The 55,169-nt window shown below is 45.5% G+C and overlaps 1 protein-coding gene across 1 annotated transcript; it reads right to left on the bottom strand.

Moving 5' to 3' along the window:
* Positions 1–13,992: 13,992 nt before the first annotated feature.
* CLTRN (collectrin, amino acid transport regulator) lies at positions 13,993–47,886 on the bottom strand. The gene is made up of 6 exons (XM_019495090.1): positions 47,767–47,886; positions 47,344–47,402; positions 39,716–39,801; positions 25,536–25,652; positions 19,866–20,060; positions 13,993–14,521 (listed from the first exon to the last, which is right to left on the bottom strand). The coding sequence occupies exons 1-6, from the start codon at positions 47,831–47,833 to the stop codon at positions 14,365–14,367; spliced, it is 681 nt and encodes a 226-aa protein (XP_019350635.1). The 5' UTR covers positions 47,834–47,886; the 3' UTR covers positions 13,993–14,364.
* Positions 47,887–55,169: the final 7,283 nt, after the last annotated feature.

The raw sequence follows: 55,169 nt of genomic DNA, 5'->3' as shown, positions 1-55,169 counted from the left end.
ACAGGGTCTGTGAAAACCCAAAACGTATGAATCCTTTAACAGACTGACAGCAATCTATGGAAACATTCAGAAAATTAGCTGGATGAATTTTACTATGTATCTTATTTCACTGGGAAACTCCACTGGTGAGATGCACCTGCTTGATCTGGTAAAAAGTAAAAATACTTTTTTTTTTAAGTATTTAAGTGTAGCTGTTAATCCTTTCAAGTCAGGGCTTCAATGACTTTGGAGCCCAGGTCCCATTTTCAAAGTGATTTAGGCACTTGGGATGAGATTTGCAGAGGTATTTCGACACCTAATGGTGCAGAGAAGCATGTGGTGGGTTTTCAAAAACATCTTGGAAAGTTAGGCACCTAATTTTTAATAAATTTAATAGGAATTGAGAAATTCACCTGCTTATGTGTTTTATAAATTTCATTTGGCATCTTTAGAGACCTAAATATCTTTGAAAATCTGGTTCTTAGGAGCCTAACTATTCTTGAAAATACATTGGACAGAGGCTAATAATTGCACGACTCTCTTTTGAATATGAGACGTAGACTCCTCAGTTATTTAGGCCTTGCTCCCTTGTTTGGAACAATGCCTATATTCTGTCATGCCAGGTTGTGGGTGGCCAGGTCTAAGAGTCACCCAGGGTATACAAAAGCAACCAAGATCAGAAATAGTGTGCAGAGACTGAGTGTAGGGAAACCAGGAAGCCAGAAGCCAGGAGATCCATCTGAGGAGCAAAGTAAGAGATCCAGAGGGTTGGGCAGTGTATGGAGTCAAAGACCAGCAGGGTCACATATCCAAGAGATCGAATCAGGAGTCAGATTAAGGAGATGAAGGGTCAGGCTAAACTCAAGCTCCATTGGTGAGCTGGGTTGGGTAATTAGAGAACCATCAGAGACCCAGAGCTATTCTTTAAGCTCTTTTAGACTGAAAAGTCTCTTTCAGGCCCTAGTCCCATAATGATATCTCAGATGTTGCATCCCTGAGCTCAGCAGGTCCCCACAGAAACCAAAAGCAGCCAGTTTACAATGGTGCAAGTAAAAGGTTGGGATTTGGGATGGTAAACTGTTGGGGCTGGAACCTGAACTTTCTATCTGAGAAATGCTTAGCACATAGTGGGCACTCCAGCCAAACAAGTAATAATAGAAATCATAGACATATAAGACACTTTTACAGTTCCAGAGGTGGGGGGAGGTTTTAAACAGAGTGGCTCTAAGAGCCACTTTAATTAAGGAACTGCAGCATCTCACGTATCAGCATTCCCATGCTTCAAAATGGTGTCATGGGCAATGAACTTTACTTCAAGCTCCTCCACCACCACTTTGAAGTACAGGGACATTGATACACAACAAGGAAGCTGGCTGAAGCACGGTAATTATCACACACTGGTAACTGCAGTGCATCAGAGCAGCCTCACAGCGCATCGACAAGCACCCATTGGGCTGGCAGGAACCTAAAGAAATCATTCTAGTCAATCCCCTGATCCGGAGCAGGATAACTACATCTAGCTCATCCATCCTTAAAGAATGTTGTTCCACTATGTTGTTCTAACCAAATATCCAGCCCACTGACCCAGGTCATCCAGCCCATGGACTTTTGCCTTGGCTCTGGCTGCAGTGATAGGTCTTCCTGCAGTAGTAGCCAGCACCCTGAGGAGAACAACACTGAACAATGCTAAGGGAAGAAGCCCTGGTGTCATGGACAAAGCCAGGGCAAAAGACCTGGCTCCAAGGGCTCTGTCTACAGTACAACAGCTTCTGACTGTGTTGCTGGAGCTCCCTGTACTCCTGGCAGTCACTGGAGTGCTGGCTACCATCCTAGGAAGCCCCACCACCTCTCCAGATTCCTGCTTCTAGCTATAGTGGGATTTGCCCACAGTGCTGTTGGAGCTGCTAGTGCCCTGGTTGTGGCCCGGGATGCTGCTGTGAGAATCTGCAGTGCCACTTGGGTTGCTAGTGCCAGCCTATCACTGGAGCACTAGCTGCCCTTATGGGAAGCCCCACCACAATGGCCAGAACCCTGGTTCTAGACACAGTGGTAGAGCCTCTGACCACAGTGCTGTTGGCACATTGGCTGCTACCAGAAGCCCAGCCACTTTGACCAGAGCCATGGCTCTGGTCATGGTAGCAGAGTTTCTGCCTGCAGTGCTGCTCAAGTTGTTAGCCCCCAGATCTCACCAGGGTGCTGCCTCGGTATACTGTAATATATTCATATTTATGGGGAGGAGTGGGAGGGTGTTCACAAGTAACTGCCCATACATGGAAACAGAAAAGAACATGCACTTAAAAGGTGTGCACACAAACACTATGGAAAATAAAAATAATTCCCAGACACAGTTACTAGAGTACTTTTCACTGTTTGGACAAAAGTCCCTAGGACAGGGCCATGAAACTCACTCCATGCCTTGAGCTAGATGCAGACCCAGTGCTAGTGGCTGTAGTGGGGCCAGGGGTGATGGAAGAAATGGTGGCTGCGATGAGTAGCAGTGGCAGAGGTAGTGGAGAAGTAGCTGTTTGCTGTGGCAGAGGCAACACAAGCAGTGGTGGCAGCAAGGAAAGCAGCTACAGGGTGAGTAGGGCTGTGTCAGCACAGCTCTCGCTCACCCACTGCTGCCAACAGGTATGTCCAAAAAAGCTGGAGGTCTGGGATTCTGTGGCAGGCCCTACTCCCTACCAGCCCCACCTCCAAATTCCCTGGCATACCAGTAGCCCTCTGTGGAGAAGAGTTGTTACAGTATCTAAAGCAGGGGTGAGCAACATTTTTGGCTAGGATGCTGAAAAAACCTCAATGTCTACCTTGTAAGATCCTGGAGTGCTGGCATGCCAGAAAAACAAAACTGGTGCAGGGGGTACATGGCAGGACACATTGTTTATTAATATAGTTAATAATCATAAATGTTGCTTTTTAATAGTAAATACCAGGTTTTCTAAACATTCTAAACCTGGTGACAATAAATAAAACTTCATATACTAACTTTGTTCTTATATATTCTTTTTTGTTAAGCATGTTGTGATCAGAGAGAAAATAAAGAAGAGAAATAGAGAAAGAAGAGCAAAAGAGGAGAGAAAAAAGAGAGGGGGAAAGAGAAAGAAGAAAGTGAAAAAAGGAGAAAAGAGAAAAGGAAAGAAAGAAAAAGAGGTAAAGAAAAAAGAAAAGAAAAAAGAGAAGAAAAAGAAACAAAGAAAAGAGAAGAGAAAATGAGACAAAAAAGAGGGGAGAGAGAAAAAAGAAGAAAGAAAAAGAAAAAGAAAAGAAAAAAGAGAGAGAGACTTTTGACTTTTAAGAGACCTTTATTCCCGGGAGGGTGATAACTCGGAGCCAGTAAAGAGCATGTACAAGTACGCCCGAAGCTCTGGGCCTCATGGACAAGGCCTGGGCTCATGGCCTGCAAGGCCTGCCCGTACACTCTAGACAAAAAAAAACAACACAACGAACATAAGGACTATTTACAGTATTTACAGTTTTGCCAGCAGGGACACCCATGGAGGCCTCCGGGGTCGACCCGCACAAGCAAAAGTCCAGGGCCTCGGCCCGCTTGACGCGTCTCTGCGGCTTGAGCAGCCAGTGGCATCACAGTACAAGGATCAGGTGTCCCGCCTCGACCCGGCACAGCACCCCCTCGAGGGCCCAGCATGCCTCAAAGGCGGGCACCGTCTGTCGGAGGACAGCGTGCTCAAACTCGAGCGAGAGGCGGGCCCGCACCAGCAGGCGGAAGAGCTGCAGGGCGTCGACCATCCCGGTGCCGGTGAGCTGGTTTCGCCGGCTCTTCAGGGTGGCCATCTTGGCCTGGCCCAGCAGGAAGTTGGCCAGGCTGACCGTGGCCCGCTCGGCCGCCCGGTACGGAAAGGAGTGGACGTAGGCGTCTTCGGAGAAGTCCCGGCCCAGCACCCGAAGCAGTGTGCCCAAGGCGGCAAAGACAGGGTGCAGCCGGGGGCAGTCGAGGAACGCGTGGAAAATGTCCTCGTCCAGCACCCCCGGGCAGAAGGGGCAGGCCGCCGAGGCCACTGGGTCCAGGTGACGCACAAAGGTGCCGGTGGCCAGGATGCCGTGCACAAGCCGCCACTGCAGGTCGCCGGTCTTCTTGGCGATGGGCACCTTATACAGCGTGCGCCACGCCGGGGTCCCGGGCCGTGCCAGGCGCCGCCGCCACGCGGTGTCAGGGCGGCCGGCGAGCACCTGGGAAAAAGAGAGAGAGAAAAAGAGGAGAGGAAGACAAAGAAGAGAGAAAAAAGGAAAAAAAAGAGAAAAGACGGTGCGTCCCTCCTTGCCAGCATGTCCCACTGCTACCAGCTGTGGCTTGGGCCCACTGGATCAGGGCAGTGTCTGGTGGAGGGAGGCAGGAACACCCCAGCAGCAGCCATCAGGGCCAGGGCACTCAGGCCTCCCTGACAGTCCTGGAGTGGGAGAAGCCTGGGCCCAGGGCTGGGAAGAAGGCCACTGGGGCAAGGGCAGCATCAGGGTGCCGAGCGCTGGGGCTGGGTGCTCAGGGCAGGGCTGGGTGGCATGGGAAGAAGCAGGTGTTGGGGGAGGTGCCACAGGTAGGCTGGCCTGTCTGTGCCCTTGGGAAGGTGGGGACCAGGTGACAAGCGGGGCTGCCCCAGGGCTCCATGGGCTTGGACCATGGTGGGCAGGTGGGCAGGGGTGTCCAGCAGTACCCAAGGTGGGGCCCAGCCCGTACAGCTCAGCAGGGATGGGGCACAGCCACCCTGCCCATGGAGGGACACCACTGGGCCAGGGCAGGACTCTGGGTTGAGGGGGCTCCCAGCTCAGCCTCCTTGCATGCTGGGCACAGTGTGAGTTGAGCAAAGCCACATCCGGTTCAAGGACGGAGCCCCTCAGGAACAGCCACTGTGGCTGGCCTGGCATGCCCAGACCCTGACCTTGTCCCTCCACAGCTCCCCTCCAGGGGCTGGGGTCAGGGCAGCAGCTACTCTGTAGGCTCCCAGCTGGCTTGGCCCTGAGCACCATCTGTGGCCCAGGGCACTCCTGTGGCCAGGCCCTTGCACTGGGGGTGACTCTGCCCCACTTGTACTGTGCCCAGCATGCAGGGTGCCCGAGCTCATGCCTGGGAGCCCCCCAAGCCCAGCATCCTACCCCATACAGGCAGTATCCCCACATGTGCAAGGGGGCTGCACCTCATGCCTACAGAGCTGCACGGGCCAGGACAAGCTGGGCCCCACCTCAGGTGCCACTGGGCACCCCCACCCACTGGCCTGCCCACCTGCTGCACCCTGAGCCTGCGGAGCCCCGGGGCAGCCCCGCTTCCTGCCCAGTCCCCACCTTCCCAAGGGGTCGGCTGGGCTGGCCTGCCCACATCCCATCCCCCTGGACCTGCTTCTTCCTGTGCTGCCCAGACCCTGCCCCGAGCACCCAACTCCAGCGCTCGGCACCCCAGTGCTGCCCCTGCCCCCATCCGGGTGGTATGGGGCATCCGTCTGCCTGGGCCCCAGCCCCCCCCCCCCCCCAGCTCCCTCCAGGGGCCAGGCTGGGCTGGAGGGTGCAGCCTGGGCATAAGGAGTAGGGGACAGCCTCTCTGCCTGTGCTCTCCTGACTCCACCCCTTGTGCCATGGTGCTGGGACCTGTGGCTGCTCCACAGCAACTTAATTTTTTTTTTAAAACAATTCCTTTGTACACCTCCTGGCATGCCAGGGAAAAATGTGTCTGCATGCCACTAATTAGCACATGCGTTGGGGATTGCCTATCCCTGATCTAATGTGCCCCAATAGTCGCGGCAGCCTCAGGACTGATTTGACTTGATTTGATCAGTAGCCCATGGGCAATAGGTTTAAGACCCTTGCCTTAGGATGTTTAGTCCGTTCTCCACTACAGTAACTTGTTGCTCGTGAGGTAAACTGCTTTATGTGCCAGGTGTACTTAGAAAATCCACTGATCAGCTCTCCCAGCCCTGTCAACAGTGAACAGGCTGTGTCCTGTTTTCTCTGAACTGTGCTAATTTGCCTCTAGATTGTTTTCTTCCCTTTAAAAGAGACAATGTGATGTATAATCAGGGATTTTCACCACTGAATTATATTCCAGATTTCTAAACTGCTAGACAGTTGTTAATTGATAAAGATATTTGCACTGTTACTTATGCCCACTTAATGTTAAAGTCTGAACATAGTCATTTTCAAATAAAAAGAAAGCTGAAATGTAAAGTGTTATGTTGAAAAACAGACGAGGTTCTTTGGGTGAATCTGATGTCTTTTATTAGAGCAACTAAATAGTTGGAGAACAATTTTTATGTAAGATTTTGGGTTCAAAAACCCTTTGTCAGGCTAAGGAAGTTTTAGTAGTTGATGTGTCTAGACGCTCTCCACCCCAGGGTGTTGAGGTAATTGCAGGGGTTATCGCGGGGCCCCTGGCATGACTTTACGAGCTCTCATGGTGCTCTGGCCAGGTGCTGGATGACTGGAAGAAGGCCAATGTGGTCCCCATCTTTAAAAAAGGGAGGAGGGAGGACCCGGGCAACTATAGGCCCATTAGGCTTATTTCAATCCTGGAAGCTCTTTGAGATTATCCAGGAGCACATCTGGGAGGGACCAGCAGGGGGGATGATGCTCAAAGGCAACCAGCTTGGGTTCATTAGGGGCAGGTCCTGTCAGACCAACCTGATTGCCTTCTACAATCAGGTCACAAAAATGAATAGTGGAGAAGTACCTGGGAAGTCAGCTGTCAGACAGGTTATGTGTCATAAATCCAATGTCTATATTTAGTCCATGATTTTTAGTATCCAGGAGGTTGATGAAGTGGAGTTCATAGGCTCGTCTCTGGGAAGTGTTTTGTAAATTCCCTTTGAGGATCAGGACTGAGAGATTGGAGAGAGAGTGGTTTTCTTGTGAGAAATGTGCCCCCACAGGTAATTGGGTATTTCTGTCTTTGCTAGATTTCCGGTGTGCATTCATTCTGGTGCGCAGTTGCTCTTTGGTCTCTCCTACGTATTTTCCCTCAGGGCATTTGGTGCATTGGATGAGATATATTACATTTCTGGAGGCGCAGCTGTAAGATCCAGGAATGCTCTGTTGTGGAGGGTAGTGATTGTGGGGGTGGTGGAGATGTGTTGGCAGGTTTCGCATTTCTTGTCATGGCACGGTCTGGATCCTTTTGGTGTGTTCTGGGTCTGAGGAAGTTTGCTTCTGGTGATGAGGTTAGCGAGGTTCAGTGCTTGTTTGAAAGCTAGGATGGGTGGCTCTGGGAAGATCTCTTTAAGAATAGGGTCTCTTTCTAGTACGGGTTGCAATTGTTTGAGGATTTTCCATACGGGTTCGAGGGAGGGGTGATATGTCATAACCAGCCGTGTACGATTTGTGTGGGGGGGTTCTTCTGTACTGCAGCAGTTCTTCACGTGGGATCTGGGTGGCTCTTTCAAATGTGCGCTCTATCTCTCTGGAGGAGTGTCTTTGTTGCATGAGAGCCTTTTTAAGAGTGGTGAGGTGGCAATCCCGGGTGTTCTCTTCAGTGCAAATTCAGTGGTATCTGAGGGCTTAACTGTATGTCACAGCTTTTTTGGTCTCGTATGCATACCAGCACAGCCTCTGGCTTTTTTACTTTTCATTCCATCCAGGAAGAGCACACACCAACTGCTGAAACTTCCTTAGCCTGACAAAGGGTTTTTGAACCCGAAAGCTTTCTTAAAAATTGTTCTCCAACTATTTAGCTGGTCTAATAAAAAATATCAGATTCACCCAAAGAACCTTGTCTACCTTGACATATCCTTAGACCCACACGGCTACAACCTACACCCCTGTATGATGAAAAACAGGCACTTGCCTACATAGCTGTGTGTGTTCACTTGTACTTTCACACAATGCTCTGTAGCTGCATATATAGTAATAGTTTTTGGTTGTGGAAGTGAATGCTTTGTAGCTGCATATATATATTTGCATTTTGGATTGAAGTAGGATGGTCAATGATGGTTTTGTTTAGGAATGGCTAAATCTTTTTCCTAGTATGGGTGATGACAACTCTCCTACTGACTTCAGTGGGAACTTGATCTGGCTCCAGACCATATTAGAAAAAACTTTAACTTCACTATTGTGTCTTTTCCCTCCCTGGTTGCTTTTTTCCTTTTACTTGTTTCATCTACTTTCCAGCTGGGCTGTTATCTGGCACATAACTTTTTGAGGTTGACATTGGAGCGGTTGGCACTGGATTTAGGATCCAGTGTGTACACCTTTGTTCCAGGCTTGCACAACCCTCAAACTGACCACGACTTTTCCATTCAATAATAGGCAAATGTATTGATACACAGTGATAACCAAAAAGAAGCAACAATGCAAGCAATCAAGGAATTCTATGTCTACCAATCCTAGGGCTGTCACTGGAGTCAAAGTACATCTGGTCAGGATGCAGGCTTCACTCTGAGGCTGTCTCTTAGGTGTCAGATGTCAGCATGGCATGTCAGCATTCTGGAGGTGGGATGCCAAGGCCCACAGACCCCTTCCAGTGGGGTGTATGAGCTGGGCTGCTGGTATGCCCTCAGTCCATGGTGGCCTTGGGACCCCTCTCAGGGAGGAGAAGGAGGAGGAGTGGGGAAGGACAGAAAGGAAGAGAAGGAAGGACCCTTTGTTACTTTCAAGTCTCTACTTTTGTATTCTCCTTCCCCCTTGATGACTCCTAATGACTCTTCATCCATGGCTAGATTTGTGTTCACACATCTACATAGCCTTCTGGGCCTTCTCCTAATTTGGTCTGTTCCCTCAAAACCAGGACTCAGCCCCCCCTGCTACTCTGGGGCCTTGTAGCTGGTGACATTGATCTCGTGTTATGCGACAATATAGTACATACTCCCTTGGTTCCCAGGCTTGTTGTGTTAGACAACCTGTCTGCCTTGAAGGCTGTGATCTCATGTTATGGCATGCCCCACTCAAGTCTCAAGCTGTGTCCATTGTTGTGCTAGAAGACAGCCTATGTGCCTCCAGGGCTGTGGAGTGCTGTGTGTGAAACACAGGCTCTTACAAATCAATTAACCCCTGCTGCCCATCTTGAACCTTTCATATATTTATACTTATAAGCCAATTCACAAAAAACAGACCTTTAAATACCATTTTAAGCCAACAGAGCTGCCCGTCCTCATTTTATTTGCCCTGATTAATAATAATTAAAAATAAAATGTTTTACCTTTAGGAAACAGATGAAAAAAATATTTTTCTCATTGCTACTACTTTATGAATTTGTTCCAGTACAGTATGTAGCTCTTATCAGCTTTGAACCAAGGGATTTTGGACTTTGTACTAATGTACTCTGTGATATTGGATCTAATGATATTGTAGACTATGATGTACGAATACAGACTGAACTGAGACCACTCCTTCACTCGTTACTCAAACAGAATCTGCTGCTAATGACTGTTGGTCACAACTGAGACAGATCTGAATGAACTAGTGACCTGGAGACCAGTTCCTGGAGCCGCAGTTCTCTTTACTGTTTGGGAAAGGCTTTTGGCAATTGACGAAACATAAGAAAACACCATATTAAGCTCCCACTGTATGTTTTTTTATCTATTTCATTTATGACGTCCTGGATTTTCCCTGTGGCCACTTGTCATCACTGTATTAGAAATGATGATGATAATACTACTCTTTTGTCATCACATAAACTGTCTTTCTCTATGAAGTGTTCCTTCCTATAGGCTCACTTCTGTCCAGCTGAAAATAGTGCAATATTAATTCTTTTACTTCCCTCTGGCATGTCTCTCAAAACACTTCTATTTTTTAACTGTTAAGACCGCCACATTCAATGTGTTCTTTTTCACATCTGCCTTTGTGTCCTGAACTTCCTTTCGGCCCCTGAGCTTGGTCAAACATATGATCGTTTGCCCCCGGATCTGCACCCGAATGACAGGAGGCTGCCGCTGCTACCTGGGACCAGCAGTGGGTGCAGCCCACACCCAATACTGGGCTCCATGGAGCTCAGCCCAGCAGTGGGAGGCAGAGTGCAACCCCAGCTCTGCCCACCTCTCGCCACCAGGCTGCACTCTGATTGGCTGCACCAGTCCCATGGAGCTCAGCCCAGTGAAGGGAGGTGGAGTACGCTGCCGGCTCAGCCTGCATTCCAACACCAGACTGCGCTCTGTGGGGTTGGCAGAGTGCAGCACTGGTTCTGCCCACCTCCTGCCCTCAGGCTGTGCTCTGGAGGTGGGCAGAGTTCCACAGCACTTCTTTGCCACTTACCCAGCTTCTGAAGGCCTGAAGAATAAAAGCTGGATTCTCTGAACAAACCTGTTATCTGGGCATTGAGTCCAATGCTCAATGGGCCATACTTCCAAGATAATTTCAGTCTTAAAGAGATTTCTCAACATCTCAACAGCAATTGTTTCATTCTTATTCTAAACCTCTTGGGTCTCATAGTAGAGGTGTAGAGATGAAATACAAGAGTAGATGTAACCTTTGCAACGCCATCAGTTTGATTGTAGGGGATACCACGAAGGCCTTTCCCATCAAGGAGGTTTGTGTGACTACACATGTGCTCTGGTGCATTCTAATTAAAATACTCTATCTAGCATTGCCACAGCATCATGTACATAAGCCCCTGCAGATGTAAAAATGGTCACTGTGGTGCTTTAACTAAAACTTGTTGAATGAATTTTAGTTAAAGCATCCCACAGCCATTTTTAAATGCGCAGGAGCCTTGATATATGTGATGACTGCAGTGCTTTAATTAGAGTGGCTCGGTCTAATTAAAATGCCCTCCCTGCTTCCCCCCCAGCATGTATATAGGGAGCCTTTGTTCTTTGTTTCACCAGATCAAATGCAAATTCCTTCCATCACCCAAGAAAAACATACTGTCCTCAGCATGCTTGAGTCCCAGGTGGTTAGTCTGGTTATGAGGTTACTGGTTTTTCTCAGCAGAAATGACAAAATTGCCTAAGGACTTCAACATCTGGCATGCAACTTGCTCTTTTCCTCCAATAAACTAGAGCATTTATAGTTTCTTTTAAATGAAGAGAATATCTGATACTAACAGTTTTGCATGGATTTAATCATTAAGCATGACTAGTGTCAAAATGAGCTTGTTCTGTTATTCCAGGACAGATATTTCAAAGTTCTCCAAGTTGTTCAAGCACTCCAAATGTGTGGGTAATGTGTGACTGAGTAAACTTCTTATTCATGCACAATTTGCCCTTGTTTTAGCAATGCACTTTCTAGAGCTAGCTCAACAGAAGCTAACACCTGCATTATTCTTTCTGAAATGCTGACCAGCTGTAGGTGTAGTTACTGATAAGCATTACATTTTTTCTCCAAATAGAACTTTCTGTTTATTGTGTTTGATTTATTTCACTGAACTTTAGTTCATTTATGAGTTATGTATTTAATGACCTGCCACCTCAAGTTAAGCTCTGACAGAAACCAAAGCTCCTTCCAGGTACACCAACCAGAATTCTTCCATTCACATGTATTGACACTGCACTGATGTTAGATCCTTATGGAAGTGATTGAAAATATATTGCCTTTCACCGCATGAATTAAATGGCATTCTAAGATAGGTTGCTCAGAAAAAAAGAAACAATTACAAACAAACAAAGTATCTGGCCAGGTCCTCACCTGGAAAAATGATCAATTGTGGCATTATTGGTGTCATGAAGTTGAAGTACTCTTTATTTTCTAGTACGTTTTTGCTGTGTGAGGATACTGTAACATAGCCTCTATAGCAAATGAGCTCTTGAATAAGCCAACTAGGATTTCACCAAGAATAACTTCTAAAGGTTGCTATGAATGAGCTGAGACTATGTGCTTTATATCTCATAGGCCATTTATCTCCAGCGCATATGCAAACACAATGTGTTCTCTGCTTCCATCTTATATAACCACTCAGCATAAAACCATGCCAAAAAATTGTTAACTAATCTTACTGCTAAGAAGCAATTTGGGGGGAAGTTAGTGATTAACTACTCATCACTGATGACAGTCTGCATCATATAAAATATTCCACAGAAGCTGTGGCTCCATTTTGAAATGTCAGTCAGTGCTGAGCCCTTAAACAAATCCTCAGAAAAGCCCTAAATGGTATAAAAAGTTTTGGCCCTCTGCTCACTAAGTGAATTTCACCAAAACAACATAACTCCACCCTTTTGCTGCGATACGATTAGGCCATTCCTAAAGAAAATCAAAGAAATCGCTTAAGTCTGCCAAAAATTTTACAGTCCCACCAATGCATACAGTTTGTATTGAACTGTCATTCCTAGTAATACAAAAGATATGGAAACCATCCACATAAATACTATTAATACTACTACTAACAATAAGCTCAGTCCTGAGTTCCATAAAGATATGTCTAAAAGAAGGATCACAGGACAGTAATCACAGTAATAATATTTCATACGTCTGCATTTTCTATTCAACGCTCTCAAAGTGCTGTTCTTTCACTGATTAATTCAACCTTGCAACATCCTGATGAAGAAAGGCAATACACTTATCTCCATGTTACAGTGCTAGTCTGAAGCACAAAGAGATTTTCCTTAATAATTATGAGTTTATTTTATTAATATTTTGCCAAAATTTCCCTAGTCACTTTGGAGGACATAGAAAAGACAGTTCCTGCCCAAAAGAGCTTACAGTCTAAAGAGGCAGGACAATGGATGTAGGAATAGATGCATACAGATAGAGAAAATGCGAGGCACATATCTTGTAAGATCAGTGGGGGGGTTTTATTTACTTGCTTTTTCTCATCTGTCTCTTGGTGTCAGGCATTTTCCTTCTTGCTACCTGTCATTCTACCTGGTCTATATGGTGAGCCCTTCCCATAACCTACTCAACCCAAGAGTGTCAATACTGAATGTAAAAGGCCTAAAAGGAAAGAGGCAATAAATGAAAGTGTTTATTATGACTTGCAATTCAGAAGTGAGGCTGGCACTCTGGAGGACAGAGTTCTTTGCAGCTGTATGCTGGAGTCCTTGCCATACTTGTCAATATCTACCAATGCAAGTAAAAATTTGAATTACACTGTGAACCCCTAACACTTGATTAATAATTTAAATATTGTTTAAAAATATCAAATGCAAAACACTGACAATGGCCTGACATGCAATTTTATCTTCCATTGGTGTAGCATATGAATGTCAAAGCATGGTATATGGAAGGAAGAAGGTTGATGAAGACGTGTAAATCTCGTACATCACCTCAGCATACTCGCATCCTCTTTAACGCACACACTTCTCTCTCCTCTGCTTTGGCTTGGAACCTGTTCCACTGAGGTCAATGGCAGTTTTAGCATTCATTTCACTTGGAGCAGGACTTGGTCTTTAATGTCAGTTTCTGCCATGAGCTATGTATGAGTGTCTCCCATTAAAATAATCCAAAGATAATAAAGGGCTTAATACTACAAGGTACCCTCAATTCCTATTCACTTCCATGACAGATTCACCAATTTGAAAGGCACCTCAGCAGGGATCATTTTGATCACTTTTTACATAGCACAAGTCATAAAATAGTATCCAGCAATGCTAGCCTCAAGCCTAATAATGCCTGAAGTAGAATGTATATCTACAGTCGTAGTAGAAAATGTCTAGTCATGATTTGCAAAGTCCAAGTGATGTCAAATTTACCACACTTCCTTGTAATCAGTTCTATTTTCACTAGCTCAGCACTCATGGATTTAGTGAGAGCTGGGTATTTATCTGCACTTTGTGCCTCTGCAAGCCTCTTCTTAGCCTCCTCTGTCAAACTTTGAGGATCTTAACTTCTAGTTGTTAAATTGTGTACCTTTGCTGGCTAGATTAAAGATCAGATCTCTTCTCCCTCTTTGGTATATATAAGCCTCTGGCCCAGTCATCTCATAACCTTCACTTTCAGAAGGTAAGAAAGGTCTCCACACACTTCAGGATCAGGCACATGGCCTGAAACTTTTTTTCAGTAAGTAAAACTCCTGTGTATTAACCCCTATTCAAACAAAAGGCACGCTGTCATTCAGCATATGACTGCCAGTTTCCAGAGAAACATTCACATCTCACTGAGGAGCAGTCCCAGTGAGAACTGATAGTGATTAATGCTCTGTCACACAACACAGAAGAGCAGCACGGTTCACATTTATTCCAGGGTAGGAAAACAATGAACAAATCATAATGACATATTTGAATAATCTCTAATATCAAAACATGGGGCATAAATCAGGCTTCAGTCCCATTCCATGGTAAACTTTGGACAGTATTTCATGGTCTTCTGAGCTGCTGTGCCCAGAAACAGTAACTCTGTATTGTGGCCAAACAACGTGTAATGTTTGATTACGTGCATCTGTGTATGTGTGTGTTATCAAAGAAAACTTCCTTCCTATAGTGAAAGGATGCATTCTGCTGCTCTTGGTAGTTGATGTTCAGCTCTAGTGACAAGATGAAGGGGGTGTACAGTCTTTAAAAGAAGCCAAATGTACAAAGTAACATTTCATAGAGGTGTGAACCGTTCATCATCAGCTTCATAGCCTCCGTTAATCTGGCCAGTTTTTAAATTCAGCGTATCACAGGGCATCCCATTTTCTATTGTTACAGTTACTTCACATTTCTCTTCTAAATTCTTTGTCTCTGCAGGCTCCTTATTCTTTCTACAAAGGAATAACATAAAATTACAATACAGCATTAGAATACACTGCGCAACCAAGAGCTATATATGAGTGGCTCATACATAAAGGAAAATAGATTAATTTTCCCATTAATTAAGAAGTTCACAATACTTAATATACAGTAAAATAGTTTAATGCCTGAAAACAGCACTGGGAGCCAGGAACTCCTGAGTACATTCTAATATAGCTTTTACATGGGTGCCCTTATGACGACTCACTTTAACCACTATACCTCAATGTCCTGCTTTGCAAAATGATCTGGAGACAGTGCAAACTAAAAAAGGAAATGTAAGAATGAGATATAAGTTAGTAGATGTAATCAATTTTAAAGTGAGAAATGACCATTATGATTATTTGTTTAACTTCCTTTATAATACAGGCCATGGATTTTACCCAGTGGTTCCCGCATTCAGCAACTTGTGGTAGAATAAAAACCTATCTTTTATAAAGTGTTGGAAGGATGTTGTTGCTGTGATGGTCCAGGAATTATGCAAGAGGCAAGCATGTGAATTTTCCATTGCAGCAGATTTCAATATCACCCACAAAAATCCTTGCTGCTCACATATCTTTTATAAAATAATCTAGTCTTGGCTGAGGGCATGTCTATACCACATCCTCATTGCTGCCACGGACACACATTCCCATTCACACCCCACCTACCCACACACAGATGTCCATGACAAACCCGGAAATGTGACAATGAGGCAACTCCAGGGATGTCTCTCTTTGACTGTTTTCAGTACCTTGGTCTCTAGCTTGCTTGAGAGCAACTGCCAGGGTTGTACTTGGAATGGCATAATCACCACATATCTGGGTCTGCTGCACTCAAGTGAGAGTGGGTGGCACGCACCCCTGGTAGTAGTGGAGACACGGCACAGATATACATTAAATGACTCTACCTATTGGAGAATGAATGCATCCTGCACCTTGGTTATCTGTCCCAATGGTGAGCTGTGCTCACTATTATGAATGTGCACAAGTGACTGGATCCTACCAGGCTTGTGTCTACTAGCTTAAATAATAGTGTGGCTTTTGTACTATCACTTTCCCCTGAATCTAAGAACCTGGACACGTGACATATTTACACCAATATTACTGATATTATACAAGTGCACAAAAAGAGTGGATACAGCATGCACAACCTTACACAGATATACTTAAAGCCTACGTAGAATTACCCCAGGAAAATACAGTGGGGTACAAAATACATTGTACAAGATGCACTGCAAATTTCAATGGTGGAACTTACACTAGTGATAAGTCCTATGTTTGCAGCTTAGCCTGGCAAGGTTCTTTGGGTAGATGTGATATCTTTTATTAAACCAACTAAATAGCTGGAAAAAATTATTTGCAAGATTTCAGGCACAAACACCCTTCATCAGGCATAGAGAGACTCAGCTGGTGTTATGTGTTCTCCAAGATCGAAAAGAAGTTAATTTACAACATGCAGGTCTGTGAAAATCCAAATGAGTGGAAGTTTGGAAGACAATTGGTAGAGATAGGAGGCAGGGGGAGAGGAAGGGAGGGAAATGTGTGAAGTAATGCAAGTGGTTAGCTGGAGGCAGGTTACCCAGGGTATCAGATGTCAGGCAGGTTGTAATATATCGTAAATCCAATGTCTATATTTAGTCCATGATTTTTTTCATCCAGTAGATTTATGAAGTGAAGTTCATAGCCTCGTTTACGAAAGGTGTTTTATAAATTCCCTTTGAGGATTAGAACTGAGAGATGGGAGAGGGAGTGATTGTCTTGTGAGAAGTGTGCCCCCACAGGTAACTGGATATTTTTGTCTTTGATGGATCTTTGGTGTGCATTCATTCAGTACACAGATGTTTGCTTTCTCCTACATATTTTCCATTAGGGCATTTTGTGTATTGGATAAGTTATATAACATTTCTGAAGGTACAGGTGTAAGATCCAGGAATGATGATGGTTCTGTTGTAGGGTGTAGTTATTGTGGGACTGGTGGAGATACATTGGCAGGTTTTACCTTTCTTGTTCTGGCATGGTCAGATCCATTTAGTATTGTTTGGGTCGTAGGAAGTTTGCTTATGGTGATGAGGTTAGTGAGGTCTGGTGCTCATTTAAAGGCTAGGATGAGTGGTTCTGGAAAGATCTCTTTAAGAATTGGATCTTCTTCTAGCATGGGTTGCAATTGTTTGAAAATTTTCCATATAGGTTGCAGGGAAAGACAGAATGTCATAACTAAGGGTGTACATTTTGGGGGGATTATCTTACCCATTGTCTTCCAAACTTCCACTCATTTGCATTTTCACAGACCTGCATGTTATAAATTAGTTTATTTTCTACCTTGGAGAACACATAACACCAGCTGAGTCTCTCTATGCCTGATGAAGGGTGTTTGTGCCCGAAATCTTACGAAGAATTTTTTTCTAACTATTTAGTTGGTCTAATAAAAGATATCACAACTACCTAAAGAACCTTGCCTGCCTATGTCCTTAGACTTACACAGCTACAGCCAACAACCCTGAAGCTTAGCCTGGAACAAACTGACTCCCTTCAGATGCCTACCACATGCAGCTAGCCCAGAATAGTTGCATGTCTGTCCACTCCAGATTCCAGTAAAATTTATATCCATGTACAAAAGCAGTGTAACTTACCCTGGTGTAAATATGTTGCAGCCATGCCCTAAATTGAAATAATTCATACTAAAGAAGCCATGGAATGAACTGATCTAAACTGCTAAATGATTAAGAAATTTAGTCTAGAACCATCAGGCAATGATATCCTTATCATTCTTTTGATTTATTTTTGACCTTGAGATCCACTGTTTCATAATCAAAAAGCCTGCTGTATTTTACAGCTTGCAGCATCAGCAATTTTGGAGGATAAGAAACTCAAAGATCAGCTATAGTACTTCTTCCAGTCCCACAACGCATACTGTAACAGCTTGACTCAGTGCTTAAACATCCATGATATTAACTATAATAAACTTTTACTGGCCTTTGGGAGATAGATAGCCTTACAGGACTGCCAAAAATAACTGTGTGTGATCTAGGGGTGTAGGTGTGTGATCTATGAACTCTTCTCTCCTCTGACTGTAACATGCTTTAAAGAGAAGAGGAAAGCATGACTCTTCATAGTCACAGCCTCTGAGGATGTCTCTCCTCTCTTGGAAATTTGCCAATTCTATTAGAGAAAAAAGAGCTGTCTTACTGCCATGGTGATAGGGTAGTGTGCAGACAAGAAAACAGGCTTGTCAAGTGCTAGAGAGACTCTGCTTGGTACCAGATTCACCTAGCACTCCATGAGGCCAATAACCAAAATCCCACTGATTGCAGTGGAACAGAATTCAGCCTAAAGGTAAAACCAGTGGCAGGTCCAGGGGGAGTGCAGTGTTGCAGTTACACCCCCCGGTTGGCTATGTGCTGCATGTGCTGTGAGCTTTCTGAGCTTACCAGCAAGCCAGCATGTCAGAGCTCTACATTGCCATGAGCTCTGAATTCATCGGCTGGTCAGTGTATGTCTTTCATGCAGCTCTGGAGTCCATAGAGTAAGTATCACAGCTGTTCACCCTTCCTTTCCCCACCTCTCCACCCTGATAAATTCAGTGGTAGGGGAAAGAGGGGAGGAGCTACAGCTTCACTCACCACAAGAGCCTCATTCATCTACAGTTTGTTTGGTTTAAACAGTACTTGGATTGCATGGAAAAGAAGCATGCAAGTCTTTTGAATCCATGAATCAGTCTCGTAAGTGGGAATGTATACATATGTGTAAGTATTTTCCATCGTGCACTTGCCAGTTTCCAAGCTACCTAGTTGTCAGCAAGTCTGTACCCCCAATCCCTCTTCTGTTCCTGTGTGATCCTATAGTGAAACCAAGATGTTTGTTAAAAAAAAGTACCAGGTTCCTCAAGTGTTTCAGTTTCAAGCAGGAGTAGATTCTCACATCTGATGAGCTGAGAAATGTTCTTATCCAAGCAGAACTATGCAAACTAACAGATAATTGAAGTAGAGAGTAGTAGCAGGGGGCCAAAACTCAGGATCCATCTACTCCCTGCCCCTTTCTGCCTTCTTCAATCCATTCACTCAAAACAGGGACTATCAAGTTAAGCAGCTCCCAATTGACTCATTATGTTGGCCAGCACTGCAATATGAAACAGGTGAGTGGTGGAAAAATTATACCTCATTACTTTACTGCATAGCGACAAAAATCTAGTCTCATGGTGAATTAGTTCTGGAACTGAGCTTGTGAGCTAGGTTCATAGGCTGTCTTACAAGATCAGGTTCTTCCTAATAGTCCATTAATCACTGGTGTGGCTGGCACTTGGGTCCTGAACCTACAAGGACTAGGGTGTTTTGTTTTTAAACTGCCAGCTTTAAAATTCTCTTCACCAGGGGCAGCTTCAGTCACTGCTGGCTTTTTGCCCTGCCACTAACTCATGTTTCTGGCTCTACTGACAAAAGCCAGTGTGCAGTGCACAAAACTTTTTTAAGAGAGCTAGCAGCAAATTAAGTCCTTAGAAAGCAATCACCTATATTTAGGAGAACCTTCAATATCCTGTTCTTACCCTGGTTAAGAACCTCATACTCTAAAATAATTCTGTATTTTCTAGCATACAACACACACCATTTCCCCCAAAATCAGCCCCTTTAAAATTTGGGTGCATGTATTAAGCAGGGTAAACTGATTTTATGAGTAGAATAGAAGAAATCTGCTTTGATTCACATTCCACAGTGCAGCAATTGTTGCATCACAAGCAGCTGAAGGAGTTAGTTGACATAACGGCTCATTATTCTTCACTTCAGAGACGTTAACAGTTGTCTCTCCTTTTTAATGCTTTTTGATGTTTAAGCTAACCATTCTTAGGGCAATTTTGCTTCCTGCCAGCTGCTCTTGGTCTCTTTCCTTTTATCTCACAGCCTTGGAGACTTTTTAGCTATTTCCAAAATCTTAGATCCACCCATGGGGAACAGTCTTCAGCAACAGATAAGGTTTCAGCTCTAGCTAAACAAGAAAAAGAGTGAATTAGTTCTATCCTTGCTCTGTGTAGCTATGACTGGAAAAATCTTGGTTTTCTTTATACTGCCTTTCAAAAACACAGTGTGTATTCATAGATTCATAGATGTTAGGGTCGGAAGGGACCTCAATAGATCATCGAGTCTGACCCCCTGCATAGGCAGGAAAGAGTGCTGTATTATATTCCAGGGTTTATTATATGCAAGCAAATACAGTTATTTGCCTTCAACAAAGATAACAGATGTCCTCAACTGGGCAGAGAAAGCTGCCATGTTTCTCAAAGACTTCCAGTTCACTCCATTCACTAGCAGTGGGTTAGAAGAAAAAAATAAGCTAAGCTGCTTACTTTTTGCGTTGTTGGATCCCTGATACTATGAGGAAAAGAATTCCTGCCACGATGAGGCAAAGGACAACACCAAATACGACAAGCCAGATAGGTACAGAGGATTCAGTGGGTGGTGGTAAGGTTGAGGAAATCTTCAAGAACTGCATTGTTTTGTCATTCAGTAAGAAGGCATTATTGATCCTGTTTCTGGTCATCCTTTAAAAAATACAAACCACAGCATAAAATATAAACATATATATCAATGACAGTGGGAAACAAAGGAGCCCTAGTAGAAGCAGTACAACTGCAGCAGGAGTGAATGTATCCCACTGTGAGGATTATTAGGATCTCCACTTTAACAATCCATAGGCACTGTCAATCTATATCTGCAGGGACTTAGCCATAAGGCTTCCATACATAACTCTCTGAAAGCTTAGGGTACAGGGGTGAGATTTAATATATTATACATAAATAATAAGCAATGAATATATTTGCAACCTTGGGCAGGAGGCCCCCCTATGAAATAGAATGTGTTTTTAAAAAATGTAACATTCACTAAAATATCATAGCTTGCAGGTGTTAAATATTATTATAACAAAAGTAACTTTGCCCTTGAGCTGGGGTGATTCTTAATTTCATACATCAAACAGCTTTTCAGCTAAGTAACAATACTTAATACTTGCATGGTGCAGTGTTTGTAATCTGCAAAACTCTGAATGACTTCACTGGGAGCAGGACCAGACCCCTGCTAACTGATGTTCCCACCAGTCTGGTGTGATACCTAAGTGGTGTAAGGAATTACTACTACGAGAGGGCCACAGAGAGAGTCAGCATCAAAGATGGGATGGAATACAGGAACTCCTGGCTCCAGCCCTGCAGCACTCCTGCTTCCCAGCCCTGCAACTATGTAGCACTCAAATAGCATGTACCTAGGCTCTTTCCCCCCCACCCAATCTGATTCTAGGGGGCTGATCTGACCTCTCATTCACATTAATCCAGCCACAGAATTGCTCCAAATTATGCTTAATGCCACAGACCCTGCTGTCTGGGAATTACAAGACAGAAGAAGATTCCTGACACCCAGGAATATCCCTACTCAGAGGAAGGAAGTAGGTATAGGCCTAGCTGGAGTATGGTTTAATACAACCGTTGATCAGTGCATATACAAAGCACACAGAGGCCCTGCTAACAGTGTTAACTGAAGTAGGTCCCAATACATGCAAAACGAGGCATTCCATACCATATACGGCCTGTACAGAAATGCTGGAAAAATTGCTCATTAGTTTTAGAGGTGCCTCCAAGGACCAACAGATAGAGGATAAACTGATACCAGCAATACATAACACCAAAACAAAGATAAGAGGGATGTGACAAATGGGTATCCTTATCTAGTGGGAAAGGCACACTAATTGGAGAGAAGTTGGAAATGGATGGTAATTGCTGGGTACATCTACATGAGATGCTTTACTGCTCAGTATAGCTAATTACTGCACAATAAGTGGCTGTGTCTACACTTGCCAGTGCTTACTGCACAGCAATTGACTCTAATAGCTAGTAAATTTGCTACCTGCAAATGCAAGTAGCAAATGTTCTCAAGATTACTTACTGCTCAGTAGCACATGTGTAGATGCTTGACAGGGAGTAAATGTGCTCCTGGTCAGCCAGGCAGCAGGGGCAGGAGATTGGTCCCTACCCCCAGGAGCTGCCTGCAGCCAGGGCGGGCTCTCCCACCAGAGTCCGGGCAGAGTCAGCGTTCCCCTGCCCCGACAGCAAGGAGCTTTCAGGACCCACACTGTGATTGTGGGGCCAGGGCTGGAAGAACCTTATTGCCCAGTTCAACTCCCGCAGTCACAGGGCCAGGGTTGGCAGAAACTTATCTCCCAGCCTGAGTCCCACAGAGCTGGTGTTGGGAGAGAAGGATCTCCCAGCCTGGGCCCTGCAACCATGGGACTCAGGCTGGGACAGAACTATCTTCCAGTGCCAGCCCTGCAACCACTGGTATCACCTAACCCCCAAACCACACTAATGGAATTAGATAACAACATGGACCCTAACCACACTGACAACCTGAGCACACTGGTGACACCCTGGAGACATAGAATAGGTTTATTACCTATGTTCCTTCAAACTAAACAGTGTCTTGAAGGCTGTGCACTATGATCTATTCATTATTAGATGTTTTTAAGTTAAATTGTGCCACTAATAACAATTTAGTCGTCCAAACTCAATATTAATTTCTTCATTAAACTACAGCATTTTACATTTTAAACATTTCTTTCCCTGTGAAAGGTTTTAACTGTCTAAGAAATGTTCCTTGTATTTAACTTGAAGACAACTAATCTCTCTCAAAACCTAAGGAACTTAGAATCATAGAAAATTAGAGTTAGAAGGGACCTCAGGAGGTCATCTAGTCCAACCTCCTGACCATCCCCAACTAGAGCACCCCAGCCATGGTTTTGTTGTGCTGGGCCTTAAAAACCTCCAAGGATGGAGATTCCACCACCTCTCTAGGTAACCCATTCCAGTGCTTTACCACCCTCCTACTGAAAGAGTTTTTTCCTAATGTTCAACCTAAACTTCCCTTGCTGCAACTTGAGACTACTGCTCCTTATTGGGCATGTCTACCTGTGTTGCTATGGATGTTGTTAGTGCGCCATGATTTAGTACTTCCTTTTGGAAGTATCCACTGGTCTTCCTGCATCTACAGAGCCATTCATTTCATTATAGAGAGCAATCAGGTTGGTCAGGCATGACTTGCCCTTGGTGAATCCAGGCTGACTGTTCCTAATCACCTTCTTCTCTTCCAAGTGCTCAGAAATGGATTCCTTGATGAACTGCTCCATGATTTTTCCAGGGACTGAGATAAGGCTGACAGGTCTATCACTCTCCAGATTCTCCTTCTTCACATTCTTAAAGATGGGCATCATATTTGCCCTTTCCAATCAACTGGAACCTCTCCCAATCACCATGAGTTTTCAGACATGATGGCCAGCAGCTTTGCAATCATATCAGCCAACTCCCTCAGAATCCTCAGGTGCATCCCATCCAGCCCCATGGACTTGTGCACATCCATCTTTTCTAAATAGGCCCTAACCTGTTCTTTTGCCACTGTTGGCTGCTCACCTACTCCCCAAACTGTGCTACTGGGAGCAGTAGTCTAGGAGCTGACCTTGCCTGTGATGACTGAAATGAAAAAGACATTGTGTACTTCAGCCTTTTCTTCATCCTCGGTCACTAGGTTGCCTCTCCCATTTAGTAAAGGACCCACACTTTCCCTGATCCTCTTCTTGCTGCTGAAATACTTATAGAAACCCTTTTTGTTACCCTTCATATCCCTTGCTAACTGCAACTCCAGTTGCTCTTTGGCCTTTCTGATTTCATCCCTGCATGCCCAAGCAATACTTCTCCCTAGCTTTTTGTCCAAGTTTCCACTTCTTATAAGCTTCCTTTCTGTGTTTTAGCTTACTGAAGAGTTCTTTCCTAAGCCAAGGTGGTCTTCTGACATCCTTGCTAGTATCCCTGCACATTGGGGTGGTTTATTCCTGCACTCTCTGTAAGGTTTCTTTAAAGTACAACCAACTCTCTTGGAGTCCTCTCCCCCTCAGAATGGCCACCCAAGGGACCCTACCCATGAGTTCCCTAAGTGAGTCAAAGTCTGCTTTTATGAAGTCCAGAGTCCATACTCTGCTCCTCTCCTTCTTCCTCCCATGCTTCAAATTTGTCAGTTTCAAGCATGGGAGGAATTGTATAGTCAAATTCTTTATTTTAGAAAATGTATTTTCTAAAATGTATCTTTAGGGCAAGTTAGTCTTCTTTGTAATACTTTCTTATATACCAACTTGTGGGACTATTTCAAATTGCTTTTTTGTTTGTTTTTTTTACAACAGAGCAAGTGTTTATCAGCAATAAATATGTATATATGGACCTGTAAAATGTGTGTGGTTTTTTTCTAGAAATTGTAAGATCTCTTAAGTCATAATATTGCCTATACCCTAAACACTGAGTTCTTGAATGTTTTTGGAAAGTGAGGATTTCCCCTTTGAGTTGAGAACCATATGTTATACAATATATCAGATGGTGAAATTTGATGACGAATTTTCTGCCTTGCTGGTATTAACTGATGGTCATGAGCAAACCTCAGCTTGAAGTTATTGTTCATGAATCACACTAGTATGTGCTTAGGTGAATACAGGCAAATATCTGTACATGTATGTTGCATATGTGAAGATAAGTATAAATTTTAAGCTTATAACTCATCTTGTGATTCTTACTGTAGTTAAGATAGCTCAGAGGGACCATCATTTTCTGTGTTCTTTGTTTGTACAGTATCTGATAGTATGGCAACCTGGTATGCAACTAGATTTTGTAGGTGTGAATGTAATATATACAATAAATAGGAAGAAGGAGAATTCAATCTGGAATCCCGTAAGCAAAGAAGTTGCCTGTTGGAATATTCAGTCCAGGGAGCATTTTATTTTTTTGTCTCAATTTAGTGGTAAAAATGTAAACCATTTTTTAAATGTTACATTTTTATTTATTTGATGAGAGACAACAGTTAAAATCTAAGAGGCCATAATACAATGCAATTTTGGTGACAAACAGTGAATATTAAAGACTTAAAATAAATCAGCTTATGTAACTGGTTGTTTCAAGAATAACAGAAATTAATGCATTCAAAAGTGCATTCCAGCACTCTTAGAAAACTCCAGTGAATAAATAATCTCCTTGCACCACTAATGTAATGAAGTTGTTTGGTATCTCTGTAGGAAATAGCTTAATCTGCTCATAAGCTTAAAAATTAATCTTTCCCGAAGAATGCATACTCATTCATCGGGAATTAGGTATTACACCTCCATAAAGATAACATGAGATTTAAAGACAAAGTACAGCAAGTTTAAAAACAAAGAGATCTATTTTCTACTCAATGTTGCAGAAACATGTGGGGGTAACTCTGCTTCTGGGAGTCACCCTTGTAAAGTCCTTATGCAGACAGCAGACTGCTAAGGCCAAATAACCTGTTTTTCCCCTCTAATTATGCAGCCTCACAATATTATTGTACTGGTTTCAGAACATAATATTTAATAAGAAAACAGAACAACTTGTACAAGCAGTGCTCAGCTATGACAGGGATAGGTTTCCTAGAAAAATCTGAAGTGAAAAAAATGTGAGTACCAGTAAGATATTCAGCTAGGTGTCCTTGGGCTGACTGCAGTGTGAACATCCGGCACTGAAAGAATGAGCCTTTTTCATTTGAAATAAAAGTACAAAATCCCCTGAGGAAGACCCTTAGCTGACTCTGAGTAAGTTGGCTGAGGCAGATGTGAAGCACATGGTCAACACTGGTTTATATGTAGACCTCTGTGAAGTGTTTAGATTTCTGAGAATCCACTATATTTTTAAAGGCTATTTTCAAAGGGTCACACATTTCAAGAGTGCTAAGAGGTTGCTCCCCTCATATGGATAAAACTCCTTTTCATCTCATATGCACAAAGGAAAAATAGTATCAACCCCATGGTATGATTAAAACCTACAATGTTAATGATAAATTCGTATATTTGATTCATACAATAAATTGATTTATATCATTAAAAGGCAAAGACTATTAGTTCATATGATATAAGATGCACAGATCCACATTAATTGGGCCTCTGATTAGAATGGAAGAGTAATATGGAGAAGGAATTACTATACCTTATGGCTGCCTCAACCTCGCCTCTGGGAACAGTTGTTGCATTTTTGGATGAGTCCGTGACCACAAACCAAAATGACACCCGATCTGTTACATTACAAAGTAACACATTGGAAATTCTGTTTAAAAAAAAAAACAGGGTAAAAAATACGTACAAAGTGAAAGCAGATTTTGATGCTGCCGATGTATCGCCGTGTTTCACGAGGCTTTTGGAAAAGGAAATGTCTAGCCTCTGTAAATTTGACTAAGAAAAAGGCTGGTCATAGCTACACCCCATTGCTTCCTCCTTTTCAACACACATGCTATAACAATAGTAACAGAAAAATTACAAAAAGGTTAGATTTGTTGATGCTTCATTTTCCTTAAGTTTCTGGTCATTTTATCAGCTTCACCCAATCCCTGAGAGACCTCCTATCACAAGCTTGTCAGTCCCCATGCATACATTTGATAGAGTGAAATTAAAACAATGCATTTTGTTGGGCTATCCTAGTGGTTAAGAGCTAGAACTAACGTACACTGCAAGGTAGTATACATCCTTCCCTGTTCCACCATAGCTCCTTGTCCATACCGTAGCTGGAAACAGAGGAGATTATACTTCCATTTGGAATGCATGGACCTGTGTTGGTGAGTGCAGCATCAGTGCACTTAGCTGCCATGCCCATGCTTATGTTCCAGTCAGTGTTGCTCATCTTGTTTTCAGTCTGTATTGCTTCGTTGCTTCCCCACTCATAGCAAAAGTAGTTGTGGAAGCTTTGTCTGACTCCAGCCTACTTCACAAATTGCATTGGGAGTGGTAGGAAAACTCATCACTCCTTTGTGCGCGTTGGCTACAAAAAGCGGTGTTCCTTAACCATGGTGGTTCTATGGGTTTGCCAGGCCCACATGGACCTTTGGCATTATTGATTGTGTGTATCACACACATGGCCACTGCTAAGTAAACACAACTGCCCTGCACCCCCGATGGCATATACTCCAGGTGAAGCCTGGTGGTATTGAAACTGCTGTCTTGCCAAAGGAAGCCATTTACCAGGGCAAGGTGGCTTTCATTTGTGCCTGTAGCCTTACATGGGGATGAAGTCACTCACTGCAAGTGTTAGCCAAGGTGAAGAAATTTAGTGAGAGCAAAACTGGCAATTTGCTGCTGGGTCCCCTAGGAGCAGCCTTTGCCAAAAGTCCAGAAAGTGGCTTGAATTCACTCTTTGAGAGTTGTAGCAAAACATGGTAGCCACTCTGTCACCATGTCCCTCTGATAACGATACTGCCTAATATTAATTAATGTCACTGGCTTCCTTTAATTCTTATAGTTTAGCTTATTCTTCTTAACATGCAAGTTGTACTATATCTTCCTTCTGTTTTTCCAGTGAATGTACATCAGCCCTTCTGCGAACAGCTGTCCACTGGAGAGCTCAGTTCATTAGTGACATCTGCTGGCTGATCAGAAACATAATGAAGTGATGTTATAGGTACTAGGGCTGTGCGAGGCTTCGGACCGTGCTTTGGATCCAGAGAAGCTTTGGCATCTGAAGCAGCACATCTGGACTGAAGCACTGGCTTCGTTAGGCTTTCTGAAGTGGTTTGGACCTTCCAAACCGCTTTGGAAGAGTTTTGGAGCCACCTTGGAGATCCGGCCATAGGGTATAATGGGGAATCAATGAAATATCTACAACTTTGTTGTTTTTTGTCTCCTTTGGATGAAACTTGCAGAGATGATAGCTTCTACCAAGAGCATGAAGTCTGCCAAGTTTCAAGAAGATGGTGGCAGGGGTTTTGGGGAAACTGCACCCCAAATTCATGAAAGCAAAACTCATGTCACTTGTATGTGTTACACCATAGGGGGGTGAAAACTGCAAGGCTGGTGGCTCCTGATGAGGCCACAAAGTCTGCCAGGTTTCAAGAAGATCAGTGCAGAGGTTTGGGAGGAACTGCACCTCAAGCTGCTGACAGGCAAAGCTCGTGCCATGGGTGCTTGTGCAACTCACTGTCTCTGTCTTGGGGCAGTTGATTGTCTGTATTGATTATTTCCTCTCCTTAGTCTGTGGTTTTGTAGGTGTTAATCCTTGCTAATTAACTTATTAACATTAATGAGTTAATTAGCAAGGATTAACACCTACAAAACCACAGACTTCAGAAAAACAAGAGTTATAGATATTTCATTGATTCCCCGTTATACCCTATGGCCGGATCTCTGAGGCGGCTCCGAAGCTTCAGAGCCGCTTTGGATGGATCAAAGTGGGAAACCAATCCAGAGCTCTGGATTGGATCGCTGGCATCCAAAGCGGCCGGATCTGAAGCTAGATCAAATAACTGCCTACTTGCACAGGCCTAATAGAGACCTCTGTGGAGCTTGCCTGACTTTAGAACAGGGGTGGGCAATTATTTGGGATGGAGGGAGTTTTGGTGAGCTGTTATAGGCTGGGTCAGCACCCCCCCCTCACCCCCGCTTCTTCTGCAACAGCTCACCAAAACTCCTTGAACCCTGAGCTGTCACTGCTCAGTGATCCTGGACCCAGCCCCAGCCCTAGGATCTCCATGGAAACTGACCTGGGATCCACGCGGGCAGGGTGCACTTGGCTGGGTGGATGGAATGGGGTTGAGGGCAAGTGAGGAACAACATCTGGGACCAGGACAGGAGGATGGAGCTGGGACCAGGACCGGGGCAGGGATTGAGTGGTGGTGTCAGCACAAAGTCAGGGCTTGGGGCAAAGCCATGATCCTCTCCCAGCAAGCCTCTGCCTGTGGAATGGGAGTCCGCTGCAAGGACATATGGGAAGCAAATAGTAGCTCTGCTCCAGGCCTGCCCACCAATCCCAGTCCTGCCACTCCCTACCTGCTTGTGGCCCCATCCCATTGACTCAGCCAGGTGCGCTCTGCCAGTGTGGTTCCTGAACCAGTCTCCATAGAGACCCCACCCACCTGCTCCATGCAGTGCCCCTGGTGGTGGGTACATGGCAGACAGACCGGGGTGCGCAGCAGTGGGGCTGGGTCCAGTGGTGGCTATGATATTAGCAGTGGCAGCCAGAAGGAGTCACTGCTGACTGGGCTGCTGGGAAGTGGAGTCTGGTGTCATGCTGCCCCGGTCCTGCTGCACGCCTGAGGGTGGTGGGACCAGCTGCACGCAGCGTAGTCTGGGCTGCCGTATTTCGCCCACCCCTGCTTTACGACAATTGCACAAGACTGGAGATTGGGTAAAAAAATAAGTACAGTCTTGCAGTTGTCTTTGGTCACCTCTGTGATGCCATAAATTTTTCTATGGCAGCACAAAGTGAAAACAAACAAACATCCCTACATTTTGTTGCAACACAAATGCCCAAATTTGTGGTCACAAAAAAAGGTAGTAATAATTTGTGTTGCTTTATTGTGGAGGACATCTATTTGCTTATGGTGGAAAAGTGTGAGCAATCTGAAGCTTCCTGCATTCTCTAGTGCCCTTTCTGCAGGCCTGACAGACCTGATCGTGGTATCCTAGGAATTGCCAGGCAGAATTGGGCCTCTTAAGCCCAAAGTTTTTTCTGTTTGAAGTTTAACGCATTCTTTCTGTTAGCCAACATGACTGTATGGTATGAATTATGACACAAGTGGAAATAGGAAATACCATCTAAAAGAAAAGCTTTATGTGATATCCATGCTATGACAGGATTTACAGACTGGCACTTGTTTTCTCTCAGTCCATCTTGGTGTTTACCAAGTCTCCTCTGAACTAGCACAAACAACAGCATTATTTTTGTCAAAGGATTTATCCCACTCTGATTCTGTTGATGAAAAGAGGCAATGAAGCACCTACTCAACTTTCCTCATTTACTGAGACACAACTGTGGGATCTCCAAGGGCACATCTGGGTAAGCAGGGAAAGACAGTTTCCCTGTGTACCCAGCTACACCTTGAGGATCTCTGAGGATGTATCTGGGTAAGGATGAAAGTCAAGGTTTCCATGCTTACCCATATGCATCTTAAACATGGGGATCCCAGGGACATGTCTGGGTAAGTGGGGAAACTGCTGACACATGTTTCACAGGGAGGCATGGGTATGCACAGGTCCTGGTGTGGAGGCACAGGACACCAGGGGATTCCCTGGCTACCACACCACCCTGCACTGACCTGTGTGAAGCATGAAGTGGTGTGAGCCCCAGCATAGAACCACAGGGGCATCAGGGATATTCTGCCTTCCGGGTGTCCAAGGTACCCCACAGGGGACCTGCACCAACCCATGCCTCCGTGTGACGCAGGGGTTGCAGCACAGAGAAGCAGAGTGATACAGGAGCTGGAGAATTTCCAGCACCTTGTGCCTCTATGTTGGGACCCAAGCAGACCCATGTTTCATACAAAGGCACGGGTCAGTGTGGGTCCCAGCGTGAAGGCACAAGTCACTGGGAATTCCCTAGCTCCTGTGCTGCCCTCCATATCTGCACTGGATCTGCACAGACCTGTGTCTGTATGTGAAGCCTGGGTCAGCGTGGGATCCAGCATGGGGCAGAGAGGGGAACATGTCACCAGTTGTCTGCACTGGGGCCTGGAGCATGATGCAAGACAATGGGAGACCTGTGTTTCTCCCAATAAAATGGATCAGCTGTGGCAAGATGAACCCCACTACAGCTGGTCTGCTTCACTTTGGTGACATCTGTTTATATCCTAAGGTGAGACTGGAAGGCAGGAAGAGTGTTGGTTTGTATACGTTATCTGACTATTGCTGGGTATTGTTAATAGAATGCTTTGTTTAATGAAGAAGCAAGGATTTTTGGGGGGTGATGTCTTTTAGTGAACCAAAAGCAGGGTTGGGACAAAGTTAGATTACTTTTTTAATGATGTTTTATTTATTTTTGTTATGTGCCATTTATTTAGGTATTTTGTATGCTTTTTATTTTGATGGTGCAAGGTTGCTGCAAATAGTGGTGTTTTGGTTCCAGAAATTGTAACGTGATGTATGTAGAGATGTAGCAGAACTGTGCCACAGCAGCTGCCTGTTCTCCACTGCCTCCCACTCCAATCCAAGATAAGGGGCATTTTTATCCATGTTAAATTGGGGGGAGGACCTCTTCTTGGATCTAAGTAAATATCACACATAGATAAAAGGGAAAAATGAGACTTCTGTGCTCCCAAAGCTTCTACTTCAATCTGTTGGCAATAGTTATAAAATTAAGGTAGTTTTATTTCCCCCAAAATGTTGACAAGATACAAAATTGGCAAGTGAGGGATTTTTGGCCAACAGCTGGCACATTCTCCTCAGCTTCATGTGGAAAGAGTTTGCAGGATCAGGACCTGAAGGCTTCACCCAAGTTACTGCCATGTTTATTAGGTGTGCATACTCCTAAATTCCTCTGTTTCTCTATTTTGTAGATCAGAGGATAGTAGGGCTGGAATCAAACTGATGTATACACAGACGGATCTCAGCTACAAAATCGGGTTCTGCACCTTTCGGCAAGCATTCTCGAAGCGTAGTGAAATCTGCATCATAGTTGTGGAAGTGGTATATTGGGTGGAGCAACAGAGTCAGCATACCTTACCCCTGAGATGCTGAGAACCAAATCAGCATTGTGACAGGGGGGCCTCCCAGGGCCGAACTCCGTGGCCCGCCCACCTGTCACCGTGACAGGAGGCCTACTCAGGGCTGAGCTCTTCATGGCCCGCCCACCTGTCTCTGGGCAACCGCCTGCTTATCTCGCCCGCCATGCTTTTGATGATAATCGATTCATATGTCGATGTCAATTAAGCGGAAGGCTGCCCATTGTAATGCCCCGATGCCGGGGGGCGCTCTGCAGCTCCAACCTCCCCTAATACCGCAGCCCAAGCCTCGCTGATGGCATCGTGGTGTTCTCCTAGTCACCGGCCCCATACTGGGCCCCAGAATCGTCCTAACAGGACCCCTCTCTGATCCTTCCTATCAGGCGGCCACTCCGTCATCCGGGCTACCTAGCCCCGCCGAAGCCATGTTCCCCTCTCGGGTGTGGTTCCCCCAGAACCTTCGGCTACCTGGCCCTGGCCCACCTCCAGGCCAGTCGGGACCCCAGGCCCCCGGCTCTTGGGCGTCCCTCGCGGTGGGCCCTGGCCCTTTTGACTACTGTAGTCCTGGCCCCAGCTTGGGCCAGTCAAGGGTACTCTCCCCTTCGGGCTGGGTCTCTCTAGCCGCTCACTCTGTCACTGGGCCTCACCATGCCACTACTCCCCGTCCTCTCGGGGGCAACCGCAGCACCACGCCCACATCGCTCCCACTCTCGGGGCCCGCCCTCTCTGGGCCCCTCACAACACTGGCCCTCTGGGCCCCCCAACAAATGCATGGGTAACTCACCCAGTGGTGGTGGGAGCTAGGGGTTAAGGCACCCCAACCCACCTTTCACCGGGGTGATCACTGGCCTGGCATTTCCTGGGGGCTCCAGCACCACTGAGAGCCCCACCAGGCCACCCACTCCCGGCAGGGTGCAGTTTCAGGTCATGCCCAGGACCATGAGCCTCCTACCAACCCCTTGCAGCTTCCCCTTACCTCCAGGTTGTTCACAACAGCCCTACAACCAGGCAATGTTGCTACCTACCCTCCTGCAGCCAAACTGCCTTGGTTTATATAGGCCTCAAAATGGCTGCCCTAATCAGGCACCTGGAGGCTGCCGGCTCCAGGCCCTTAAAGTGGCAGAGACACCCTGTGCTCTGCCACACACCTCCCCCCTTAAATCATCACCGCCCCCTCGCTGGGGCCTCTCATCACCACCCCCTAATGCTGGAGCTCCCCATGTTCTCGAGTCTCCGGTCTTTTAGGCCCCACGCATTGCTATCCTCTCAAGAGGGCTCACCGTCCTGCTGTTCCTTCTCCCGAAGCTACTTTCCCCTCTTGGGTGTGGTTCCCACAGAACCTTTGGCCTCTTGCCCTGGCCCACCTGAAGGCCAGTCGGGACCCCAGGCCCCCGGCTCTTGGGCGTCCCTCACGGTGGGCCCCTGGCCCTTTTGACCATCCTGGTCCTGGCCCCAGCATGGGCCAGTCGAGGGTACTCTCCCCTTTGGGCTGACCACCGCAGGACCCTGCCCCCTCGAGGCCTATCATTGTGCTGGCCTTCTACCGGGCTCGATGTATGGCCCCTCTCGGGCTCCTCATCACTGGCCCCCTTCACATTGGGGCCTCTCACTGTACCGCCCCCTCACACCGGGGCTACGCAACCCACTGGTTGCAAGTGGCAGGCACACACAGTGCACTGCCACAAGCATCCTTGCTAGATTCTTGGAGCAGGGATAAAAGGGGATTCACTTTATTACAGTTACAAGGTTTTGGCACAGGAGGTGCAGGCAGGCCAGCAGGCTGTGACAGGTGCGTCTATGTTTATTCCATTAACAGGAGAATGCAATTACTCATTTTTAATAGTTGAGCCCCAAGATTCATGAAGTATGTAAATTTTACTTCCTTTTAGCTCCCTGTTGTGTGTAAAATCCTTGCTTGATTATAATCACCCAGAACTTGGCTTCATTGCTTCTTTTCATCAACAGAATCAGAGTGGGGTAAATCCTTCAACAAGAATAATGCTGTTGTTTGTGCTACTTCAAAAGAGACTGGGTAAACACCAAGATGGACTTAGGTAAAACAAGTGCCAGTCTGCAAATCCCTTCATAGCATGGATATCACATAAAGCTTTTCTTTTAGATGGTATTTCCTATTTCCACTTGTGTCATAATTCATAACAGGCCATCATGTTTTGTGGCTAAGAGGAAGAATGTGTTAAGCTTCAAATTGGGAAAAATGGATTCATTATTTAAATTGTAATTGTGTATGCATTTAAATGTATGTGAACACCTTTTTATTGCCTTTTAGGAAAATCAGGTAACATTATGCTGCCATGGAGATGATAGATGAATCTTATAATTAGAATGACACTTTAGAAATTATCATAGAGTCCACAAGTTACATATTTAACATATGGTCAGCTACATAGCAAAGCAGCAGGCCAGTGTCCTCCCCAGAGCCCTGTAGGGCTGCTGGTACACTAAGGTATTGTCTATACTGTGTCAGCAGAACCCTTGGATCTGAAAGCAGGCACTGGGAATGAGTCTAGAGCAGCATCTGGGTAACCTTCTGGCTTGGGAGTGCATCAGTAGACTTGGGTGGGCAGGTTGTAGTTAGTCACGTCCTCCTTAAGACCCACCACTGACACAGTATAGATAAACCCTTGCAGGCTTTTTCTGTGAAAAATACTCACTGGGCCATAACATCCATCTTAACATAATGCTTCTACATCTAAGACTGCCAGAATATTTGTATTTTCATTTCTAAATGGTCTAAATGTTTCAAGCACTGATACAATTCTTCTGTGGAAAATAGAGAACAATGTTTTGTTTTTTGCCTGCTGTTCATCAGGGGATCTGGAAGTGTTTTTACATAGTGATATTAAGAAAGAAACAGCAACACCTAGTTCTGCTTTTTGCATGAAAATAAATGTTCTCACATTCTTTCTCTTCTAAAGATTAACCTGTTTCTAACACAAAGAGATGCCTTATTTTGAACAAGTCATAGAAATCCGTGTTACCAACACAAACCATGGAGGATCAATTGTTAACACTGAGCGATCAAAGGTTGGCATACGCAGTTCATAAACCTATGCATTACAGCATGAATTATAGGCCCTGTTGAGCAGGGAATCAAGGATTCATATTTGTTTGCTAAAGGAAAAGTTAGACTCTTCAATGAATATTCATTTTCTGTTGATGATTACATAGTAGCTTTGTTGATAGCGTGGGTTTTTTCTGCCCCATGCAACCTTGCGAATTTTAAATGTCTTCAAATGTTAATTGATGTTAATCTGTGATTTCTTTTTAAAATTGGAACTGAGTGATTGATTTTTAGATTGAAATTTGGATTTCCTTGGAAGCTTTCCCTATCTTCCTAAATGAAAGTAGGATCTGGGAGTGTCTTAGCAGCAATACAGAGGCAGACACAGGCATCAGCTGCTGACTTGCTATCTGTTCTATAACAAAAGCTAGTCACTGTGACAAAGAGAATCTCCTTTTAGGCTTGCTGTTAAAATCTAACAAACTGACTCTCAGCAACTAAGGGAGAAGGTATTCAGACTCTTCTAATCCATCAGATAAACCTCTCTCTCTCTGAGGAATGATTCCTGAAGTTAATCAGCTGTGGCTTTTTTGTAGCCCTCAAACTGTGCTAAAAGCTTTGGTGCAACCAGGGAAGAAAGGGACTCTGTGCCCTCCCCTCCCCCCCAGAAGGGGATGCCCTGTGTGCTGGCACAGTTTGTGCAGTGGAGGGGATCCTAGTGAGGATATGTCCCTATAGCATGTGACCCATATGGTGTGCCTTTGAAGTTGGATAGCTTTCTCTTCAAACTTAAATCCAGTTGTTATTTGCAAGATATTTTTCTGCTTCTGAACCAACCTATTGTTATTTCTATTATCCTGGCAAACACTAATGAAGTTAGTAGGGCATGAAGTTTTTGCATGGGGTGAAGAGAACACCATTTTGAATGCTAAACATCAGGAAAAAAGGTTTTGCATAAAAAATAAACACACAGAATCAGATCTTCATAAACTGTTCGTCTCACAAACAGGAAATGTGAACAAATTTGAAAAATCTTCATGTTTTTTTCCCTTGAGTAAAATGTATGTTGTTTTGCAGTGGTGTTCTCATTTTTACATCATCAGTTTCTGTGGAGCTTGAGAAAAGCAATAGCTCTCCAGTTCAAACATAAACAAATCAAAATGAATGTGGTAGTGAACCAAACACCTCAATTATGGGTGGGATTGTTCCACTTACAGAGTGATGTCCTGTAACTACCATAAACATAATATGACTCTGGATAGCTAATCTCTTTGCAAATGTGGAGAATGCTCTATCAGACGCAGTACTAGCCTGGACTGGTTTTGATTAAAGTAGATCCAAAGCTCTGTCTCAGTACCCGTCTAAAAACAAAGATGTTTTCATTAGTTTTAATGAACACAGAAAAATTATAGGATGCAAATTTATTCTATAACATTTTCATCCATTAAAAATCAACATAAAAGACACAAGATCTGTCATACTTACACTGAACAAAAAATTTACCTAATCTAGTAGCCCATATCATAGCAGAAGCCATTTATGAGAGGAATTATGAGAGAGAGAGAAGTAAGAGGCAATATTATGGAGCGGGATTTCAGTCTGAGCCTAACCAGTGATTGGCACATAACCTGAGCTACAAAATCTGAAGTTTTTTCTGAAAGGGTAAAAGTTATCTGTAAGGCTAGGGACAGACATTACACATAAACCAGTTTAAATGATCAGAAACTGGTTTAAAACTGTAACAGAACAGACATTCAGCGCACCTAAACCAGTTTGAAAATGGCTGAAACAGGCTTAAGATAAACCTGGTTGAATGTAGCCTTTAGGTCTGGAATGGGCTCCCAAGGGAGGTGGTGCTCTCCCCTACCCTGGGGGTCTTCAAGAGGAGGTTAGATAACCATCTAGCTGGGGTCATCTAGACCCAGCACTCTTTCCTGCCTATGCAGGGGGTCAGACTCGATGATCTATTGAGGTCCCTTCCGACCCTAACATCTATGAATCTATGAATCTAGTATCAGACTTAACTAATTTGACTCAAACTGGTTTATACAATGTCCGTCCCAGACCCACTCCTGGTTTAAGTTAAACCAGACTCCCCCAGCATGCTCTCTGGGCCAGCCTCTGCTCTGCTCCAGTGCTGAGCTAGCCCCTCCATTCTGCTCTGTAGCCAGCGCAGGAATGGGACATTGTCAGACACCAGCCAGCATGGCCCCATTAAGGCAGAGTGGGCAGGGACAAGATTAATTCTTCCCTCCTTACCCTCCTCCCCCACCGCAGCTGGGGTCTGCCTGTCAGCTGGGGAGCAGAGGGGAGGGGGCTGCGGCAGTGGCTTCTGGGGCTGGCAGACCTCGGCTGCAGGGCAGAAGGGACAGAGGGAGGAATTAACCCTTCTCCCTGTTCCCTTCACCTTAACAGCACCATGCCAGGATGGTTGTCCTTGGGGCAGGGAAGGGGCCTCTGTTCTGTTCTTAAGGGGTCTCTTCCCCCTCTTCCTCCTCCCCCCCAGGGTGGGAAAAGGGGGCTCTGTGGGATGCTGGAGGGGGACTACTCCTCCTACCCCCCTCCCCAAGGGCTGGGAGAGGGGGGCTTTATGTGAGGCTGCCCACTGGAGGGGCACTCTTGCCCCGCTCTTCACCCCCTGTGACTGTGGCTGTTATAGCCTCTCTGCACGACCTGGCTGGGCAGTGCCACACAGAGCCCCCCCCCTTACCCCACATGGGGCGGAGTAGCAGGGGAAAGAGTCCTCCTCTGGAGCTGGGGCTAGGCCAGGCAGCCTTGCATAGAGCATCCCTCCCTTCTCCCCCTGCTTTTCCTCCACCCCTGAGGGGTGGGGGGGGGGGGCTCCATGCAAGGCTGCCTGGCCCCAGGTGGGGATTCTTCCTCAACCCCCCCTGCAGGGTAGGGAGGTGGGATCTGTTCTATGCTGGGGGGTACTCTTTCCCCTCCTCCTCCTCTTCTCTCTGCCCCCACCCCGACCTCCAAGGTCCAGGGAGGGGGGCTCTGTGCAGGCTGCCTGGCCCCAGCCCCAGTGAGGACACTTCCCCCCCCCCCCCATGGGGAGGAGGAGGGCTCTGTTCAGTGCTGGGGAGAAGTCCTCCCCCTCCTCCTCCTCCTTCCCCTGCCCCCCACTACCACAGGGGAGGGGAGTGTCTTACGGTGCTCCCCGGCCTGGCCTGGCCTGGCCAAGCCAGGTCACAGGGAGCAGCTTTAACAGAGCTGCAGCTGGCATGGGTGGCCCCAGCCCTGCAGCCCGGCCCAGCCTGGCCTCACTCAGCCCTGGCTAAGGCAGCTGCTGGGTGGAACTGAGCCACCCCTGGCATGTGCAGCTCAGTGATGGGGAGGTGAGTACAGCCAGGCAGTTGCTTCCCCTGTCAGTGAGCGCAGGCCAGCGTGTGCTGCCAGCCGGGTAGTGGCTTATCCAGCCCTGCTCAGAGGCACTCCATGGTGGGCAGCTGCCAGGCTCCAGGCCCACAGGACATCCAGGCGGGTCCGGATAAGCCACTGCCTGACCAGTCGCTGGCCACACACACCAGGCTGTGCTCGCTGACAGGGGAAGTGGCTGCCTGGCTGCGCTTTCCTCCCTGTCACTGAGCTGCACCTGCTGGGGATGGCTCTGCCCCTGCAGTCCAGCCCGGTCCCACCAAGTGGCTGCCTAGGCCTGGGCTGAGTGAGGCCCCTTCTGGGGCTGGGCAGCATTGCATGGATCCCCCTCTCCCTACTCCTCAGTAGTTGGGGAGAAGAAAGGGGAAGAGTCCCCCTCTGGGGCCAAGCAGCCTTGAAGTGTCCCCCCCCCCCCCCACCTCACATTGGCAGGGAGGGAAATAGGAGGAGGGGGAAAAGCCCATTGAGCACTTAACAGAGCTCCCCTCCATGCCCCGCAATGGTGGGGGAGAAGGAGGAGCGGAAAGAGTTCCTCTCTCGGGCTGGGCAGCCCTATGTGCCAGGATTGTTCCCAGCTGTCAGGGAGCTGCTGAGGAGAGCAGAGTTCTCCCCTTCTCTTCCTCCTCACCCTCCCACGCCCCACCAGCAGGCACTCCCTTTTTCCCCCACTCTCCAAACCCTGCAGGCCAAGGTGGGGGTTTAAACCCCTCCTCAGTCTAACTCAGGCCTGTGGAAGCCTGGCCATGCCCCCAGCCCCCACCCCCCAGCTCAGCTTCCCTGTTGGAAGGGAGGGCTGCTCTAGCTCCCCCAGGGAGGCTGCTCTAGCACCCCCAGGCTTCTGGCCTGAGCCACTCACTGCATGCATATGCTGAACGTCTTTCCACTTGCAAAGCAGTTCACTCTCTGCAGGTTAGACTAACCTGCAAAGATTGAATCAATTCAGGCTCAGGCATTTTGAATGTCTGTCTCTAGCCTAGAAGACAGATAATCCCAAGCAGAGGGGCTGCACTCTCTCTCTCTCTCTTGCTCTCTGTCTTGTCTCATAGGACTCAAGGGCCTACAACTGCTTTAACTGAGTCTTCCATGTCCTCCTATCTTGCACAATCTCCTTTAACTTTGTCACATCTTCACCTATCCCTTGACCTCTCATGCCTACACCACGATCCAAAAGGATCAATGGTTGCCTACTACTATCTTCCCATCATTGCCTTGGTCTGCTTCAAGGTCTGATACTCTCCACTTCAGCTTCCACAATCTGTCTCACATGCCTTTTTCATCAATTCTTGTGATATGCCCTGCCTGTTTTATTCTCTGCAGTCTTTTCTTAAGACATCAGGTCCTTTGTAATAGTCCATCAGCTTTTGATTATGCCTTTTACTCCATACTCCATTTCCTTGTACTATACCAAATGTTTCACTTAGCATTTTATTTTTAAAAATTGAAGCTTTTTTTCCATTTGCCTTGTCAGTGTCTAGGATTCACATCCATATAAAAGAACACTTTGAACAACTGTATTATAAAGCTGGATTTTAAGGTTTCTTGAGATTTTCCTTGATGCTGTTATTTTATCTAGGCTTACCAGGCATATATTAGCACTGTACATTCTTGCTCTGATTTCTTCAGTTATTTGATTGCCCTCAGTTACTATTGTTCCTAAATATTTAAATTCCTACACCTTTTCCATATTGTCATTCCCTATCCTTATTTTCCTGTGATACTGAGATTTATTAATGAATCTGTTCACATATTTAATCTTGCTGACATTGATAGCAAACCCAGTTTCTTTGGCATTTGATTCAGTGCACTGACACAGCTAAATAGCTTCTGATACCTGAGCTAGTGTAGATATCTCTACAGGGCTCTATGTTGCCCTTCAGGGCAAAGGAATTCTGGTATTGTCATGCCTAACCAAGAAATCACATTTCATTTCTCAGTATTGCCACCTGTGTCCTTGTTTCTTCCTCCCTCCCACTTTTGTCTCTCAGAACCCTCACTCATCATGTCATGTGACATTTTTTGGCACATTCACTACTGGAGTACATTGGTGCAGCTCCACTGAGGTCATGGGTTGTGAGTATGTATACCAGAGAATTTGATGCATAGTCTGAGCCCTGCTTGGAAAGGACACCGCAAGCATACAGTTTGGCAGCTGCCATAATGCTGGCTGTAGTGGAGTACTTAAGTTCTAACTACTGTTTATTCCTGTAACTTTATGTATCAAAGTATGTTTCATCATTAACAATATCTGAAATATATATATGGGAAAAATGAGTATGTACTTACTGAGTTGTCTTCTGGCTGGAGTATCTTCTCATTGCAAAAGCCACCATTGCTTTGAAAAGGTATTCTTCACTTGCATCCCAGGCATACTGTAAAGATAGGCAAAAAAAATGAACAGTTTTTGCACTACTACAAGCAGGAATGGGGGATGGATAAAACACTGAACTTGAAATATTATATTAGTCAAAAACAAACAACTGTTTCACTGATTATGCTATGGCAATAACTTCTCAAACATTGTCTGTTGGACATAAAGGATTTTTGAAATGCCTGAATCATGCATTCAGATTTGTGCATTTTAAAAAGCACAATATGCTTTTGTACAATAAGCAAAAAATTGTAACTTCACAAAAAACTGAATGGCTTGACTCTTGCCAAACTGATAAAACTGGAGATCTAATTTTTTTTCTTAATTATGAGATGTATCAACAGAAGGTTTCTCATGTTCCTGCACCAAAAGGCTCACGTCCTCTGCTAAAACAAGCACCTCCAGAAATAAGTTGGCCACCCACTCTACCTGCTAATGCTTACTTGCTTCCCCTTCCACAAAAAATAAGAGCAGTAATGGTGCATGCCTGTACACAGAGAAGTAAAACTGAGGTTAGATCTACTCAATATATATGTTCTTATTGGAGAAAGCAGATGCACCACACCTGCAACATCCCCCCAAAAAAGAACAGATTGACTTTTATTAGTAGATGGTAAGGATGGTAAATCCAAAAAAAAAGATGACAAAGCCGATAGGGAAATACAGAACGCCCGGGCGAGGGACTATATTACATGCACATACACATCATTGTGGATTATTACTGCATGTAGAGAGACAGAAGCACCCAGACCCTTTCAATAAATAAAACACACCACCAAAACGTGGGCTTCAGCAGTATCTTTGGTCCTGGCCTCTGCTCTCACATTTATTAATTTTGGTTTCATCTTATTTTGGTGATTTCAGTTGGCTCAGTGGGCTTTCATCAGAATTTTTATGCTTAATTCTAATGACTCGCAAAAGATGAACCACATTTCTATAACAAGAGCTATGATTCAGACAGAGTGGTTTAAACATTCTCTCTGCAAATTACAGTTTCTTGGAAATAGGTTAATAGAGTCAGAACAAATGCTTCCTGCATTTGTTCAGTGTACCTTACCGCAATCATCCAGAAAAAAGTGCCTACTCTTTAACTTTCAGTATAAAATGAGCAAACCCAAAAGTGCAGCAACTTGTGGTAAACCCACAATTGACCTTGAACCCTCTTTTTTAATAGACAATTCCTGCACTCTCAAAATAGCAATACAGAACCAAACTCATCAGAATAACTCAGTGCTGAACATTACAAATTATGTTTTTTTTAATGCAAAGAGTTGAGAATGTTCAGGGATTTCACTCTTTCTGCAGAAAAGTGGGACAGTGGGCCATCCCACCTTCTTTTCTGATTCTTTTTCGAGCAGGGATTCAGATAAGGGAAAAGGCAGGAACTTACAGAGGTATTAACCATACAATAAACTAAAATAATAAATGAAGAGGTTTTAAATGGACTTTTTGAGATAAGGAATAGAAGAGGAACATCTGTGGACTACGGGTGTAGATGAAACAGGGGCCCTAAATTGAAGCAGTGGAGTTTTAAAAGCACCACTTCAATTTAGGGTGAAGTAAACCCCCCATGTCATGCACACACCTGTGCACTTACCTGACCCTGGCAGCGGGGAGGGGAGGGCATGCTTCCAGCAGGCAGAGTGGTCCCTGGGCTGTGGGGTGGGCTGGTGTTTCCCTCCATGGCAGTGGTGATCCCCCCCAGGCAGCACCTGTCTGCGGATACCCAGCTCAGGTGGTCCCAGGGGTAACTGCAGCCATGGAGGGAAGCATCAGGCCTCCATGCAGCTCAGGCAGGCTTGCAGGCTTCAGGGAAAAGGCAGACAGGCTCCACTGCCAGGCAGGCAGGCCTCCAGGCTGCTGCCAGACTGCCTGCCTGGGCTTCCTGCAGAGCCCTTGAGCTGCACGGAACCCGGTGCTTCGCTCCCCAGCTGTAGGGCCAGAAACTAAATCTCCTTGGAGAACTTTTAGTTTGCTGTACCCCGAGTTATTTTGGGCACGTTATGCCACCAAATTTACTACAGCGGCTGGAATTACAGCACAGTACGCTGCCAATGCGTGCAAACACCAACACTATTAAAGCGGTGCAAAAGCATTTAACCCACTTTAAAGTGTTGTGCACATATGCCCCTCATTTCGTCTACACACAACCTAGGACAACAACTCAGGCTTTGGCTGGGGTTATAATGGAAAAGTACATGTGGACTCCAGGACTAAGTACAGACAGTCAAAAAGCCTGAGGCAGAATCAATTCTATCTTTGTGGGTTAGTCTAAGCTGTGCAGACTGAACTGATAAGCAAGTAAACGCACATTCACATTTGATTCTGGAAATGTAGCCACAGGCCTGCAGTGACCCAAGTCAGAAGCCAAGGATTGCTAGAGCATGCCTCCCTGCTCATCTGGAGCAGGCAGCATGGGCCAAGGCTAGCCCATTCACTGTGCGAGAAGGGGTTTGCAGAGGAAGCGCAAAGTATTGTGAGATTGTGAGGGACTGTAAGTTAACTTGAATCTGCAGGGGATCTGGAACAGACGTTCAATAAACTGATTTAACCTAAATCAATTGAGTCTTATTCTACATCCATCCAGATTTATCTTAAACTAGTTTTGGCCATTTTGAAAGCAGTTTATGTGCACTAAACTTCTGTTATGTTATAAATTTGAACCAGTTTCCCATCACTTACACCAGTTTATGTGTAATTTCTGTTCCAAGCCCAGGGGTTGGCCTATGTCTAACAGCCAAAGCCATAAGAGTGTTGAGATACTGTGGTAAGGTAGGCCATTAAAAGAACATAAATAAGAAACTGGAATGGTGGACGGGTTGTACTCAACCTGGCGAGATGTGAGCAGTGGGGTACCCCGGGGCTCGGTCCTCGGGCCCGCACTGTTTAACATCTTCATCAGCGACTTGGACACTGTCCAAGTTTGCTGATGACACTAAGATGTGGGACGAGGTAGACACACTTGAAGGGAGAGAGAGGCTGCAACTAGATTTAGACAGACTACAAAAGTGGGCAGACGAGAATAGGGTGGGGTTCAACGTAGACAAATGCAGGGTGCTGCACCTTGGGAGAAGGAATCCAAAGCATACATACAGGCTGGGGAGTTCCCTTCTTGAAAGCACAGAGGCGGAAAGGGATCTTGGAGTCATTATTGACTCCAAGATGAAAATGAGCCACCAATGCCAGACCGCAGCCAGCAAGGCCAGCCATACCTTGTCATGCATCCAAAGGTGCATCTCAAGCCGGTCCAGAGAAGTGACACTGCTGTGTGCACCCCGCAGTGGAAACATAGGGGGCACATGTATCCCCAGATTTGTCTGTGGGGTGGGGGCGGATGCAGGCTGCCTGCTGCGAGCGCAGGGATCCCCACCCTGCTGCCCTCCTCCAGGAGCCCTGTGCCATCATGGTGAGGTGCCCCCTGCCTGCCCAGCAGCAGTAGGGTCAGCAGCAGTGTAGAGTTGTGTCCCTCACTGCTGCTAGGCGGGCAGGGGGTGAGTGGCCAGCGTGTGGTTCCCGGGGGAAGGGCAGCAAAGTAGGGAGCCCTGAACTCACAGCTGGCAGCCCACATCTGCCCCGACCCTGCTCCCCTCTGCTCTGGCTGTGCTGCTGGAAGAGGCAGCGGGGTGGGGAGAGGTAGGCATGTGTTCCATCTTTAAAGTTTAGAGAAATGGTCTTCCTAAGACATAAAATGCTATAGTAGTAGAATATTGAATATAGATCAAAACCATAAAGTCATTCATCATCATTTGAAAGACAGCTGTATTCTGACAATATTGCAATATTTATAGTGCAAACAGGTTATTTATTTGCACATAGAGTTATTGAATGACTCCCTACATGCCATCTGCACCTTTTGAGAACAGTTCCAAAGGAAGAAAATAAATCCCTGACATGTCTATCCTCATAGTAGCAAATTGTCCTTCAAGAATGATGGAGGGGGTGGATCATGGAGAGAGTGCTGCCACCCACCATCCCACACCACCACCTCCCAGGAGCGGGGGAGGGAGTGGCTGGAAGCGGGGTAGTGGCAGCGGCAGCTGCATCCGGTGGCCGCTGCCACCACCACCCACCACCTACCACCCTGAGCTGCTGCCACTCCGTGTCTGGCCCTGTGCACTGCCCCTCCCCACTCTGTGTCCCGCCCCATGCCACTCCCCCCTCCTCCGTTTCTGGCCCTGTGCCCCCCGCCCTGTGCCTCCCCCCCAGCGCAGGGTGGTGGCTGGCCACTGCCACCCACCACCCCGCACTGCCGCTGCTCTGCATCCAGCCGTACACCCCCACCCCGCTTCATGTCCAGCCCCGTGCCCCCACCCCCACCCGCCTGGCCCACTCTGCTGGAGCCACGCCCCACCTGTTATTCTTGATGCAGCACTGGCTGGAGCCATGCCCCACTGGGAGCCATGCCCCCCCACAGCATTAAGGACAGACAGACAGACACATAGACAGATGGACTAAGCCTTTTATATGTATAGACTATATTAACCCTGCTGTCAGGAGACCTACATGAGTTGTCTTGAAACCAAGTGATGATGAAAACACTATTTTATATTAATATAGGTATTAGTGCAGTGCTACACTACCAAATATGTTTATTTTTATGATCCTAAAAAGAATCACATATGCCTGAAATTTCTTTAAGTAAGTACAGCAAGAACTATCTGGAATTGGTATTACAGAAAAGGGGGAAAATTATACAGAAAGAGGTCCAGACCTAACCAAATGAATAACCACCTTTAAAGGAGACTAGGAATAAGCAGAGAGCCTATAAGAAGTGAAAAAAGGGACTGGTCAGCAATGAAAACTCTGACTTCAAGGTCAAGAAATATAGGGGGAAAAGTGAGATTTGCTGAAGTCAAACTGAGTTAGACCTTCCAAAATATATTAAAAAGCAAAAGGTATATCAATCACATAAATACTAAGAGAACAGGGGGTGAAATGATAGTGATAATAATTGACAATGATAATAATGAGAGAAAAAGTATGGTCACTATGTAGTAACCATAGATGGGGTAGAGATTAAACATAATATAAGTCTGCCCCCAAAACTTAATATTTTACCAAAATTTTCAGTAGGAATGTTGAGCATTCCAATAATACCTGGATAAGTCGGTGTTATTTTGAACTAGTTTTCTGTGAAGAGTTTCAGTGTCATGTGCAGACACCAAGTCTTCCTAGTGTTTGTTTGGTCCTCCAGGAATCCCACACTGCACAGTTCCTCACCCTCTAATTGATGTGGATCAATTCACATTGACTAAGCATGGAATCGACAGCCATTCTGTGGTATTAAATGCCTAGTGTACAGTGGCTTAGTTGTCCCTCACCAGTAATTGATGAATGTTTACCATTAAAGGCATACCCATCTGCTCACCTACCAACCTCACAGGGTTGGGGAAGATGTGAATTGAAATGATTTAAATGGCTTTCTAAGGAAAGTCTTTTTAAAGTTGCAGCCTGAAGCAGAGACCTTGAGCAGTCCTCACAATTCCCAGCTGGGGTCCAAGCAGCACCTACCCTTGTCCAGCCAATTAAGGTCTTCCTTCCTCGCTAGGGAAATACTGGAGAAACTCTGAGCACTTGCCACTGGGAGGCACGCTGGGCTGTGTCCTACTCCCACCCCATCATGGTGGTTCAATAGCACTGCAATGCCTAAATAGTAACCATTCTACTTGAAACCCTTGTCACGAGATGTGAGGGCACCTTGGAACCATGACCATTGTGAAACAGTTCCCAATCAGTGACATTCTTGGAACAGTTTAATTGTTATAGAATTGTTAATCGTTATATAAAGCGGTTAAATGCCAATTTAGAAAACAGGTTGCTCACAATGTAGTGTATTAACATAGTACTCTCACCAGGTTGAGATGTTAAAAATATCCTAAATGTGATGCTCCAAGGTCTTAGCTCAGTGATTCTCAACCATGTGGGGCCAGGCCACCCTGGGGTGCCCTGAAATCTTTTGAAGAGTGCTGCAGGAGGTGCGAGGAGATAAGCAAGGTGTGAGGAGATAAGCAGATAAGGGCAGGCTTAGGTTCTTCCTGCCATTCAGCTTCTCTGCCCCCACTGCCCAGCCCCTCATCAAGGAGGTAAGCATTGAAATAAGTTAGGTTTTGAAATAGGGAGCTTCTCAATTCACAAAAGTAATGGAGGGGTGCCTTGGTTCTAGTGAAGAGTCTAAAAAACTTGAGAACCACTGTCTCAGCTCTAAATCAAATTTCCTATGTTGCATGAAACAAACCTATCCTGCATTAAGCAACTAGAGGCATACATTATTACAAAGAAAAGCCACAATACCACTTCCTTTTTGGGGGGCTACTGATCCAAATATTAGGTGCTTTGTGATACAAAACCTAGTAAAATAGTATAGTATAGTAAAAAAAAAAAATCACTGTAGTTGGAAATCTGAAAATAGTAAGGGACAAGCAATTTCATTTTTTTTGCTCTAAATGGACGCAGTTGTCATCACGAAATGTTTCAAGAACGAGTCCATCATATTTTTAGCTGCAGCATTATGCCATTTTAAGTACACTACTAAAAGCAATGGAGCTTTATCTGCTTAAATTGAAGTCTCTTACCCAGAAGGACTTGACATAAATATTGATTTCCAAAGACAAATAACAATTTCCAACTGTTATTTTTCCTATTTGTTCTGGTCTTATATTTTCCAATACAATCAGTTCTCAGCTCATTTGGTGTTAAAGATCTGACATTTATGTCTCAGTTTGGACTAGCATTCTGTGTCATAAAAATAACTTAATATTTCCAACAGATACCTTTTATAACATTCTACTGTAACGTTTTGATCCCTAATATAATCAGACTCTTGACTTTCAATAAAGAAAAAAATCCAAAAATTTCATATCTGATTTTGTGCTGATCTTTTTAAACACCCAACATATACACTGTAAGTATTCAAAACTGGGAATAAACTGGTTACCTTGCCCTATAGTTCATGGAGTAAAACCAAAAGAGACCATTAGATCACTTAATGCAGCCTCCTGGATATCACAGGCCATTATATTTAATGTCAAGAACCCTGCATTACATCAAAAGACATTAATTAAATCAAAAAGCCAGAGAAGAGGAAGGACCACAATGTTACCAATGACCAAGGCCCCTTTAGTGGGACTTCCTTAGATCCCACTGGCTTGAGAGTGCAATGATCATTTCCCAAAGTAGGAGAGAACTGAGTTTTTAGTTGCATAGGATCTATCACATATACAGTCAGATACCTTGAAATGCTTCCCAGAATAACATACATGGAAAATTCTCTTTATGAAATGGCATGCTTATACTTATCATTTACAGAAAGTTTGCTTTATAGTAAAACTAAAATGATATGTTCACACTATAATGTTTGTACTAACATGTTATACTAAACATCCAAATCTCAGGAAAGAATACCTGGATTGTGGCTCAATGAGCAATTTATTACAGTTAACCCTGTAGAGAAAATGGTTTGCCCCTTCAGAACTTTTCCTATTTGTAATAGTTCTACTTTAGCAGACAATGAATTGAGGAGAATATATGAAGATACTTTACTTACTGCATTATCTCCCAAAGCTGTTTTGATGCTAAGCCGCACTTTGAAAGCATTCTGTGAATCTGACACAAAGAAGGAAAAACAAAAATGATATAGAAATCATCCTGGAAAATTAACGTAGTCAAAATGTCCCTAGTGTATCTGAACTAGTTACATAAGTGGGAGACCTAGATGTTCCCAGCATGGACACGTCTGGACCACTCAGGATTCTCAATGCAGTTTTAACCATGATCTCTTCAGAAATGACCTAGATCAGCTTTACTAGTTAATCTGCAAACTCACAAAAGAGGTAATAGCTCAAACTATACACTTCAAAACTCTATTTAAAGGGCTAAAAAGCACATCAGAGAAACGGGCAGATTTTAGAGCGTACACCAACTTGAAAAATGTAATTGGTGAAGGATGAAGCTCAACTGCAAAACTTACCTGGCCTGCAGAATTCTGTGTGAGCGGTGGTAACCAGGGACAAAGCAAGCAGCAAAAAACCCCGCATCCTTTCAGAGTGGAGAACTTGAGAGAAAAAGAAAAAAGTCACCACTGTACAGCACTCTTAAACTTTCTGTGACCCAGGATTAAAGCATCAGCAGCACAAATGAGCAAGCAAGTAATAAACAGCCAAGGTTTAATCATTAACCCCCTTTATTTTAGCTAAAACCAGCACTGGAAAAAAACCATCTTCTGTTAGATGTTTACTTTTTTTCTCTTCAGCAAAGACAGAGATAAGAAGTATTTAATTTTCTTTCTCTGAGTTCCTTCCTAAAGCAATAAAAGCATTTCACGTACTGTCTGCACACCCAAGGACCTCCTGTTGTTTTCAATCATGATTCCCAACATACAGAAAAAAAACCCTTGAGAACAACGGTACTTAATGCAAGGCTGGCTTCATAGTCTAATAGCTGTGTGATGTGCCACCTCTCAGAGGTTGTGAGTTTTCACTGTGATCCCATTGTGCAATGTCATAGATTTCATAGACATTAGGGCTAGAAGGTACCTCGGAAGATCATTGAGCCCAGGGTCAGAAAGTCAGCTGGGGTCAAAGGAGCCCAGCAATATAAATGTCCAAATGTCAATGCCATTTCACTGTGATGCCACTGTGCAATATTGATAATTTCTGAAAGAAGCTATAATGAGGCTTGCCAAGGAGACTAGTTTACCTTGACAAAAGCCCTATGAAATGGACTTTTCCAAAAGGCCTCTTTTCTGCCCTCACTAAAGAAACATTAAACCATATATTGTACATTGCAGGTCATCTTACTCTCGCATATAAAGTGAGGTTTCAGTCAAAAGACTGCCTTAGCATTAGCATAAAGCAAACTTTATATAAGAGGTTAGAGGTGTAGCTAGGCAGCTGTGCCCCCTAAGCAGACATGCAATGCCTGGGGCAGTGCTGGTTCTGATCACAGTAGTTCAATCAACTGCTGCTGTAGTCATAGCTATTTTTGTGCCCACTTCCCCTGCCACAAAGATGGCAGCTGGGGTTGCAGGAGGCCTCACTGAAAAAGATTTTAGCATTTTTTGCTGATACCAGAATTGGTGATGTGTATGAGCTGTGGATGTCAGACATGGGTTTATTTGCAGCCTGCTCTACTAACCTTTTTCAATGTCACCAATACATCAAAGATCAGAATGGAAGATACATCAAGAATGAGAACTGCCTTGGATAATGGCTGCAATAGCAGCTGAAGTAACAGAAAAGGGAAATGAAAGCATTACATAGGGTACTGCTTATACACTAGCCAATTGCCCGTCAAGAATGACGGATTTTAAAGGAGTGTTTACATGGCCAGCCCCAAAGGGTGAGCGAGGGCAGCCATGTAAACACTCCCTCCTTCAGCCTCCAGTGCAGGGGATCCCTCCCCCTGTCCACCTCAGACTCCTCCCCCAAGCAGTGGGGCTTCCCCCCACCTCTGTGCCTCACATTCCCACCCCCTCCCTCCCTCCTTCCCCACTGCCTCCCCCCCTGCCAGCTGTTGGTGTTGTAATAAAAGTTGTGGGTGGAACCCTACCCCACTGGGCATGGGGAGGAATCAGAGCTGGGCAGTGGGGAGGCACCACCATCATGACCACCTCTCTTCCCCTCCCGCCCGCTCACCTCTCCCCACCCCTGCCTCCCTGGGCCCATGCAGCCAATTGCTGCTCTCTTGGAAGCATGGACACCATTGGCAAAGACTGTTATGGACAGACAGACACACTGACAGACTGACAGACTGACAGACTAAGCCCTTTATATAGAGAAAATATTGAATACACACATACATTAAATACCATACTTTCTCATATATGTGTATGTGTGTGTGCGTGTGTGTATGTGTATATATATTTCCCCCCATAAGTTTCTACTGGCAAGAAGATGAATGGGGAGCAAGGAGGACAAACAGAGAAAATCTGACTTTGTTATTTATTTTATTTAGGCACATATATGGTCTCCACAAGACAGAGAGCGAAAAAGGATTCTTTTATTTCCCTAAAATAAAATTAATTTTCTTCCTATGACTTTCCTGATTTATGAGGTAGGTTCAGATAGTAGAAAGATAGTTGGATTCACAAAGGCTAGGGGCAGACATTCAAAAAGCCTGAGCCTGAATCGTTTCAACCTCTGCAGTTTAGTCTAACTTGGCTAGGCTGAACCGGTTTGTCACTGTCAAGACATCCCCTCTGGATTGAAGAAATTCAGGCACATGCCTGCAGTGGCTCAGGCTAGAAGCCAGGGGGGCACTAGAGCAACCCTCCCTTCCATTGCACCATGCTGAGCTGAGGGTGGGTGTGGTCAGGCCTCAGCAGGACACTCTGATTAGGGAGTGGTCCCCCCCCTCACCATTGATAACAGAGCATTGAGTTACACAGCAGGGAGTAGTTAGCATTTATCAGCCCATCAAGCAAAACAAAGCCTCTCTCATTAGTTCAAGCTCTTCTTAAACAACTTTTTCCAAGGAAGGGATGAAGGGAAATTACCAGCTATCTGTTGATCAGCTCCAAAAAGCCCTAAGACAACACTGTCCTGTCTGCCTTTGTCCTGTCTCTCATAGCACGGACCGTATCCAGAATATGGTCTGCTAGCTAATGCTGAGAGGAGTTTGTGTAAGGCACAGGGGAGGGGGGAATAATCCCTGCTTGAGCGGGGAGTGGTGCGGGGGAGGAGGTGAGCAGGAGGAAGCCAGGCAGATGCTGCTGTACCTGCAGTCTCTGATGGAGCTCCAGCCAGGGAGCAGAGGAGAAGGACTAGCCCCACCCAGAGTTACAAAACATCTGAGATGCTGGGGGACTGTGGTTTAACTTAAACTAGGAAGGGGTCTGAGACAGGCCGGTTTGACCCAAATCAGTTAAGTCTGATACTACATTCAACCAGGTTTATCTCAAACCAGTTTCAGCCATTTTCAAACTGGTTTATTTGCACGGAACCTCTGTTCTGTTATGGGTTTAAACCAGTTTCTGATTACTTAAACTGGTTTATGTGTCATATCTGTCCCTAGCCAAATACTTTGGGGTGATGTATCCAGTTAACCTTCTCTCTCTCCAGAACTATAGTAGCATGTGTCTCCTGACTAGTGTCAGAAAACCTACCAAAGCTCTCTCTCTCATACATAAAATGCGTCAATGTAACTACGAAAAATGCAGTAATTGTCTCTTACATATTTTCAATGATTAATCCAAAGGCCAATACATATCTTTGCTTAACTCACTCTGACCTCTTCCTTGCCTAAACTATAAAGTTAGTCAGACATGTGCACTTAGTTCTTTGCATCTGTTTCATTTGTCTGAACATTCATTTTCATGTGCATCTGACATTTTAGGTGTGCATATGGTGGAAAATAGGCATACCTAAATAGCCACATTTTGGAAAATTCAGCATAAAATATTTTGAAGCTTTCCTCTTTGCTAATGACTTCATAAGAGAAAATCCTCTGAGGCATCTTTGAATCCTTTCAACTTTGTTTAAGGGAATAGGCTTAGGACTGAAAAAAAAAAACTACATATGTACCTAGAATATGCATTTATCCAAAGTTACTATAACCATCAGTGCTTGTTAAGTCTACAATACTATCAATACTATGATATTATGAGACCTGAAAATGACTTAAAGCCTTGAAAATGCAAGGAGCTAGTTACTGTACATCCTTGGTCCCCAAATATAACATTCATCCTAGTTTTGGAAGGCCCCCAAAAGGAAAAAGAGATCTTACTTTGGAGTATGGGTAAGTATCTGAGGTCTGGGGTCTCCAGTGCTTGGAGCTGGAGGCAAAAGGCTGTATGCTGGGGCTAGGGGTTTTGGAGCTGGAGGCTGTGTACTGGGACTGGGGGCTTGGGAGTTGGGGGCTATGCATGAGGACTGGGGGCTTGAAAGCTGGCGATTGTGCACAAGCCCTGATGGATCCAGCAAAGCCAGTGCTGAGGCAACATGGCAAGGCCAAATATAGCTGTGGCAAGGCTGGAGGTCCAATTCTAGGCCTGATCTGGCTGTGTTAGGGCCTGATCCAGCTGTTGTGGGGCTGTGGCCATATAGTGAGTTCAACCCTGCACACTTGTTCCAGAGCCAGGTATGAGTCTGACCCAAATTCAGCTCTTGGAGCCACAGCAATTAACACTGCCACCACTTCTAGCCTCCCCTCCCCTCCAGCCCTGCCACCAAATGTCTGGACCCCTGGGGAGCCTTTTCCTCACATATAATACACACTCCACTTTTCCCCATATGGGTTGGGGAGCAAAGATGAAAGTTACATGCAAGAAAATACAGCAATTTTGGGGCTGCTAAAGTGATAGCACTGTAAGCAATGCTTGTTAAGTACACAGTACTGTTACTGTTGTGGTATTACCAGTCGTAAAACAGCCCAGCTCTTCTCATTTTCAAGGCTTCTAATAGTCACTCTCACAGCTGCTATTAGAAGCCTTGAAATGGAGGGAAAATAACAGCCATAAAACTTATTTGCTTCTGTCATTTTCAAGACTTCTAACAGCAGTAATTTCCCCTTCACTGTTTATGGGACAAGTAAAGGGAGTATTCATAGTTACAAAAAAGATACAATTGCAGTTAATAGTACAGTTACAAAGTAGACGATCTTTTTGAAAGATGCCATGCACTGAAATGGTTTATTATTTAATAGAAGTGCAGATAACTGGAGTTACAATGTAAGTAGTGGGCAACAAACTGGGACAGGTTTGTTATGAAGTTAGACAAATTATGCACTTACCCATTATGTATGTGTGTAGGGTACACTGTTCAAAGCACAGCAGTATACAATCTCAAATTTGACCAAATCTAGAAATATTGTTGAATTTGCACAAATGGTTCAGTATAATGAGAACATATCCAACAGGTTCAAGATACCAATATAAATACAATCTGTCTAAATATTAGCAACATTAAAAATATCTATATGATTTATATGAATGTACCTAAAACTATACCTTTGTATGTGGACAAATGAACAAATCATACCATGTTAAGGGAGGTAATTACTTATCATGTCAGTTGCATTTACTACACAACAGTTCTTCCATAGTAACTGTTTTATGTGTCTACTCCTATCTTACATTAAATAGAAACTAGACCACAGTGATTAGCCTAATTACATTCAGGAGTAAGCTGCCTCAGTTTCATTTCACCTATTGTAAGATGGAAGAGACCCACCAAACAGTTACCACAAAGAAGCTGATGTGTAGTAGGATAGCCTCCTCTGCCCTTCTCCACCTTTTAACTTGCTATAATATTTGTCTGTCTATACCAGGGTAGGCAACGTTTTTGGCCGCAGTACCAAAAAATCCCTCAATGTCTACCTTGTAAGGTTCTGGAGCACTTGCATGCCAGAAAAACAAAACTGGAGCAGGGGGTACATGGCAGGACACACTGCATGTTAATATAGTTAATCATTATAACTGCTGCTTTTTCTTATGGTAAATACCAGGTTTTTTAAGAATTCTAAACCTGGTGACAATAAATAAAAATTCATATACTACCTTTGGTCTAGTGTATTTTTTTTTTTTTTGTTAAGTATGTGATGAGAGAGAAAAAAGAGAAAGAAGAGAAAAAGAGGAGAGAAAGAGAGAAAAAAGGTGAGAAGAGAGAGAAAAAGAAAGGAAAAGAAAGAGGTAAAGAAAGAAACAATAAAAATGAAAAAAGAGAAAAAGACTTTTGACTTTTAACAACTTTATTTCACAAAAGATCAGGTACAGAAAGCAAAAAAACCATCAAACCACACCAAAGAGAAACCATTCCCGGACGTTCAGAACATCACACCGTGACAAACACCTTCGCAGTAATACACATCGTGTCTAACATGCTATTTATATATATAGCCCTCGAGAAACGAACAATTCCACCCTTCCCTGTCCCATAGTACACGTACAAAACCCTTCTTCTTCTCACCCCGAGAAAATAAACAACAGCAGCCTGGTGAGGGCCCAGGGCACGGCACAAGCCGGAAGCCACAGTCCGCCACCGCACCCGCCCGGTCGCCCAGACCGGTCACAACATCAGAGCGCGTATTTGAGACGGCCGTCCTCCACGTGGCACAGCGCTCCCTCAAGGGCCCAGAGTGCCTCGAAGGCGGGCACCCCCCGCCGGAGCACAGCGTGCTCAAACTCCAGCGAGAGGCGCGCCAAAGAGCCGCGGGGCATCGTCTGAGCCGGTGCCGGCAAGCCGGTTACGGCGGCTCTTGAGGACGGCCATCTTGGCCTGGCCCAGCAAAAAGTTGGCCAGGCAGATGGCGCCCCGCTCGGCCGCCCGGTACGGGTAGGAGCATATGTAGGTGGTCTCTGAGAGGCTCCTGCCCAGCGCCAGCAGCGGCCGCTCGAGGGTAGCAAAGAGAGGCCGCAGGCGGGGACAGTCCAGGAAGGCGTGAAAGAGATCCTCCTCCACGCCCCCAGGGCAGAAGGGGCAGGCCGTCGAAGCGGCTGGGTCAAAGTGGGACGCAAACGTGCCAGTGGCTAGGATGCCGTGCAGCAACCGCCACTGCAGGTCGCCAGTCTTCTTGGCGGTCGGCGGCTTATACAATGTGCGCCACGCCGGGTGGGCCGGTGGGGAAGCCGGTGGCCCCAGGCGCCGTCGCCACGGTGTATCGGGGCGTCCCGCCAGCACCTGAGCATGGCGGACACAGACCACCCAGGCATACAAGCTTCTACGCGATAGAGAAGCAAAGGGACAACCCGTGTCACTATCGGGAGGCATGGGGAGCCGCAACAGAGTGCCCGGCCCACCGGCCAACTCCGCGGCCACAGCCGGGGTGACCGGCAGCGAAGGGAAAGCCTCGCTCGCGGCATCCGCGGCCCGCGGGATCTGGCGCGCACGGAGATGTTCGTCCAAGGCGGCCGCCGCCACCGGCGGGAGGGCGGCGCGGATGTCACGCAGGAGATGACCCATGGTGCGGATGGAGCGCACGCCCAGCCGTGTGGCCAGCGCCTCGGGCGAGAGCCAGGCTGACCGAGCGGGGTCCAGGAGATGGTGCAGGCGGAGGACACGCGCCTGGATGAGGGTGGCCGTGAGGCTGGCAGAGGCCAGGCTCGGCACGGAGCCCCACAGGGCTGAGTTGTGCACCAGAGGCTCCCTCAGCAGCTGCGGGAAACACAGTGTCCGGGCTCGAGGCTGGAGGCGGAAGGCGACCTGCCAGGCTCGTACCACGCTGCGATAAAAGGCCGGAAGCACCGCCCAGTTCAGGAGCGTGGGTGTCAACAAAAAGAGCTCCCGGTCAAAGCCAAGGGCGCCGACCCTCTGTAGGAACCGGCACGCCAGTTGTTGCCATGGCAGCTGCTCCTCGCTGTAAAGCAGTCGCTGAAGGGCCTGCAGGCGGAAGGCCGCCACCCTGCTGGCCAGGTCAACCAGACCCTGGCCCCCCTCG

This window comes from Alligator mississippiensis, chromosome 1, assembly GCF_030867095.1.
Source record: "Alligator mississippiensis isolate rAllMis1 chromosome 1, rAllMis1, whole genome shotgun sequence".
NCBI lineage: Eukaryota > Metazoa > Chordata > Crocodylia > Alligatoridae > Alligator > Alligator mississippiensis.
This window is presented reverse-complemented; position numbering and strand designations above follow the sequence as displayed.

Excerpts from the sequence above, each read along its gene's own strand:
- CLTRN (XM_019495090.1), bottom strand. The coding sequence starts at position 47,833 with ATGCGGGGTTTTTTGCTGCTTGCTTTGTCCCTGGTTACCACCGCTCAC. Across the intron at positions 47,403-47,766 it reads CACAGAATTCTGCAGGCCAG|ATTCACAGAATGCTTTCAAA; the intron begins GTAAGTTTTGCA and ends TCTTTGTGTCAG. Across the intron at positions 14,522-19,865 it reads GGGATCCAACAACGCAAAAA|AAAGAATAAGGAGCCTGCAG; the intron begins GTAAGCAGCTTA and ends ATTCCTTTGTAG.